This window comes from Chelon labrosus (assembly GCF_963514085.1).
Source record: "Chelon labrosus genome assembly, chromosome: 6".
Lineage (NCBI taxonomy): Eukaryota > Metazoa > Chordata > Actinopteri > Mugiliformes > Mugilidae > Chelon > Chelon labrosus.
In genome coordinates, this window is record NC_140342.1 from 26569842 (window position 1) to 26641930 (window position 72089).

The 72089-nt window shown below is 40.6% G+C and overlaps 3 protein-coding genes across 3 annotated transcripts in view; 1 reads left to right on the forward strand and 2 right to left on the reverse strand.

Moving 5' to 3' along the window:
- Nucleotides 1-1913: 1913 nt before the first annotated feature.
- Nucleotides 1914-32616, forward strand: LOC311488927 (uncharacterized protein; the record flags this gene model as incomplete). Its single annotated transcript, XM_084545798.1, has 3 exons — nucleotides 1914-1959; nucleotides 14781-15581; nucleotides 32534-32616. The coding sequence occupies 3 exons, from the start codon at nucleotides 1914-1916 to the stop codon at nucleotides 32614-32616; spliced, it is 930 nt and encodes a 309-aa protein (XP_084401924.1).
- Nucleotides 32617-38981: 6365 nt separating this feature from the next.
- On the reverse strand, nucleotides 38982-40418 carry LOC311488928 (uncharacterized protein; the record flags this gene model as incomplete). The annotated part of the gene is made up of 1 exon (XM_084545799.1): nucleotides 38982-40418. One exon carries the CDS (start codon nucleotides 40416-40418, stop codon nucleotides 39132-39134), a length of 1287 nt encoding a protein of 428 aa, XP_084401925.1. The 3' UTR covers nucleotides 38982-39131.
- An 18028-nt stretch (nucleotides 40419-58446) lies between these two features.
- LOC311488929 (uncharacterized protein) overlaps nucleotides 58447-72089 on the reverse strand; it is a 17948-nt gene continuing 4305 nt past the window's right edge. Inside the window, exons 2-6 of the mRNA XM_084545800.1 lie at nucleotides 60346-60473; nucleotides 59606-59748; nucleotides 59265-59454; nucleotides 58895-58954; nucleotides 58447-58790 (exon numbers count right to left, since the gene is read on the reverse strand). Coding sequence (XP_084401926.1) covers nucleotides 58519-58790; nucleotides 58895-58954; nucleotides 59265-59454; nucleotides 59606-59748; nucleotides 60346-60473 — 793 coding nt within the window. The 3' untranslated portion in view covers nucleotides 58447-58518. The remainder of the gene's footprint in view (nucleotides 58791-58894; nucleotides 58955-59264; nucleotides 59455-59605; nucleotides 59749-60345; nucleotides 60474-72089) is intronic.

The window sequence follows — 72089 nt, forward strand, 5'->3', positions numbered from 1 at the left end:
AGCCATTGTTCCATAAGAAAAGCTCAATCATTTCTGAAAACATGTTGAAATCTGACTGAACAACTAAAGTTCTTCTTTATTTCTGTAAATATTAGTGACGTTCCAAACATTTAGGATTTAATCATCTCAGTAATTCTGTGACATGTGTTGTTGAAAACAAGATGATATTTGATGTCCAACTATTTCAGATTGTTTTGAAGTGTCTATCGATTGTATTGGATCATTTCTGAAAGTTAGAACCTTGTCAGATCTAATGGCTGTCAGTTATTATTTATCTGATGGTAAATGTGTCTTTAATTGATAATGGATTCATAGAAAAAAAAACACAAAGTGAATGTGATATTAGAAGAAATAGAACTGACTCAAACAATGTTTTATTACTATCATCAGCAGAAAGTATTTAAACATTTGAACATGACTGACACAAACTTGTATATTAATGTGTTTTATTAGTGATTAAAGTCTGTGCTCTTAAATGTGGAATATTCAATACATATTGGAATCAGAGAAATGACAAACGTACAACTGAAAAACACAATTCAGGGATTTGGAAATGATTTCAATTAAATTCAATCAAATTGAAATAATTTAACTGAAAATAGTAAATGTCATAAAAACTTTAAAAACAGTTTAAAAAAGGTAACTTTTTTCCTTTTTTCAACTTTTTAAAACCTTTTTTGGAAATGTGATCTGGATGACTGAGCACCTTTACAGACAGAAATAATACATAGACAATAATGTATATTTTTTTTCTTGTTCAAGGAATAGTTGCTTATTTAGATCCAGTCTGCTAAATCAGCAGAAAATTCAAAACCAGCAAATAATGTCTTTTGATGAAGATTAAATAAGATAATCCTTTATTTATCCCACCGTGGGGACATATGCAGCGTTGCAGCAGTAGACAGTTTAAGGACAGAGCACACAGGAGATAAAAAGAAGTAATAAAACATTAAATAAATACAAAGAATAGAAACTGAAATACAATAGAAATCCTACTTACGTATGTATGTGTGTATATTGCACATGAAAGAATAAATGATATGCAAACATAAGTTCTTCCAAATATATTAAGGATATTCCAGTTTGTGTTGTGATTGTCCAGCGTGTGTTTGGTCTACTGGGAGCAGGCTTGATTATACAACTGATGATTGATCAACCACTGGATCTGTTCTGATTGATTTTATATAGCATCAGTTATTTTGGAAACAGAAATTTACATGAAGATATATTATAATGTATACTGAATATGTACACCGATCAGCCATAACATTATGACCGGTGAAGTGGTTAGACGACTGGGTCAGAGCATCTCCAGAACTGCAGCTCTTGTGGGGTTTTCCTGGTCTGCAGTGATCAGTATCTATCAAAAGTGGTCCAAGGAAGGAGAAGAACCAGAGACAGGGTGGTCATGGGCAGCAAAGGATCATTGACCCTTGTGGTCCCATCCAACAGACGAGCTACTGTAGCTCAGACTGCTGAAAAGGTTAATGCTGGTTGAACTTTGTTCTGTATTGATGAGTAGTTTAGTGATCAGAGTCCATGTAGTTTCCAGGATCAGACTGCATGCAGAGCAGTGCTGGAAGCTGCTGTTGACTGTGTGAATGTGTGTGTGCTGTCAAACTTCAGGCGAGCAGGTAGTGAAGCCCATGGTGAGCGTGTACCCAGCAGCATCCAGAGCCCATGTGGAAGGGAAGAGCACCCTGCTGTGTCTGGCCTCATCCATGTTTCCTCCTCTGGTCCAGTTCTCCTGGAAAAGACAGAAGGAGAACGGCCCTCTGGAGGAGCTGACCCCTGCTCAGGGAGAGCAGCTGGAGCTCAGAGAGTCGGGACGCAGTGCCTCCATCAGGCTGGTGGCTGAAGATGATCTGTACAAGTACAGATATCACTGCCACGTCAAGCACGAGAGGGGGACCATGGAGGTCACAGTGGAGAACACAGTGAAGGCCCAAACACAACCAGGTAATGAAGGCTTGGTGACCGTGTTCAGCAGTGATTTAGCGTCATGTGGAGACACTGTAAAAGAGAGCAGAGGAGCAGAGGACTGACATTTCTCACTGCAGCTCCAAACATTTGACTCCTTTTCTGTTTCAGAGGTTCCTTACTTCCAGTTTCAGAGCAGGGTGAAGCTGCTCTGTCTGCTGTACACAGTGCTGATAGTGAAGAGTCTGGTGTACTGCTGTGGACTCTCTCTGCTGATGAGCCTCAGAAACAAGGGACTGTCCACCAACTCCACACATGCTGACTGACTGTTTTCTGCTGCTCTTTTCTCTCCATCAGATCTCATCAGTTCATCTCATTCATCACTTTCATCAGTATTCACAAATGTTAGTCATGATGCTTTGGTTGTAATGTAGAGTCAGATCGATTTATCAGAGTTTCTTTGTCAAATCTCTTAATTGTAACTTCTAAATATTACACCAGTTAAAGAATTAACTTCCTTCTAAATGTTTCAACATTTAATACAACATGTGTTTGCTTTCTTTTTCTTTTATTATAGAAATACAATGCAGTGTGTTCATCCATTTATTCTGTTCTATTAAAATACAACAACTATAAAATAATAATGGTGTTTTGTTTTTCTTCTTGTCTAAAGATTCATTATGTTGACACCCCAAAGTAATTTGATGATTGTTCCTAAGACATTTTAAATAAAAATGAACATCTAGTGTTTGTGGTTGTTCCACCAGGTTCAGTTCTGGGTCTTTAGATCATTTAGTTTGTGTATTAGTTCTCTAATATAAATGTGTCGGTGTGGATGTCAAACTCTACGCTGACGACACTGTTGTTTACACAGATGAACAAAGAGCAGAGCTGATTTGAAACTACGACTGTTAAAAACTATCATCCAGCGGTTTGATGAGTCAGTGCTGAAGTTTGAACGTTGATCAAATGAAGGATGTGTTTAATTAACAGTAATGAAATAGTTTCATTAGCAGCAGGTCAGTGTGTCAGTGGAAATTCAACTGTTTGAGAGCTGAACACTGAAAGTTCATGGTCCTCTAACTGGACCTGTTAGTGGATAAATCCTAATCAGTCTTTAATTACAGAGGTGTCTGATCAATAAAATAACATTTAATTCATGTTCTTATTGTTTATTTCAAAGTGTAAAGTGCATCTTTAATCATCCAAACCTCTAAATACCCTGAACATGTTACCAGGACATGAGCTTCAGGTGGGTGATAGGACTCAGTTCAACTCTGTGTGGGTGGAGGGCTCAGAGGAAAAAAGGTTTACAGAAAACAAGAGAAAGGGAGGGGAGGTGATGAGTGTGTTCAGCAGCAGATATGAATCTGTTCTCAGTGATTATTAGGACAGAAAACAAACTGCCGACAGCCAATAAGACTTCCTTCCTGCAGCAGACAGGCTATGTGGGTTTGTGCTCTGCAGCCTCCACACCGTTAGCTGTGGCTTTTCACTTTAATGACACAATGACAGTTTCAACGACCACCTGTGGTTAAAGAATCTTTCCAGGAAGCACCTGTGTTCTTCATCTGAGAGAGAAACACATTTACATTTATTATTAAACATTACTATCAGTAATTATGTTAAGTTGTTTTTTGTAATTAAATGAAACTAATAATTTTATTGTGGTGTGTTCAAAAATCATAAAACGCAGTTTATCAAAGCCAGACTCTGGGATTGTGTCAGTTTTTTGTTTTTATTGAGTGTGTTCCAGTGAAAGGAAAGAGCAGCCTGGTGCAAACTGATGATGATTATTATACAAGTCACAGTTCAAAGTGGAAATAAACTAGACTACTAGAGAATGAATACATCATAAGAGCAGATTTCTATGTGAATATATGTTTCCATTTCCAGGATGACAATTGTTACAACTCCTTAGACATACTGTATTAAAGGCAATGAGACAAACACAATCAAAATAAATGATGCCAGAGTTTGTGTGATGAAGAAAAGAAAAATGCTTTATTAACTAAGCAACACTAATACAAAAACACAATTGTGGAGGACAGTGTGACTGTGTGGTTGTTCCAAATAATCATAAAAACATACAAAACTAGGCCTATACTGAGGCTACAACTGAACTAAAATACAAACAAAAACCTGTCTCTCTTATCTATAAAATGGAGCTTTACAAAAATAAATACAAAAGTGGTACCAACCCTAAAACCTAGTGTGTCTATACAAGGAAGTACTACGTGAATGAGAAAATGTACAGAGTACTCCAAACTTACCTTCCTCACTCAACAAACCTGTTATTTTTAACGACAAAGTTAACTAAACAAAGTATTGCACAAAACACGAAACCAAGAATGAATGCAGGCAGAGAATAGCCGTCGAAGTCACTGCAGGCATGGTCCTTTTATACGGAACCTGGGGTGATTGGCCAGGTGTGATCCACAGGTGTACTCTAATTGGGTTAAGTTAACCTGAGAGGAGTGAGAAGGAGGAGGGGAAGAGGAGAACAGGAGGGATAAACACACATACAAACAATTCTGCCCCCGACCCTGCCTGTCACGTAACAACAATCAAGACGTGAATGAAAAGATACAGATTACAAAGAAGCACATTACAACAACATTTGTGAATACTGATCAAAGTGATGAATGAGATGAACTGATGAGATCTGATGGAGAGAAAAGACCAGCAGAAAACAGTCAGTCAGCATGTGTGGAGTTGGTGGACGGCCCCTTGTTTCTGAGGCTCATCAGCAGAGAGAGTCCACAGCAGTACACCAGACTCTTCACTATCAGCACTGTGTACAGCAGACAGAGCAGCTTCACTTGGTATTGAGATGGGACATAAGGAACCTCTGAAACAGAAAAGGAGCTACAGTGAGACATGTCAGTCTTCTGTTCCTCTGCTCTCTTTGACAGCGTCTCCACATGAACACAGTCACCAAGCCTTTATTACCTTGTTGGGCCTCCACTGTCCCCCCCTCATGCTTGATGGAACAGCTGTATTTATATGTGCAGGGATCATGCACATCCACCAGCCTGATGGAGGCGCTGCGTCCCGACTCTCTGAGCTCCAGCTGCTCTCCCTGAGCAGGGGTCAGCTCCTCCAGAGGGCCGTTCTTCTTCTGTCTTTTCCAGGAGAACTGGACCAGAGGAGGAAACATGGATGAGGCCAGACACAGCAGGGAGCTCTTCCCCTCCAGGTAGGCTCTGGATGCTGCTGGGTACACGCTCACCACGGGCTTCACTACCTGCTCGCCTGAAGGTTGACAGCACACACACATTCACACAGTCAACAGCAGCTTCCAGCACTGCTCTGCATTCAGTCTGATCCTGGAAACTACATGGACTCTGATCACTAAACTACTCATCAATACAGAACAAAGTTCAACCAGCATTAACCTTTTCAGCAGTCTGAGCTACAGTAGCTCGTCTGTTGGATGGGACCACAAGGGTCAATGATCCTTTGCTGCCCATGACCACCCTGTCTCTGATTCTTCTCCTTCCTTGGACCACTTTTGATAGATACTGATCACTGCAGACCAGGAAAACCCCACAAGAGCTGCAGTTCTGGAGATGCTCTGACCCAGTCGTCTAACCACTTCACCGGTCATAATGTTACGGCTGATCAGTGTACATATTCAGTATACATTATAACATATCTTCATGTAAATTTTTGTTTCAAAAATAACTGATGCTATATAAAATCAATCAGAACAGATCCAGTGGTTGATCAATCATCAGTTGTATAATCAATAAACTTATTTAGCTGTGACATGAAATTAAAAGAAGCAACTATTACTTTTGTATTATTTTGAATCAAATTAAATATTTAAATCATTTCCAAATCCCTGAATTGTGTTTTTCAGTTGTACGTTTGTCATTTCACTGATTCCAATATGTATTGAATATTCCACATTTAAGAGCACAGACTTTAATCACTAATAAAACACATCAATATACAAGTTTGTGTCAGTCATGTTCAAATGTTTAAATACTTTATGCTGATGATAGTAATAAAACATTGAGTCAATTCTATTTCTTCTAATATCACTTTCACTTTGTGTTTTTCTTCTTTTACTATGAATCCATTATCAATTAAAGACACATTTACCATCAGATAAATAATAACTGACAGCCATTAGATCTGACAAGGTTCTAACTTTCAGAAATGATCCAATACAATCGATAGACACTTCAAAACAATCTGAAATAGTTGAACATCAAATATCATCTTGTTTTCAACAACACATGTCACAGAATTACTGAGATGATCAAATCCTAAATGTTTGGAATGTCACTAATATTTACAGAAATAAAGAAGAACTTTAGTTGTTCAGTCAGATTTCAACATGTTTTCAGAAATGATTGAGCTTTTCTTATGGAACAATGGCTGCAGGATGAATTCTCTACTAATGAGGAAAAAACTAACATGGAAAGGCTGAAGCAGCACAAACTGACTTTAAACACATTTTCAGCTTCTACAATAAAACAACTGAAGGAAAAGAAATGTTTCTTCTTACCTGTTACATACAGTTTAGTTCCAGAGCCAAAGATGGGGTAGCTGCCTCCACACAGTGAAAAAGACTAATACAAAAACCTGTGTGCTGTTGAGAGAGTCAGCTGAGGTGAACGAGTCCAAATGAGGAAGTAGGATCATATTTCAGCTCCATGATGTGTTTCTCTAATGTTCACATCAACATGACTGTCTCTTCTTCTCTTTTCTTTTAGCCACACTAGCAGCATGGCTCTGATGTTAATGTCAGGGCGTATTCATACCAGGAAGGTCCGTTAGTTCACTTGCTTTGGTCCGGACCAAATTTTTATTTTTTTTTTTTTTTTTTAGTGCGGTTCGCTTTCACACTGTGATTAATTGCAACCGGACCAGAATTTATAAACAAAAACACATGTGCTAAGGTCGTTCAGCCATTGGCTGGTAAACGTATAGGCGGGGTAAAGAAGGAAGCCAAATGTCCCACGTAAATAGGCTACAATGGAGACTTGCGCTGGAATCCCCTCTCTCTCATTTGTTTACTAAAAATCTTATATACTTCTGCATTTTTATGTGTTTTCTCCAGCATTTGAGATATCTGGACATCTGCCCTGATATCTAGGAGGCAGCGTGTCTCCTCAGAGCTCCAGGGTAAGCCACGGCTCATCTCTACCTAACCTACCTTCGTTTGTTTGCTTCACGTGTCTCTCTCTGTTGTGTGTGTCACTGGGCTATCCTACATTTCCCATAATGCGCGAAAACTACGGGAGCTCGTCAAATCCAAAAAGGTAGATTTTTGCTACTTGGGTCGGATCGAGGTCGGGCTGCTTTCACACCATAAAGGAACCGCACCAGGGTTCGGTAGGAACCGCTCCGAGACCACCTCCTCAGCTGGGTCTTGGTCCGCTTGTTTGGTCCGCACCAGAGTTCGAGTGATTGTATTCACACCAGTCAAAAAGGTCCGAACCAAGCAAGGAAACGAACTTGAGTTCGTTTTAATCGAACTAAACAAGGCAGGTGTGAATACACCCTCAGTGTTTGCTCAGTCCACTAGTTTAGTCCTCATGGACTGGATCTGGACTGAAGGATGGATGATGGATTGACGTCAACCTTTCTACACACATTCTTGGTCCCCAGAGGATTAACTTTAACATCAGCTGACTTTGTTGATTCTAACTTTTCATCTCGCGCCACCAGCATGTCAAAATCTGTGGTTCAGACTGAAACATCTCATTAACTGTTGGATGGATTGTCATTTAAACTGGTTCAGATGTTCATGTTCTTCTGAGGATGAATATCACAAACCGTTTTGATGATCATCTAACCTACCACCAAAGAGAGAAGGGTATTTTTTTCCAATCACATTCAACTACAGTAAAAACAGACGCTGTAATACAATCTGAACATGTTCAAGGAGAGCTTGGACTGACATAATTTTCTTTGATGCTATCTTTTTTTTTCAATCCTGGAGCAGACAGTTAGCGTTCGATCAACACATTTCTCTGAAAATGAGTGAGGAAGGTCTGAATGTCACAACAATTGATTTTTGGTCGAGACTTAAACTGCGTGATGAATCCAGGACTTGGCCGCTCCAGTTCTAAACCTTAAAATCTTTCAAAAAAAGCCAAGCTATTATTGGTTTTTATGGACCAGATAAGAAGTGTGGACCCCTGGTGTTGTTTTTTTTTTCCCCCCACAGAATAAGTCCTTCTCTTTTTTCACTCGAACAGCAGAATAGATTAATTCTTCACTGACCAAAATCTTCTTTCCTCTGTCAAAAAAGTTGAATACTCATCTTTAACAGAGTCAGACCATGATCCTGTACTTCTGGATCTTACATTTCCTCTTTACCAATTAGAATGCCCCACTTGGAAATTAGATGGAAATCTCCTCGTCAATGAGAGCTTTTGTGAAATCATATCACAAAAAATAGATGACTTCATAAATTTCAACCAAAAAGATGACATCGCCCTTTCTCGGCTGTGGGAAACACTCAAAGTTGTGATCAGGGGTGAGATTATATCGTATTCAGCTAAAATAAATAGAATGAAAAGAATTAGGCAAGAGGAGCTCATTAAAGCCATATCTATGATGAATGCTCAGATCTCTGTTTCTCCCTCCCCTGAGTTCTACAAAAGAAAGCTGGACCTCCAAATACAATACAATTTGTTACTGACCAAAAAAACAGAGCGTCTCCTATTAAAATCAAGGGCTTATGTATATGAGCATGGCGACAAAGCCGGACGTTTATTAGCACACCAACTTCAGCCTCTCAACAAATCAACAAACACGGAAAGATGACGTTGAACTAACTATTGACCCAGAAGAAATTAAAGAAACATTCACCACATTCTATTCAAATCTATATACGTACATCACATGGAACATGTGATGTATATAGATCTTCAATAACCTCCAGGCTCCTTCTGTAACAACAGTTCATAGGACTAAGACTGAGCTTCCACTAAATCGTACAGAAATCATCACTGCAATAACGGCAATGCAGAATGGGAAGGCGCCAGGCCCTGATGGGTATCCCATAGAGTTCTTTAAAAAAATTCTCTGATAAACTATTAACAATTTTGCTTGATATGTTTAATGACTCTTTGTCCCATGGGTCACTCCCACAGACACTGACTGAAGCATCAATTACCCTCCTGCTGAAGCCAGGCAAAGATAGCACAGAGTGTGGCTCATATCGTCCACTCTCCCTCCTAAACTGTGATGTGAAGATCTTGGCCAAAGCCCTTGACCTACGTCTAAAAAACCACAATTCACGACATAATTTCTGCTGACCAGACTGGTTTTATTTTAGGCCGTCATTCATTTACAAATGTCCATCGGCTCCTAAATGTTATCCACTTTTCTGCGTCCAGCGCAGTACCTGAGGTGGTTGTCGCGGTGGACGCAGAGAAAGCATTTGATAGGGTAGAATTGGAATATTTATTTGCTTGTTTAAAGAAATTTGAATAAGGCCCTAATTTTATTTCATGGATTAAACTTTTATATACCTCACCCAAAGCCTCTGTAACCACGAATGGTAAACGTTCACAATATTTCCAACCTGTCAGGGCTGCCCTATCAGTCCATTGCTATTTGCCTTGGCCATAAAGCCCTTGTCTATTACACTTGAAGCATCACCATCAATTACTGGGATTCATAGAGGGGGGAGAGAGCACGGAGTATCTCTCTACGCAGATGATTTATTAATGTATGTATCTGACCCTGTTTCATGTGCTCCCCATATTATCCACACCCTGGAGAGATTTGGTGCTTTCTCTGGGTACAAATTGAACTTCAGTAAAAGTGAGTATTATCCCGTTAATGATTTGGCTCTTCAAACACAGGATGGTGCTCTACCATTCAAAATGTCTAAAAATGGCTTTAAATACTTGAGTATTAATATTACAAGGAACATAAAACATCTTTACCAAGAAAACTTTTGCCCACTATTGGAGAAAGTCAAATTAGACCTGAAGAAATGGAAAGTACTTCACCTATCTCTAGCAGGGAAAGTGAACTGTATCAAAATGAATGCGCTCCCAAAGTTTCTTTACCTATTTCAATGTATCCCACTTTATCTTCCTAAATCTTTTTTAAAATCTATTGATAAGGCTTTAATTTATTTTATATGCGACGGGAAGAAGCCTAGAATACAGTTAGAACTGTTACAAAGACCTAAAAACCGAGGTGGCTTAGCTCTTCCAAGTTTTTGTCATTATTATTGGTCCTCAAATGTTCAAAGAATCATGTATTGGCTCCATACTCCTGATGTAGACTGGTGCCACTTTGAAGCCGCATCTTGCATCTCCACCTCTCTTAGAGCCCTGGCCACCTCCAGTCTTCCACTCTTTCTTGCAATACTCCAACAATCCTATAGTCATAAATACCTTCAAAATATGGGTTTAACTTAGACAGAATTTTGGATTTAAAAACCTTCTCCATCTCAGTCCCATAAACAATAATCACCTTTTCCCCCCTGCTAGATCTGACTACGAGTTTATTTTGTGGCAGAGAGGCATTCATAATTTTAAGGATATGTACATAAATTCTATTTTTGCAAGCTTTGATGATTTATTACACAAATTCGGCCTCCCTCTGTCTAGCTTATGCCGATATTTCCAAATCCGCCACTTCCTTCAACTTCATGATCCCAACTTCCCATACATAACACCACCTTCTGGCTTAGATGATCTGTTAAAAGCCCCTTTCAATTCTGAAGGACTTATTTCAAGAATTACTGGTTGTATAACCTCTTTTAAAAACACGACACTGGCAAAGATCAGAGCAGACTGGCTGGATGAGCTGGGAGAAGACTTGGAAGAGGACATTTGGAAGAGTGCTCTTCTAAGAGTAAATGACAGCAATTCCTGTGCCAAATTAAACGTTATCAACTCAAGATTCTACATCGCATCCACTACTCCAAAGCAAGACTGGCTAAAATATATCTGAACACAGATGCAAGCTGCGACAGGTGTTGAAACACTCCTGCTGACTTAACACATATGTTTTGGTCGTGTCCAGCACTAACAACCTATTGGTTTACCATATTTAAAACACTGTCAGAAACATTGAACGTGGATCTTCAACCCAATGCAGTTATGACACCCAAAGTGTCTTTGTGGTTTAGTGACGTGACACAATTCATACAATTGGAGATAATAAAATATACTCTCAGCAGGTCTAGGGACAAATTCTTTTCTGTCTGAAATCCGGTGTTGAAGCATTGCTGACCCAGCTAGCTTGGGTCTGATCTACTCTTGTAGATCTTGGCCGCTATGGCTCTTGTACCTAGGGCCTGTTCTTGTGCTGCCATGATCAGTGCCTCTGTGCTGTCTCTGAGTCCAGCCTTTTCCAGCAATTGGTAGGTCTTCTCGATATCAGCCACAAGAGATCAAAGTTGCCGGAGTCGAATTCCTTGTATGTGCACATACTTGGCCATTAAAGCTGATTCTGATTCTGATTCTGGATCGTGGCCTTGATGCTCACTAGTCCTCGGCCTCCTTCTTTCCGCTTAGTGTACAGTCTTAGGGTGCTGGATTTGGGGTGAAACCTTTTTTGTCTTGATATCTGTGGCTTCTGTCTCCTCCTTTGGCCAGCTTATGATCCCAGCGGGGTATCTGATGACTGGTATTGCATACATGTTGGATCTTGTTCCTGCAATTCAACTGACATTACAGAAACCTGCCTTACTCTTCAGAGGTATTTGGTTGTGATTGATTTCCATGCAGCTTCCTCATGGTTTCCATTTGCCTGTGGGATACCAAGGTACTTGTAGCTGTCTTGGATATCACCTATGTCAACCCCTTCAGTTCTGATCATCTCGCCTCTCTTTGAGACCATCCGGCCACACTTGTCCAATCCAAAAAACTTCACAAAAAAAAACAGGAAACTCAAAAACATGAAACATGAACACAACAAATGAAACGGCAGAACCGTGAACAACCACGAGGGAGAACTATACAATATTAGAAGAATCTCCCTCAGCTCAGTATGTTTGGGACTCTGTCTGAGATGGATGTGAAATATGTGAACCTGGGCTGTGGTTTACTGCTCTCTTCCTGTCACAAACACTGTTTGACATCTGTTCATCTGTTGGTTTTTGTTCAGGCTGCTCACATCATTTCTCACTGTGGGTACCAACGGAAGCAGTAGTAGGTGGCTGAATGATCGACTTTAACGTTGTTAATGTTCAACTCACAAACGTTCTGATTTCTCACAACTGAGAAATCATCTTTCTGAGGATGATTGTAACCTGATTGTGTGATAACACTTTTAGTAATACGAAGAATCACTCTGAATGCTTCTGTTTCTTTCTTCTGGTACCACAATACATCACTATCACACTGGTCAGTTCCACATCTGAAGGAGACTGTTTGACCAACACTCCTGGTCAATGTTAACTGGTCCTGGGTCAGCTCTGCTGCCATGGCAACCAGCGCTGTAGAGACACAGACAGATAGATGAAGGTTAGTGAGACAGTGTTTGTTAAAGGTGGAGTTTGTTGGAAACACTCACCTGAACACAGACAGCACAGAGCAGCAGCTGGGAGGAAAAGCATTTTGTGCAGTGGTGTATCCTCTGGTGAACCTGGGGAGAAGTGGAGCTCTGATGCAGCTGAGGCCCCACAAGGACGAGCTGTGAGATCAGACGAGGCCACGTGGTTTCTAGCAGGTCCTCAAAGCTCCCATCAGCCACTGCAGCCTGCAGCCCACAGATGAGACTGCTGCTGCTGATTGACAGCTCAGATGAAGCTGCTGTGTGCTTTCATGGTCTTGATTTCAATCAGACAGCAGATGAAAAAAATCTCGTTCAGAAAGATGCAGATGTTCCCAACACATTCAGGTTGGTGGTGAAAGTTAATACTCTTCTATTAAAGGACTGTTCTCTTTCCTCTTCCATCAATCATCTCACCATCCCTCCCATTTATGTGCTGACACTTCAGATGGAGCTGATCACTAGACTGGGAACTAAAAGATTCAATTATTTTGAGCATTTCCAAAGGTATTTCTTTTCCATATGTTATGTTCCAGGTGGAGGTTTTTCAGGGCAGCAGTTAACGACTGAATCAGCAGAAAATAAACTGGTTTAAACTGGTTTCAGGATTAAATTTGGATTTACTACAGTAGACGCAGAAGTGGTCGACTTAAAGTTTAAACATAAAACAAAAACAGTGTCAGAGTGAATACATTTAGTCATCAATTAAAAAAAAAATTATATATACCTTAAGTTAAATCATTTAGTTGATTTGTGTTTTGTCTTCATGGACTTTAGAGTTAATATTCCTGCAGGTAATTGATGATATGATCCGAAGTGAGATTTAAAAATGTAGCGGAACAAAATGTTAACTGTCTTCCTCTGTCGGAACTTTATAGTGTTACACCAGGCGGAAGTGGTTTGTTTTTTAAACTCCGTTCGTAGTGTTGTTGTGTTTCTGTGTTTGTGGACTGAGCTGGAAGACGGTTGTGTCGTGTCGTCGTGTCCCAGATAAATATTAGAGCTGTTGAAGTAACAATGTCTTCAGCTGAGAGTTTGAGAGAATTGATCATCGAGCGACTAACTGCTGCTGCTGAAGAAATATTCAGACTCTTTGAAAGAACTGTCGTCCAGTACGAGGAAGAGATCGATCGTCAGCGCAGACTGCTGGATATCACCTGGAAACCCGAGATAAAGTTACACAGAATAGGTGAGTAGAACTAGAATGGTCTAAATGAACTAACTAATGAATGGAAACACACAGTATGGAGAAGACACAGAGGAAAGACACACAGCTACAATAATGCTAAGAGGCTAACAATGCTAAGAGGCTAACAATGTTGTTTTCGTCGACGATGACGAAATTATTTCCTCTTTTGTTCATGATAATATGTTGTGGGTGGTCTGTCAGACGTTCAAAATACATGACATTTCTGCCTATTGTCTGTCAAAAGCTAAACAGTATCAGCAATGGTGCTGCATCCTATCCTTGTTTGGTCACGCCCACCACATGGCATCACGCCAGCATCTGTGCACATTCTGCACAACACGCCTGCCGTCACAGTCACACTAAATGATGGACCTTAGTGGCAGCGGCAAGGGCCTTGGTGGTCAGAAACGACGAGATGATCTATGGCAGGGGGGCTCATTACGCCGATCGCGATCGACCGGCAGATCGCGAAGGTAGTGCGGGTAGATCGCGTGCCACTGAAAACTTTTTTTAGATGTTAGTCTAAAACATTTATCTGTTGCAACTCCAAAACAAACAGCAAGACAAACGTTCATCTTTATTTATTTTTACTTTATATTTCCAACATGCCCTCAGTTCAGCGGCACACATCCACAGCCACGCACAACTTCAACAAGTCAAGACTACCGTCTTTCTTAAAGAGACAGCGCTACTTTTGTAAAGGTGCAGTGCGCCAGTTTTTCTTGATAAAAATAAAAACAAAGATGGATAGAGCTTTTAACACTGTAGCACCAATTAATATGACTATATATACACTGTTACCATTTTATCTGTGTGTAATGCATAATCCTTATAGTAGATCAGAAAGTATTTGCTGTTGGGTGGAAAACTTGTCTGTCTAAAACCATTCCGTTGTTATTGTAATTATTGGTGAAAATACTTTCTTTTTTTTCTTTTAAATAAAATTGACTAAAACTAGACTAAAACCATCACGTATAGAAATGACAAAAATGTGACTAAAACTAATAAGCAATTTCGTCCAAAAGACTAAGACTAAGACTAAATCTAAAATGGCTGCCAAAAACAAAACTGGAGGCGAACTAGCACAGCTAACGCTACATGGATTTAAAGTAGAACATATTTGTTCAGATGTGTTTTCCTGTCATCACATTAGTAACCTTTATGTTGTGTCTCTTTGTCCCTCCAGACCTCCCACAGCAACATGTCTGTATGGATGAGGAGGTTCTCAGTGACCAGCAGATCTGGAACCAGGAGAGGAACTCCAGTCTGGACCAGGAGGAACCAGAACCTCCACAGATGAAAGAGGAACAGGAGGAACCAGAACCTCCACAGATGAAAGAAGACCAGGAGGAACTCTGCAGCAGTCAGCAGGGAGAACATCTTGTCCTGAAGCAGGAGACTGATTCCTTGATGGAGACTCCTACTGATGAGGAAAGTGAGCACAGTGAACCAGAACCAAACAGTGAACAGCTCCTCTCTAACAACCCTCCTGTAGCTGAGAGCCCAGATCAGGAAGGAAGCAAACATGAAGACTCAGGATCAACTAGAAATGCAGAGCTGAATCCAAAGAAGAGATGTCACAGAGACACAAGACACAGTAACAATGTAGACAACTCTCCCATGTCAGAGAGTCAGTGTGATACTGACACAGGTAGAAAGTCTGTAACATGTGACGTCTGTGGAAAAACCTTTAAGAACATGTCTGTAATGAAGAAACATTACAGATTTCACACTGGTGAGACACCTTATCATTGCAACACGTGTGGTAAAAGTTTCACGCAGAGGAATGGTTTGATTTTACACACCAGGATTCACACAGGTGAGAGTATGCATTCTTGTCAAACATGTGGTAAAGTCTTCAGGGAACGTAGTAAGTTAACCAGACACTTGAAGACTCACACAGGTGAGAAGCCGTACGGTTGTGACACATGTGGTAAAACCTTCACTGAAAGTGGTAGTTTAACGAAGCACATGAGGACTCACACAGGTGAGAAGCCGCATCGTTGTGACACATGTGGCAAAGCCTTCACTGAAAGTGGTAATTTAACGAAGCACATGAGGACTCACAAGGGTGAGAAGCCGTACGGTTGTGACACATGTGGCAAAACCTTCAATCAAAGTATTCATCTAAGTAAGCACATGAGGACTCACACAGGTGAGAAGGCATATCGTTGTGACACGTGGTAAAACCTTCACTCAAAGCACTCATTTAACTACTCACATGAGGACTCACACAGATGAGAAGCTGTTGTCCTGAAACATCTGTGGGAAAAAAATCTCTGGGAAGCTGAGCTTGAAAAACACATCAGAATTAGTAGGGAGTAAACGTTGTAGCAGATCAGTGTTGTTTTTGGTAGCCATTTTAGATTTAGTCTTAGTCTTAGTCTTTTGGACGAAATTGCTTATTAGTTTGAGTCACATTTTTGTCATTTCTATATGTGATGGTTTTAGTCTAGTTTTTGTCGATGAAAACTCAAAAAGGTTTTAGTCTAGTTTTAGTCAATTTTAGTATTTTCACCAATAATTACAATAACAACGGAATGGTTTAAGACAGACAAGTTTTCCACCCAACAGCAAATACTTTCTGATCTACTATAAGGATTATGCATTACACACAGATAAAATGGTAACAGTGTATATATAGTCATATTAATTGGTGCTACAGTGTTAAAAGTAGGGATTGCTCGATCCAACTTTTTCATGTCCGATACCGATACCGATACTGCAATTTGGAGTATCTGCCGATACCGATATCAATCCGATACCTTATTTCTCCTCTGTTAAGTTGTTTATGATACATATAGTTTGTATAGATTTACTTTGCTTAATATGGACATCTAAAAACACCATGGTCAAACTGCAACAAACATTCTGCTCCCCTAAGGAAAGAAATAAAACAGCCCACAATGTGCCTCAACCCATAAGCTCTTTATTTAAACTTCAAATCAGTGCAAACTGCAGACTTGAATGTTTCTTTTCTCACATGTAACCTCTGGGGTTGAACTGTATGTAAAACACCCACATCAAACTAGATATAGAATGGACTTAGTAATGTTCCATTGAAGACTATAGGACAGGGGTGCCCACACTTCTTTGGCTTGCGAGCTGCTTTTACAATAACCAAGTCAAAGTGATCTACCTGTGTATCCTAAGTCATATTAATTGTTGCTACAGTATTAAAAGCTCTATCCATCTTTGTTTTTATTTTTATCAAGAAAACTTGGTGCACTGCACCTTTAGAAAAATAGCGCTGTCTCTTTAAGAAAGACGGTAGTCTTGAGTTGTTGTGGTTGAAGTTGTGCGTGGCTGTGGATGTGTGCCGCTGAACTGAGGGTATGTTGCAAATATAAAGTAGAAATAAATAAAGATGAACGTTTGTCTTGCTGTTTGTTTTGGAGGTGCAACAGTTGGTTGTTAAGCCAGACTAACATCTAAAACATTTTATTTTTTCCAATGGCACGCGATCTACCCGCACCGGTCGATCGCGATCACGTAATGGGTACCGCTGCTGTAGGACATACATAGCTGCTTTAAGTGACTGCTAACTTTAAATAACTGTCACAAACACTTGTGTCCAGTGCTGCTGCCACCCCTTGAGACACTCGCGTTGCACAAGTTGCATTCGGCTGTTTTACTTTTCTCTTCGTTGTTGCAAAGTAACCACACAGCTGACATGATAAGAGGCTAGGCTAATTCACTGTCACGAGGTTCTGTTTACACACGCTTGCAGCAGCTGCTCTCTGTTTACGGCATGTCGAGCAAAATTAAGTTGAGCATTTGGGCTTAGGTATCGGATCGGACGGGCAATAGTTATTTTTTCCGATATCCGTTCCTGAAATTTTGACCAATATCGGGCGATACCGATCCTAAGTATCGGATCGGCTCATCCCTAGTTAAAAGCTCTATCCATCTTTGTTTTTATTTTTATCAAGAAAAGCTGGTGCACTGCACCTTTACAAAAATAGCGCTGTCTCTTTAAGAAAGACGGTAGTCTTGACTTGTTGAAGTTGTGCGTGGCTGTGGATGTGTGCCGCTGAACTGAGGGCATGTTGGAAATATAAAGTAAAAATAAATAAAGATGAACGTTTGTCTTGCTGTTTGTTTTGGAGTTGCAACAGATAAATGTTTTAGACTAACATCTAAAAAAAGTTTTCAGTGGCACGCGATCTACCCGCACTACCTTCGCGATCTACCGGTCGATCGCGATCGACGTAATGGGCCCCCCTGCCATAGATCATCTCGTCGTTTCTGACCACCAAGGCCCTTGCCGCTGCCACTAAGGTCCATCATTTAGTGTGACTGTGACGGCAGGCGTGTTGTGCAGAATGTGCACAGATGCTGGCGTGATGCCATGTGGTGGGCGTGACCAAACAAGGATAGGATGCAGCACTATTGCTGATACTGTTTAGCTTTTGACAGACAGAAATGTCATGTATTTTGAAGGTCTGACAGACCACCCACAACATATTATCATGAAAAAAAGAGGCGTCAATGAAATAATTTCGTCATCGTCATCGTTGACGAAAACAACACTGCAGCTATTCTGTCCCTTAGTTTGTCTTCATTATATTTTGCACTTGGGATTCGTTATGTATCAGATTGTAGTTATTTCTCTCTCTATTAATCTGTAAAATGTGCCTTTAAGAGAAATGCATTGAATTTCAGTTTGTTGACGATCACCGCCATCTAGTGGAGCAAGAGCGCAGCCGAGGTTTCGAAAAAGTGTCGGTCCTGTATGTTGTGTCTGCTGACTTTCTCACCTGTTGCACTTAAGAAAGACATAATCTGTAAGTTCAGTGCGAAGATGATTGTTTATGGATGCATATGCCTTTGTTTGTGTTCTTACGGTCGGCTTGTTACTTAATAAGAGAAAGCTACATGATATCGTACAGCATTTTGATCGCTATTTCATGTTAGCTGTTGCTAATGTTAAGACCTGAGATCAGTTATTTTATACATGACAATATTTTCCAATGTAGTGTTTATGTTTTTACACTGAAACTGAACGCTCTTTATTCTGTTTCTGTTGTTACAGTTTTACAAATAAGAAATGGTACACAAGTAAAGCTCAGAAGAGTGCCACAAGTCTCACGAGTGATTACTGAAGCCATTTGTGTTTAGCTCGCTGCATAAGCTAAAGCATTCCATTTAGCTGAGGGCAGAAGAGTAGCAGATATCTGCTCTAATTCATATATATATACAGTCCCTGACAAAAGTCTTGTCACTTATCCATTTTGTAGAAACAACAGTTTATAACCTGACTTTTAATTAATCCATTGGTTTTAGAAATGGCTCATATGAAAGCTAAAACCCTCCCAAATTATGTTTGATATACTAAAATAAATTTGCTTCACTGAAGAAAGATTGATCATTTAATGAACACAGAAAGGTCAGATTTTGGCAAGACAAAAGTTTTGTCGCCTACAGAAAGTAATGTGAAAATTGAACAAATCATTTACTTCAAATACAAAAATATGATGCATAACATCAGTGAATTAAGTACTGGTGCTGTGAGATCCATATTTAATATCTTGTATGACTTCCATGAGCTTGAAGGACTGCATCCATGCGGTTCGACAATGATTCATACAATTTATTGATGAAGTCATCAGGAATAGCAAAGAAAGCAGTCTTACAAGAATAAGAAAAAGATTTGAAGAGACTGGAGATGTTTTTGACAAGCCCAGGTCCGGCAGACCCCGCAAGACAACTGCTCGGGAGGACCGTTTGTTGGCTTGAAAATCCAAGGCCAGCCCCTTTTCCACTGCAGCAGAGCTCCACCAGGCCTGGTTACCTCAAGTCCCCGTGTCAACCAGAACAGTTTGTAGAATCCTGTCTCGAAATGGCCTCCATGGTAGAATCTGTGCCCAGAAACCAGCACTAAACAAAAGGCAATTAAAAAAACGTGTGGCATTTGCCAAGGCCCACAGCCTGCTAAAAGGATGGACGCTGGAAAAGTGGCAGAAGGTGGATTTCTCAGATGAATCTTCGGTTGAATTACATCACAGCCGCCGCAAATATTGCAGGAGACCTACTGGAGCTCGCATGGATCCGAGATTCACCCAGAAAACAGTTAAATTTGGTGGCGGAAAAATCATGGTCTGGGGTTACATCCAGTATGGGGGTGTGCGAGAGATGTGCAAGGTGGAAGGCAATATCAATAGCGTAAAATATCAAGAAGTATTAGCTACCTCTTACATTCCCAACCATAAAAGGGGTCAAATTTTGCAGCAGGATGGTGCTCCATCGCATACTTCCATCTCTACATCAAAGTTCCTCAAGGCGAAGAAGATCAAGGTGCTCCAGGACTGGCCAGCCCAGTCACCAGACATGAACATCATTGAGCATGTCTGGGGAAGAATGAAAGAGGAAGCATGGAAGACGAAACCAAAGCATCTTGATGAACTCTGGGAGGCATGTAAGACTGCTTTCTTTGCTATTCCTGATGACTTCATCAATAAATTGTATGAATCATTGTCGAACCGCATGGATGCAGTCCTTCAAGCTCATGGAAGTCATACAAGATATTAAATATGGATCTCACAGCACCAGTACTTAATTCACTGATGTTATGCATCATATTTTTGTATTTGAAGTAAATGATTTGTTCAATTTTCACATTACTTTCTGTAGGCGACAAAACTTTTGTCTTGCCAAAATCTGACCTTTCTGTGTTCATTAAATGATCAATCTTTCTTCAGTGAAGCAAATTTATTTTAGTATATCAAACATAATTTGGGAGGGTTTTAGCTTTCATATGAGCCATTTCTAAAACCAATGGATTAATTAAAAGTCAGGTTATAAACTGTTGTTTCTACAAAATGGATAAGTGACAAGACTTTTGTCAGGGACTGTAGATATACATGTAAACTGAATGTATCAGTGACTTTACTGCATGTCAGACTGTGTGAGGTTGGTTTATGAAATCTGGTTTTGACCAGTGTCAGACTGCACATTCAATTTGAGGCTGGTAAACTGTGCAGTGGATATGTGGTGAATCTTCCAGAAGCAAAGAACTAAACTTTTACAGGATATGAAAATGAAGTACTCTGGATGATCTATGCAGTTCTTTGTGGTGTATCATCATTAGTACTGAAAACACTGTTCCCTGTCAACTGGAATCTTCTCTTTGTTTCTGAGCTTCTATCATTTGATGTTTCTATGTGTTTTTGATTTCATCAATTTTTTCGACTTTCCAACTTTAGAGGTGACACAGACCAAGAGGAGTTATTCTAAGAGTTGATTTTATAGTTCTCTGTGTCACCAGAGTTTTAAATAGAAAAGTTTTGAGTCCACAGTTGGGAAGTAAGTTGTTGACAGAAGTTATTTGAAATACGGATGTTTACTGCCATCTCGTGGCCAAAGTTTGGAACTGCGGTACTGCATTTTAAATGGTTTGAGTGACGGTTTATTTGATTAGAATAACTAATATAAAGTAGATATACAGTCATAAATACAATATAACGAGGGCATTTCAGGGCATCACTGCCACGCTAGAAAAAAAAACAAAAAAAATAACAGATCAGTGTTGGTGAAAGTGAGTTAATGCGTTTTAACGTGAATACTGATCCTTTTTTCTTTTTCTGGCGTGGCAGTGATTCATATGTATGTATATCTTTTACTATGAGGTAGAAGTGCTTTTATTCTGTGAATAAAATGGTGAAATACATCCGTTTCACTGTTATCAATTCAAACAGTTTCACCATTGATGGTATTTAAAGCATTAAAATGGATTCATTACCAGGTGTGTTGTGTTCATCTTAATTATTTTCAAACCACAGTTTTCCATTGAGGGGATTGACTTTCTAACGGGAATGACACTTAGCTTTATTGTGTGACACTGATTCCCATTAGACAGTCTCCAAATGAGCTTGACTGGAAGTTTCCAGCAGTTCCAGCAGCTTGTGCTGTTACTAGATCTACGCTCAAATTATATCAGCTAATCAGAAGCTTCTAAAGCCTTGACATAATTTTCTGGAAATGTTTAAGCTGTTTAAAGGCACTGTCAACTGATCAACATTAAGATATAGTGAAGAAGAAGTGAAATAATCTATCTGTAGACAATTGATGGAAAAATTACTTGAGTCACAAAGGAAGCTTCCTCAGGAGTCACCCACGTTTATATCGTGTGTTAGCAAATGAGTCTGGGAAGGAGTATCAGCAAACAAGGATTTACTAGACTCAGTGAACTCTACCAGATCAGAACACTATACATCAGAAAGATGAGCCAAGCAACCTGAGAGATTGTTCAAAATGTCAGAGTTTGACAACTTTCCTTGGGTCAAGGCCACTGACAAACCACAGTCCCTCACTTCAGCACTGGACAGCTCCTCTGAACCCTCTCTACTGCCAGGCTAACACAAGGAGAGGTAACTTCAGCACTGGACAGCTCCTCTGAACCCTCTCTACTGCCAGGCTAACATAAGAAACCGAAGCCTTTAACAGAGCGTATAATTAGGACTGTGGGTTTTAGATATTTAAGTTAAACACTAAAAAAATGAACCCTCAACAGACATGGCACTTTACAGTCTAGTTATTCAAATTTAGATTTTTAATGTATGGAAATGCATTGCTGCCAACCAGCTATTCGCTTCCATGAAAATGACCCCGTTATGTTGTATTAATGATATTCTTGTCTGTTTGGTTACTCTTTATTTTGAAAGTAAATACCGGAAGTTTATTTTATGCTGTCACCTCCAACTTGACGACTGGTATGTGTTGCAGTTCCTCCCTGTGACCAGTAGAGGGTAGTAAATGTTTAAAATGTCTTCCTGTCAAACGTCAACTCAACATGAAGTAAACTGTCTTTAAAACTGCACTAAGTGTTGCAGTTTTATTCTAGTGTGAGATTAATTAAAGGATTAACTCATTTTATTTTAGGATTATTTTATTTTTATTAATGAAAATAATATCGAATTATTACCGTTGATTTGGGCAGTTATTAAGTTATTATAATCACATAAACGCCGCTCTTTTCATTTAAAATGCAGTACTGCAGTTCCAGACTATGACCATGAGATGGTAGTAAACTACCGTATTTCAAACACCTTCCGTCAACCTCCAGGGATTTATTTCAGTTAAAATAATCAAAGTAATATATACATGTTGTTTATGGAAGTTTATAGACAGACATGTTATTGAAATAAAAACTAAAAACACATTGGAGGGCATTAGTAGCAGAAGAAGCAGCTGTCACAGTCAAACGTCCAGTTTAACAAGAAAATATTGATACAAACATAATTCATGTCAAATTTAGACCTGAAATAAAAATAATGACATATATGGATTTATCAAACATGTCAGAGCAGGAAATCTCTTCTAACTGAGCAAAATCTCTCAGAGTCACTGAGCTTTGATTCTACTTTTAGGAGTTGAAGTCAAACATTTGATCTTCTGCTTTCACTTGTCAAATTCCTCCTGGATGTCCTGAGAGATATTAAAGCTGCACAGTAATATTACATATTACACAGTAAAGCTGCTCTGTCAAGGATTTTTAATGCTTTCATCTCTTTAAATGTCAAATAGTTAGAGTTCAATCAGAGTTGAGGAGCTGTGTGGATTTGTAGTTTTGTATTTTCATCTCAGCTCTTCAACAACAGATAACAGTCTGTGTTACTAAATTCACCACCAACCTGAATGTGTTTGTGGGAACGTGAATGTTTTTTAGTCTTTCTGCATCATGTGACCCAGATTTTTTTCATCTGCTGTCAGATTGAAATCAAGACCATGAAAGCACACAGCAGCTTCATCTGAGCTGTCAATCAGCAGCAGCAGTCTCATCTGTGGGCTGCAGGGGCTGATGGGAGCTTTGAGGACCTGCTAGAAACCACGTGGCCTCATCTGATCTCACAGCTCGTCCTTGTTGGGCCTCAGCTGCATCAGAGCTCCACTTCTCCCCAGGTTCACCAGAGGATACACCACTGCACAAAATGCTTTTCCTCCCAGCTGCTGCTCTGTGCTGTCTGTGTTCAGGTGAGTGTTTCGAACAAACTCCACCTTTAACAAACACTGTCTCACTAACCTTCATCTATCTGTCTGTGTCTCTACAGCGCTGGTTGCCATGGCAGCAGAGCTGACCCAGGACCAGTTAACATTGACCAGGAGAGTTGGTCAAACAGTCTCCTTCAGATGCCCAGTCTCACCCCTCATCGTCACATATTGACGCTTGGTCACTGACCCCTGTCGTCAACATTTGAAGCAGAAGGTACCCCCATTGCGTCGCTCTTGGACGACTAGGGCCGCCCATAGACCTGAATGTAAATCCCTCATCGTTGCTTTTCAACGCATAAAGCTGTCCAATAGACTTGCAATAGAATGCATTCGCATTGTTTTTTGGCGATTGATTTTGTGTTACAAATGTGTATTTTGCAGTTTCTTGCACTAGCGCTCCTACCAGGGGAGTATTGCGGATTGCGGGGATTAATCCACTACATCGGTATGTCATAGTTGGACGAATTAAGGTAAGTACAGCAAATGTGTTTAACATTTGAGAACAATATAACATGTTGTCAGCTCGTTTCAATGTTGATTCGCCTTCTAGTATACTATCTAGAATTACTACGGGGGATAATTAACGTTATAAGAGCTATCGTTAAATTAAAACAACTAGCCAAAAGTTATTTTTTTAAAGGTAGCTAGCTAGCTAGCTAGCTATCATGATAACAGTTACGTAAATATGACTTTTAGAAGACGTCAGGACATGCACAGGTGAATATCATGTTTGTAACCATGTTGCTAAAGCTAAATAAAGTTGTTTAAAAAGTGAAAACCTCGAATGGAAAAGGACAGACAGATAAGACAGTGTCCATTGGTGCCTGTAAGCCGCTTTTCAAATGCTATTATCATACTTTATACACTTAATTTACGAATCACAGTATCTATTGTTCCGAAGACAAAGCGTGTGTTGAAGTGGTAGGGTCTCCCAAGGCAGACTGGTCTTAGGCGAAGGGCCAGACAAAGAACGGTTCAGATGACCTTTCATGAAGAAGACCAAGAGGAGAACGTGTACCCGGCCCGGAGGGTTACCGGGGCCCCACCCTGGAGCCAGGCCTGGGGCTGGGGCTCGTGGGCGAGCGCCTGGTGTCCGGGCTTTCGCCCATGGGGTCCGGCCGGGCCCAGCCCGAACGGGAGACATGGGCTCACCTCCCTGTAGGCCCACCACCCGCAGGAGGAATATGAAAGGTCCGGTGCAATGGGGATTGGGCAGCAGACCAAGGCGGGGGCCTTGGCGGTCTGATCCTCGGTTATGGAAGCTGGCTTTCGGAACATGGAACGTCACCTCTCTGGCGGGGAAGGAACCGGAGCTTGTGGAAGAGGTTGAGTGCTATCGACTAGATATAGTCGGCCTCACCTCGACACATAGCGTCGGCTCTGGAACCCAAGTCCTCGAGAGGGGTTGGACCCTCTTCTTTGCTGGAGTTGCTCCGGGTGAGAGGCGGAAGGCCGGGGTGGGCTTTTTGCTTGCCCCTGGACTATCGGCCTGTACGTTGGGGTTCTCCCGGGTGGACGAAAGGGTTGCTTCCCTGCGCCTTCGGGTCGGGGAACGGGTCCTGACTGTTGTCTGCGCATATGCGCCAAACAGCAGTTCAGAGTACCCGCCCTTTTTGGAGTCCCTAGGACGGACGCTGGATGGCGCCCCGACTGGGGACTCCATTGTCGTGCTGGGAGACTTCAACGCTCATGTGGGCAATGACAGCGTGACCTGGAGGGGCGTGATTGGGAGGAACGGCCTGCCTGATCTGAACCCGAGTGGTGTTCAGTTATTGGACTTCTGTGCGAGTCGCAGTTTGTCCATAACTAACACCATGTTCGAACATAAGGTTGTTCATCGGTGCTCTTGGCACCATGACGGCCTAGGTCGTAGGTCGATGATTGACTTTGTAGTCGTATCATCTGACCTGCGACCGTATGTTCTGGACACTCGGGTAAAGAGAGGAGCAGAGCTGTCAACTGATCACCACCTGGTGGTGAGTTGGATCAGATGGCAGGGGAAGACGCCTCGCAGACCTGGTAGGCCCAAACGAGTAGTGAGGGTCTGCTGGGAACGCCTGGTGGAGGAACCTGTCAACATGGTCTTCAACTCCCACCTCCGGCAGAGCTTCAACCGCGTCCCGGGGGTGGTGGGGGACATTGAGTCCGAATGGGCCATGTTCCGCTCCGCCATTGTGGAGGCGGCTGTTGCAAGTTGCGGCTGCAAGGTCGCTGGTGCTGGTCGCGGCGGTAACCCCCGAACCTGCTGGTGGACACCGGAGGTGAGGGGAGCCGTCAGGCTGAAGAAGGAGGCCTACAGGGCATGGCTTGTCTGTGGGTCTCCTGAAGCAGCTGACCGGTACCGGATGGCCAGGCGGTCTGCGGCGAGGGCAGTCGCTGAGGCAAAAACTCGGGCGTGGGAGGAGTTCGGTGAGGCTATGGAAGAAGACTATCGATCGGCTCCGAAGAGATTCTGGCAAACCGTCCGGCGCCTCAGGGGTGGTAGGCGGCAACACGCTCACACTGTTCTCAGTGGGGGTGGTGAGCTGCTGACATCAACTGAGGATATAGTCGGGCGGTGGAAGGAATACTTTGAGGAGCTCCTCAATCCCACCAACACGTATTCCATAGAGGAAACGGAGCCGGAGGGCCTGGGGTTGGACCATCCAATCTCTGGGGCAGAAGTCGCCGAGGTAGTAAAACAACTCCGCGGCGGTGGAGCTCCGGGAGCGGATGAGATCCGCCCTGGGTATCTCAAGGCTCTGGATGTTGTAGGGCTGTCTTGGTTGACACGCCTCTGCAACATTGCGTGGACATCGGGGGCAGTACCTCTGGAGTGGCAGACCGGGGTGGTGGTCCCCATTTTTAAAAAGGGGGACCAGAGGGTGTGTTCCAACTATAGGGGGATCACACTCCTCAGCCTCCCTGGCAAGGTCTATGCCAGGGTGCTGGAAAAGAGGGTCCGGTCGATGGTTGAACCTCAGATCGAGGAGGAACAATGCGGTTTTCGTCCCGGACGTGGAACCATGGACCAGCTCTTTACCCTCACTAGGGTGCTGGAGGGGAAATGGGAGTTTGCCCAACCAGTCCACATGTGTTTTGTGGATCTGGAGAAGGCTTACGACCGTGTCCCCAGGAGCATCCTGTGGGGGGTGCTCCGGGAGTATGGGGTGGATGGCTCCTTACTAAGGGCCATTCAGTCCCTGTACCAAAGGAGTGCGAGTTTGGTCCGTGTAGCCGGTAGTAAGTCGGACCTGTTCCCAGTGAGGGTTGGACTCCGCCAGGGCTGCCCTTTGTCACCGGTTCTGTTCATAACTTTTATGGACAGAATTTCTAGGCGCAGCCGGGTGGGGGAGGGTGTTGTGTTCGGTGATCGGAGGATCCCGTCCCTGCTTTTTGCGGATGACGTGGTCCTCTTAGCTTCATCGAACAGCGACCTTCAGCTCCTGCTGGGGCGGTTCGCAGCCGAGTGTGAAGCGGCTGGGATGAAGATCAGCACCTCCAAGTCTGAGGCCATGGTCCTCAGTCGGAAAAGGGTGGATTGCCCACTCCGGGTCGGGGAGGAGGTCCTGCTTCAAGTGGAGGAGTTCAAGTATCTCGGGGTCTTGTTCACGAGTGAGGGTAAAAGGGAGCGAGAGATCGACAGGCGGATCGGAGCGGCATCTGCAGTGATGCGGATGCTTAACCGGTCGGTCGTGGTGAAGAGAGAGCTAAGCCGAAAGGCGAAGCTCTCAATTTACCGGTCGATCTACGTTCCAATCCTCACCTATGGTCATGAACTTTGGGTAATGACCGAAAGAACAAGATCACGAATACAAGCGGCCGAAATGAGTTTCCTTCGTAGGGTGGCCGGGCTCAGCCTTAGAGATAGGGTTAGGAGCTCGGACATACGGGAGGAGCTCAGAGTAGAACCGCTGCTCCTCCACGTCGAGAGGAGTCAGTTGAGGTGGCTAGGGCATCTGGTAAGGATGCCTCCCGGACGCCTCCCGGGAGAGGTGTTTCGGGCATGTCCCACCGGTAGGAGACCTCGAGGCCGACCCAGGACACGATGGAGGGATTATATCTCTCGTCTGGCCTGGGAACGCCTGGGGGTTCCTCCGGAGGAGCTGGCGGAAGTGGCTGGGGAGAGGGCTGTCTGGGCTTCCCTGCTGAAGCTGTTGCCCCCGCGACCCGGACCCGGATAAGCGGAAGACGACGACGACGATAACTGCCCTATGTCTGAAATCAGGCATGGTCCCTGAGAACCTGAGGCCCTCATGACAGGTCAGAGTGATCATTGGATCATTTAAAAGTGTTAAGTAGTACACAATGTACATACTAGATTGTGTACTACATGCATACTGTGTTACATAACGCACCTTTTTATCTAACTTGGCTACACTAATTTATCGCATCATCTTCAAATACAGGCTGTTGCATACATAGCCAGGTATTCTGATTACAAAATATCTGCATACCTGAGGAATGTGTCGTTGTACATTTTCCAATAATCTTAAAGCAATTTAACAGTAATACTTAATGCTGTCTATCTGTCTGTCTTGCAGTGGGACAAAGTGGAAAAACTCCTGGGAGCCAAAAGACAACATTCAAAGGTAACATCCTGAAATAGACTGTTACTGTGTCATAGTGATATTGTTATTGTTGCTGTGTTGTATGCCAGTTATGGAGACTGACAGTTATTATATATTCTTTGATATAACTGCTTTATGATCTGTTTTGCTTGATGTTTGAGGACACAGGCTACATGAATTCATTCATTCATTCATCTTCTATACCCGCTTATTCCTGTTAAGGGTCGCAGGGTCTGCTGGAGCCTATCCCAACAGTCATCGGGCGAGAGGCGGGGTACACCCTGGACAGGTCACCAGTCTATCGCAGGGCTAACACAGAGAGACAGACAACCATTCACACTCACGTGCACACCTACGACCAATTAGAATCACCAATGAACCTAACCAGCATGTCTTTGGACGGCGGGAGAACCCGGAGAGAACCCACGCAGACACAGGGAGAACATGCAAACTCCACACAGAAAGGAACCAGTCGGCCCATGGATTCGAACCGGTGACCTTCTCGCTGTGAGGCTTCAGTGCTAACCACCCTGGCTACGTGAATGATAAATGTTAATGTCTGGTAATGTTTTAAAATAAAATACCTGCCACCTGTCTCTGTCTGTGTTCATTTCCATTCAATTCAGTTTCACGATTGTTTACAGTTTATAAATTAGCAGCCTGAATAGGTTTGTTTTCACTAAAAAAGGGTGAGGGGTTAACAGACAACTTCATCCAGTCACACCCATTACAGTAGCTTAGCCAGCCTAAAAGACAAGCCCATGTCATCGAGAAGTACATTCTTACCCATCAGCTGAATTTTTGTGCTTATATTGCTTGTTAATTACTCAGAATTGATTTAGTTTTGATTAACATTTATTGTTCCACTATAGGTGAGGATAGAAGTTACAATATCCTGAAATCAAGGAATGCCCCTGTTGCATATCCTCAGTAGTGTTTTGTTGAGATGCTGTTTTTTCATTGAAACACACAGATGTCAGAAATGACCTATTGGACATCATAACAACGGTATGTGTAACTGATTTACTCAAAGTCCCTTGACAAATAGCTGTTGTGATGTTAGTTTACACACAGGTTCAAGATGTCTGGTGGAATTAATTGGCAAAAACAAATGAGCAGATACAATATAAATTACTAATTCAGTTGTAAATCTGTCAGATATGATTACCTTACATGATTTTTTCTCATTGTTTAAAAAAAATACTTATATCATGGGCTGAGCCCTCAAAAGGCTCTCTGAATCTAAGCCTGTGCACAGCTGTGTTCATGAAATGTGAAAATCCATACTTTGTTGTAGGACTATAATAAAGATATTGTTGGAAAGGTCTCAACGTGGGGAATAACATATGTTAGTTTAGGGGTTGTAACTGACTCCTTCTTTGAACTATTGACCTTTGAACCCTGACTTCTGAGAATTTTTGAAGGCTTAAGGATGAAGTAATTCTGCAAAAGGGGCTATAGACATGGGACAAAGTGCTGTAGAAAGCATATGAACTCTGCCTTTTGTGCCTGTGTGACTATACCTAGTGGATATAGACAGAAAGTGGGAGTGCTGTCCAAAATGGTATCTTTTCACCCACTTGACAATTATATGCTTAAATTCTGGTAAGAAATGTGTTTCCCACACCCTTAAACCCCCGGCTATGTATTCATTTTATTATTTATAACCTCCTATTCGAGGAAATCACTAATCGTGGTAGAAACTACAAATCCCTCGAGCTGCGACATGTAGCTTGATACCAAGTCACGTGATATTTGTAGTTTTTTCAGTTTTCAAACATATGTTAAAATAGGGTTGTAAAAAAGATATATATACTGATTACATCGAATATCTAGTATTGCTGAACTAGCGATGACATTGCTTTAAGTCGATATATGTAAAGAAAAAGTAAAGAGAGTTTATTTAGGATGTGTTTAGAACTGCGCAATATAGATTTACGCCAAACAGCATTGCAGTTTGGTTCTCCCGCTTCAGTAGGCTTACAGTAGGCAGGGTTTGGATTGGTTTATCTGCTGAACACATGAAATATTTACTACAGCCGAACTTGTAACGGCAGTGATTATAGTTGCTTTAAGTTAAGAAATCACACACAACACTGCATTTGAGTCGTTTATTTGAAAATATTATGAAGCTTTGCCGTAGCTTGGTTGAGCGGTAAAAACCGAACGCAGCCAATCCACGGCGGACAGCTATAGACAGGATTGGAATGAGTCCAACTACGTCACTAGGCTTTGTGCCGATCTCATAAGCCTTCTTTTAATAATACTGTTCAAAATGCACCAGGTTTAACGAATGCATTGAGTAATATTGCATTACTAGCATTCACTTTGAGGGTGTGGGTAGTATTTTTACACTAATCGGCTCGTTTTCTACCCCGGGATGACGACGGAGGTTGACCGGCGGATCACCTTAGGAGGCCGGACGTTCGTCTCTGAGATGACTCGCTGCTCCTGGTGCCACAGGTGGCGCTCCACTTCTCCGAAAACATCGGCGTAAACTTCCAACCAGGCGTTATTTGGATAAACTGATCACATATTGGGGATCTACACCGTTACTTTCTAGCATGAAAAAATATTAAAACTTAATAAAGTGACGTATTAACAGCTATAGAGAGGGAATTAAAACAGCTTTTAGCCTGCTTATTACGATGCCGCTAGAGGGCACCAGCGCGGCTAGTCACCCCCAAACGTAACACTGAGTCGTAATTTGGGTGCAGGAAAAACGACAACTGTGGTCGTTCTGTAGAGGAGGACAGTCTGTGTTTTGAGTTGCAGTTACAAAACCCAACTACACGACAAAATATTAGATAAGTGAGCAAACTGGACCAGACAGAATACAGAATTCTAGGGCAGAGTCTGCTGGTTTTGTTTACCCATAGCAACGGTTGCTATGCGTCGCAGGTTGAAAATGAGATCATAGAGACAAGTAAAAAAATAAAAATAAAAAAAGGTACAGAAAAAATAGTTTTAAGCCTACAGCAAATATGCAGTCCTGTAACTCCAGTAATTATGTCATTTTAATGTATACTTTTTTTTTAAAAAAAAGTAGGGTAGAGAAGACAAGGGTTTCTGCCCCAGGAAAATGTTCACCGCACCAATGATTGTTCAGCATATGCGCCGCACGGTACTGCACATTTGTAACACAAAATCAATCGCCAAAAAACATATTTCCAGCGCAGGCAAACCGCTGGACGGCTAACCCCCTTTCCGTCAAAATACAAAGATGAGGGATTTGCATTGAAATCTATCGGATGACCCTCTACGGCGTCAAGCGACGAAGAGGGGGCCCCCTAGACGTCGGCTTAGGACGTCAGGGCTAAATGACCAAATGGCAGCATGTGACGACAAGGACAACCCGCTCTACCTACTGAGCCACAGCCACCCCATGTACAAGAGAGTGAAGTTACCGGAGTCAAATTCCCTGTATGTGCACATACTTGGTCATTAAAGCTGATTCTGATTCAGGTTCTGATTCAGAATCAGAATCAGAATCAGAATCAGATTCTGAATTCAGGAGCACTGAATGTATCTGTCGCCCACACCACTCAATCACTCAGAATCAGAATCAGGCAGGCCATAGGTTATGACCAGGTCCAGGGTGTGCCCCCTGCCGTGGGTCGGCTGTGTGACATGTTTAAAATCCAAACAGTTTAAGAGGTTAAAAAATTCTCTGGATACTGGGTCCGAGGTTTTGTCTATGTGTAGATTAAAATCACCAGTTATTAAAATCCTGTTGTAGGTGGTGTGAATGACTGATAAGAATTCAGAGCATTCACTGATAAAAGAGGTGGAGTACTGGGGGTGTCTGTAGACTGTTACGCTGGGTTTCAACTGTTTATGTGTGATGATGGTTTTGATGGCGTGAATGTCCTGAGATTCTGGTGGCAGAGAGAGGCCTACTGATGGAGAGGTGTATATGGTGTGGGTGTAACGTGTAGTGGGGGAGGGTGGGGGTGAGTGAGGGACAGAGTGTGCACATGTTTTAACAGCGAGTCAGGAGGTGGCTGAGGTGAGAAGCGGGACAACTTCTCTCCTGGCGGATGTGGCAGGACCTGATTGAGATTGAGATTGAGAAAACCTTTATTAGTCCCGCAATGGGGAAATTGAAATAGTGGGGGGAGGAAAAGTGGAAGAAAAACAAGAGGAGAGGGGAGGAGAAAGAAAGCAGCTCCCAGACTACACTCATCTGGAGGAGTACAGTGTGGGACCGGGACAAAAACCTCAGCAACATAAGCAGATGAGCACACTTTACAACATAAGAAGTCAAAACAACTTGCACTAGGGGACTGGGGAAAGGCGGGTGGAGGTGTTCCAGCGCAGACAGGCATCGGTGGCTGCAGCCAGCTTCGGCGGCGCCTGTCGCACTGAGGGGTGAAAGCAGCGTGGGATTGGGGATTAGGGAAGCACATCACAGACTACAGGACCACCACCAGCACCATCAGCTCCTCAGACAGCCTGCTGGATGACCTCAACACCTTCTAGACCCACTTTGAGACCTCCAGCCCTCTCGTCTCATCAGCCACCTCATCCTCATCAAGTACACAAAGCACTGAAGAGGATAAACCCCCACAAAGCAGCAGGGCCAGACAACATCCCTGGATGAGCCCTCAGAGCATGTGCCAACGAGCATTTCATTCATTCACTGCATAGGGGTCCCCCGCACTTTTTCAAAAGGCCGTTTTGGTCCCCTGCACTTTTTACCGTCCAAAAACAATTTTACGCTATGGTAAACAGAGATCCGTCAAGCACTAGCGGAAAACAGCCGCTCAAGCTGAAGCCTGTTTCCCTTAGAAAGGTGTGGATTGCGCCCCAAATTATCCCACTGTTCATGTCATGCATCAATTGGTGGTACTGACTTGGAGTGAAGTTGACTAACAAGGTGAAACACGGAATTGGATGAAAATGTTTTGCTACATGCTTTACAACCAGTCAAACCAAAAAAGGGAACATTAAACTTAAAAGTAGCAGAAAACTAAAAGAACTACTAGAAAACACAGTGAACTGAAAGATTAGAGCCTCCCCCTTCACTGAATTCTTTTGATTGACTTTGTATTTCTGCTCTTTGTTCTTCTCTTGACATCTGTTCATCTGTTGGTTTTTGTTCAGGCTGCTCGCATCATTTCTCACTGTGGCGAACCTCCTTCCAACAGGAGCAGTAGTAGGTGGCTGAATGATCGACTTTAACTTTCTTTATCTCCAACTCCCAGCCGTTCTGATTATACACAGCTGAGAAATCATCTTCCTGAGGATGATTGTAACGTTTCGTAATTCTACCACTTCTTGCATCAATATAAAGAATCCGTATGAATGTTTCTGTTTCTTTCTTCTGGTACCAGTATATTTCACTGTAAGAACACTGGTCAGTTCCTCCACATCTGAAGGAGACTGTTTGACCAACTCTCCTGGTCAGTGTTAACTGGTCCTGGGTCAGCTCTGCTGCCATGGCAACCAGCGCTGTAGAGACACAGACAGATAGATGAAGGTTAGTGAGACAGTGTTTGTTAAAGGTGGAGTTTGTTGGAAACACTCACCTGAACACAGACAGCACAGAGCAGCAGCTGGGAGGAAAAGCATTTTGTGCAGTGGTGTATCCTCTGGTGAACCTGGGGAGAAGTGGAGCTCTGATGCAGCTGAGGCCCAATAAGGACGAGCTGTGAGATCAGACGAGGCCACGTGGTTTCTAGCAGGTCCTCAAAGCTCCCATCAGCCCCTGCAGCCCACAGATGAGACTGCTGCTGCTGATTGACAGCTCAGATGAAGCTGCTGTGTGCTTTCATGGTCTTGATTTCAATCTGACAGCAGATGAAAAAAATCTGGGTCACATGATGCAGAAAGACTGAAAAACATTCATGTTCCCACAAACACATTCAGGTTGGTGGTGAAAGTTAATTCTCTTCTATTAAAGGACTGTTCTCCTGAAAACACATTTACACTTTGAACAGAATCAGTTCAATGACTCTTAAAGGTGAAAATAGGATTATTTCAAATGAAAAGAAACGATATGTAAAAGTCTATAAATCATGAACTAATCACTGAAAATTCATTCACTTTGATTATTTTAACTGAAATAAATCCCTGGAGGTTGACGGAAGGTGTTTGAAATACGGATGTTTACTGCCATCTCGTGGTTATAGTTTGGAACTGCAGTACTGCATTTTAAATGAAACGAGCGGTGTTTATGTGATTATAATAACTTAATAACTGTCCAAATTATTAATACAAATAAAATAATCCTAAAATAAAGCGAGTTAATCCTTTAATTTATCTCACACTAGAATAAAACTGCAACACTTAGTGCAGTTTTAAAGACAGTTTACTTCATGTTGAGTTGACGTTTGATAATAGCATTTTAAACATTTACTACCCTCTACTGGTCAGAAGGAGGAACTGCAACACATACACGTCTTCAAGTTAGAGGTGACAGCATAAAATAAACTTCCTGTATGTGGTTTCAAAATAAAGAGTAACCAAACAGACAAGTAGACGCGGTCATTTTCATGGAAACGAACTGCTGCCAAAAAAAGTAAAGCATATCAAAAATCACGTTACCGATACTGTTGAAGTTTTTCTGGTTGGCAGCAATACATTTCCATACATTAAAAATCAGATTTTTTTTTTAGTGTTTAACGTAAATATCTAAAACCCACAGTCCTAATTATACGCTCTGCTCAAGGCTTCCGTTTCGTGTGTTAGCCTGGCAGTAGAGAGGGTTCAGAGGAGCTGTCCAGTGCTGAAGTTACCTCTCCTTGTGTTAGCCTGGCAGTAGAGAGGGTTCAGAGGAGCTGTCCAGTGCTGAAGTTACCTCTCCTTGTGTTAGCCTGGCAGTAGAGAGGGTTCAGAGGAGCTGTCCAGTGCTGAAGTTACCTCTCCTTGTGTTAGCCTGGCAGTAGAGAGGGTTCAGAGGAGCTGTCCAGTGCTGAAGTTACCTCTCCTTGTGTTAGCCTGGCAGTAGAGAGGGTTCAGAGGAGCTGTCCAGTGCTGAAGTGAGGGACTGTGGTTTGTCAGTGGCCTTGACCCAAGGAAAGTTGTCAAACTCTGACATTTTGAACAATCTCTCAGGTTGCTTGGCTCATCTTTCTGATGTATAGTGTTCTGATCTGGTAGAGTTCATTGAGTCTAGTAAATCCTTGTTTGCTGATACTCCTTCCCAGACTCATTTGCTAACACACGATATAAACGTGGGTGACTCCTGAGGAAGCTTCCTTTGTGACTCAAGTCATTTTTCCATCAGTTGTCTACAGATAGATTATTTCACTTCTTCTTCACTATATCTTAATTCCATATATTCAGTTGACTGTGCCTTTAAACAGCTTAAACATTTCCAGAAAATTATGTCATAGCTTTAGAAGCTTCTGACATAATTTGAGCGTAGATCTAGTAACAGCACAAGCTGCTGGAACTGCTGGAAAATTCCAGTCAAGCTCATTTGGAGACTGTCTAATGGGAATCAGTGTCACACAATAAAGCTAAGTGTCATTCCCCGTTAGAAAGTCAATCCCCTTAATGGAAAACTGTGGGTTGAAAATAACTAAGATGAACACAACACACCTGGTAATAAATACATTTTAATGCTTTAAATACCATCAATGGTGAAACTGTTAGAATTGATAACAGTGAAACGGATGTATTTCACTATTTTATTCACAGAATAAAAGCACTTCTACCTCATAGTAAAAGATATACATACATACATATGAATCACAACCACGCCAGAAAAAGAAAAATTTATCAGTATTCACGTTAAAACGTATTAACTCACTTTCACTAACACTGATCTGTTATTTGTTTTTTTTTTTGTTTTTCTGGCGTGGCAGTGATGCACTGAAATGCCCTCGTTATATTGTATATATGACTGTATATCTACTTTATATTAGTTATTCTAATCACATAAACCGTTACTCAAACCATTTAAAATGCAGTACCGCAGTTCCAAACTTTGGCCACGAGATGGCAGTAAACATCCGTATTTCAAATAACTTCAGTCAACAACTTACTTCCCAACTGTGGACTCAAAACTTTTCTATTTAAAACTCTGGTGACACAGAGAACTATAAAATCAACTCTTAGAATAACTCCTCTTGGTCTGTGTCACCTCTAAAGTTGGAAAGTAGAAAAAAACAGATGAAATCAAAAACACAGCAACATGAAATGATAGAAGCTCAGAAACAAAGAGAAGACTCCAGTTGACAGGGAGCAGTGTTTTCAGTACGAATGATGATACACCACAAAGAACTTCATAGATCATCCAGAGTACTTCATTTTCATATCCTGTAAAAGTTTAGTTCTTTGCTTCTGGAAGATTCACCACATATCCACTGCACAGTTTACCAGCCTCAAACTGAATGTGCAGTCTGAAACCAGATTTCATAAACCAACCTCACACAGTCTGACATGCAGTAAAGTCACTGATACATTGTCAGTTTCTCTACATGGTACTACAGTCTCTGGAAGAGTTGTTTTGTTAGCCATGTTCTTTCAGTTCTCACCATTAAAACACAGTCTGGTTGTCTTATCTTCTCCTTGTCCCGTGGCTCCTGCACAACCTTTAGGTTAACGAATAAAGGTGGTCGTAAAGTGGTCCTCTCCAAATCCTGTTGTAAACTCAAGTGTCAGTTAGATGGTCGTCCCAGGCAGAGGGAGATGTCTCCTTCCATCTGTTGAATGTCCAGATTGGATATTTTTATGCTTAAAGTGAGCAGCTTGTTTTTGCAGAATGTGTCTGAAAATATTTATATATAAAGTATTTTAACTCAGCTGCATTAGAGCAGATATCTGCTAGTGTTGTTTTCGTCGACGATGACGATGACGAAATTATTTCGTTGACGAACCTTTTTTCATGACGAAAACATGACGAGACGTTTCAAATCAAATCAAATCAAATTTTATTTGTATGGCACTTTTCATACTAAAAGCAATACAAAGTGCCTCACAGAGGCTAAAATCAGCAAAGACAAAACACAGGCTAAAAACACTAAGAACAAAACCCAACCCTCCCACCCCGTAAAAACACAGAGATACACAGAGACACACACCCACCCACACGCATATACACAATCCTATCCTTGTTTGGTCACGCCCACCACATGGCATCACGCCAGCATCTGTGCACATTCTGCACAACACGCCTGCCGTCACAGTCACACTAAATGATGGACCTTAGTGGCAGCGGCAAGGGCCTTGGTGGTCAGAAACGACGAGATGATCTATGGCAGGGGGGCTCATTACGTCGATCGCGATCGACCGGTAGATCGCGAAGGTAGTGCGGGTAGATCGCGTGCCACTGAAAACTTTTTTTAGATGTTAGTCTAAAACATTTATCTGTTTTACCTCCAAAACAAACAGCAAGACAAACGTTCATCTTTATTTATTTTTACTTTATATTTCCAACATGCCCTCAGTTCAGCGGCACACATCCACAGCCACGCACAACTTCAACAAGTCAAGACTACCGTCTTTCTTAAAGAGACAGCGCTACTTTTGTAAAGGTGCAGTGCACCAGTTTTTCTTGATAAAAATAAAAACAAAGATGGATAGAGCTTTTAACACTGTAGCACCAATTAATATGACTATATATACACTGTTACCATTTTATCTGTGTGTAATGCATAATCCTTATAGACGGATTTCTTGTCAACGTCACAAGTGTGTGCGCGCGCAGACAGGGGGCAGAAAAGACGTCTTTTCAGAGAGTGTTGATAACGGAGGAGGACTGAATCTTTGTGTGTTTCGTTTAGTAGTAGTAGTGCTACAGTCAAAATGTCAAGGAGTTGTTGTGTTGGCTGCGCTAAAAGAGCCAGTGATGAGTGCCAGATGTTTAATATTCCCTGGGGGAATCATACTTTTGCAAAAAACCGGAGGAGGTTATGGCTTCAGGCAATAAAAAGGGCAGATTGGGGTCCAGGTGGTGTTTTGTTTTAGAGCTATCTTAATTCTCTATCTATGAGTTTAAGTTAGCACTGCATGCTCGTCCATGTTCACGTTCATTCATGTTAAAGTTTAACAAATTGTAAACAAAAGACGTTGCGTTCAGTAAATCTGTTCGTAGCAGGCTAGCAACAAGCGCTAGCTAAATCACGTTTGCGAGTGCTAATGCTGTTATAGCATGCCGGTTGGATCATTACTTCGGAGATATCCCCTTTCAACTTAACTACAGGTTGTATTTTAATACTTAAAACACGGAATACATTAGCCAACATATCTTAGCAAGTAGCCTGCACGTCAACATATCTTAGCATAGCCTGCACGTCAAATGACAAAGAGCTCGAAATCTACAAAAATGTAAATTCAGCTAAATGTTCAAGATATGTGAGCAAGCCAGGTAAGCTCTGTGACTAAAGAAAAACGAAGGGTTCTTAACTTTAATTTAAAAGTAAAATCGGGCTGTCCGATTGATGCCGCTGTTAAAATTGGCTACGTTTTACATTACCCGCCTAACATGATAATTATAGCCGTACATATACAGTAACACTGCAAAATTAAAGATGGACAAACAGATCCAACTAAAATCACGTTTTATTGAGTCTGCAGTTGTGCATTTATATACAAACAAAACAAAAAAGCTTCAATACTTCAATACTTAAGATTGTTGTCATAGTCAGTCTGGCTTTCTGCCCCCTGGATGCGCGCGCACCCAGTAATGTTTGTAAACAGGAAACCCGTCTATAGTAGATCAGAAAGTATTTGCTGTTGGGTGGAAAACTTGTCTGTCTAAAACCATTCCGTTGTTATTGTAATTATTGGTGAAAATACTTTCTTTTTTTCTTTTAACTAAAACTGACTAAAACCTTTTTGAGTTTTCGTCGACGAAAACCATCACATATAGAAATGACAAAAATGTGACTAAAACTAATAAGCAATTTCGTCTAAAAGACTAAGACTAAGACTAAATCTAAAACGGCTACCAAAAACAACACTGATCTGCTACAACGTTTACTCCCTACTAATTCTGATGTGTTTTTCAAGCTCAGCTTCCCAGAGATTTTTTTCCCACAGATGTTTCAGGACAACAGTTTCTCACCTGTGTGAGTCCTCATGTGCTTCGTTAAACTACCACTTTCAGTGAAGGCTTTGCCACATGTGTCACAACGATGCGGCTTCTCACCTGTGTGAGTCCTCATGTGATTAGTTAAATGAGTGCTTTGAGTGAAGGTTTTACCACATGTGTCACAACCGTACGGCTTCTCACCTGTGTGAGTCCTCATGTGCTTCGTTAAACTACCACTTTCAGTGAAGGTTTTGCCACATGTGTCACAACCGTACGGCTTCTCACCTGTGTGAATCCTCATATGCGTCGTTAAATTACTACTTTGAGTGAAGGTTTTAACACATGTATGACAACCGTATGGCTTCTCAGCCGTGTGAATCCTCATATGCGTCGTTAAACTACCACTTTCAGTGAAGGTTTTACCACATGTGTCACAACCGTGCGGCTTCTCACCTGTGTGAGTCCTCATGTGTTTAATCAAATCACTATTTTTACTGAAACATTTCCCACATGTCTTGCAAGAGAACGGCTTCTCGCCTGGGTGGGTTTCCATATGATGTCTAACTGATGACCAGTTAATAAATCTTTTCCCACATATTTTACAAAGGTAGAGTCTCTCACCTGTGTGAGTCTTCAAGTGTCTGGTTAATTTACTACGTTGCCTGAAGACTTTACCACATGTTTGACAAGAATGCATACTCTCACCCGTGTGAATCCTGGTGTGTAAAATCAAACCATTCCTCTGCGTGAAACTTTTACCACACGTGTTGCAATGATAAGGTGTCTCACCAGTGTGAAATCTGTAATGTATCTTCATTACAGACATGTTCTTAAAGGTTTTTCCACAGACATCACATGTTACAGACTTTCTACCTGTGTCAGTATCACACTGACTCTCTGACATGGGAGAGTTGTCTACATTGTTACTGTGTCTTGTGTCTCTGTGACGTCTCTTCTTTGGATTCAGCTCTGCATTTCTAGTTGATCCTGAGTCTACATGTTTGCTTCCTTCCTGATCTGGGCTCTCAGCTACAGGAGGGTTGTTAGAGAGGAGCTGGTCACTGTTTGGTTCTGGTTCACTGTGCTCACTTTCCTCATCAGTAGGAGTCTCCATCAAGGAATCAGTCTCCTGCTTCAGAACAAGATGTTCTCCCTGCTGACTGATGCAGAGTTCCTCCTGTTCCTCTTTCATCTGTGGAGGTTGTGGTTCCTCCTGTTCTTCTTTCATCTGTGGAGGTTCTGGTTCCTCCTGTTCCTCTTTCATCTGTGGAGGTTCTGGTTCCTCCTGTTCCTCCTTCATCTGTGGAGGTTCTGGTTCCTCCTGGTCCGGACTGGAGTTCCTCTCCTGGTTCCAGAGCTGCTGGTCACTGAGAACCTCCTCCTCCGTACAGACATGTTGCTGTGGGAGGTCTGGAGGGACAAAGAGACACAACATAAAGGTTACTAATGTGATGACAGGAAAACACATCTGAGCAAATATGTTCTAGTTTAAATCCATGTAGCGTTAGCTGTGCTAGTTAGCCTCTTAGCATGTTATCAGTCTTGTAGCTGAGTGTCTTTCCTCTGTGTCTTCTCCATACTGTGTGTTTCCATTCATTAGTTAGTTCATTTAGACCAGGGGTCAGCAAGCTTAACTACTCAAAGAGCCATTTGGACCCATTTCCCACAGAAAAGAAAACTAAGGGGGCTGCAAAACCCTTTGACATTTAAAATAAAGATAACACTGCATATAACGTTTTTTGCCTATACGCCATGTATGAACAAACTATGGTGTGTTGAATTTATGAAGTCAATGAACTTACTTTCACATACAATACTCAATGTCTATTTGAGTATTGTATGTACTATTATTATCATTTATTTTATTTTTATTTTTATTTTTATTTTTTTTAAAAAGCTGAAGCTCCATATCATACTTGGTTAATCTGATTTCTGCTCCTGAACCTCAGCGCTAGTGTAAAACCCGGATCTTTTGAGGGATTCGGATCATTACTGATATGAGCCAGGTTGTAAGAGTCACTTCACCCAAAATTATTGTCATTTATCAGAGTGATCATGTAAACGTGGCCACTGAAAATCATATCAAATAGCGCTTACATAAACCCAAAGCTCAAAATTGGGCTGTGCAATAAAATTGAATGAGGACCTACGGTTAAGCAGGAATCCACGAGCAGCGGTTATGGGTCGGTTAAGTTTCGTTTCTCTGCATATTGTGCATAAATGAATGAGTGGCTGAGTACCTTAATTTGCGCTGCTTGGTCAAGTACGGTTTGTTTCTCTGCCTAGTGACATGCCAGATGTTTGAATGGTGCCGTTATTGATTATATATCAATCAAATGTAGTAGGACTCAAATGAGCCGGTTAAATAGACTCTCGATTCAAGATGGCCAGTTAAATGAGCCGGATCCCGAATCTTTTTCCATCGCTACTCTTTTTTTTTTTTTTTTTTCCAAAACTTTATTTAAAGGTTCCAATCACAGTCAGAACATTGACCGTGGACAATACAAAAGAGTCAGGCATCAAGGAATTAAATAAACAAATACAGTATGAGACATAAAGTGGATGAAGTGCATAAGTCATTACAGGGGTAACATAAATGTGATAAAATAAATGAAATTAAATGAAAGGAAGAAAGAAAATGGCAGGACATATTATATTTCTCCAAATATTTCTTCAATTATTTCCATCGCTACTCAGCACCTGCACAGCGGGGCTCTATGACGTCACCCTCATCTTCACACAGGACTGTACACCGTCATCTGTCAGGTGTGAGCGATGTTTGTTTTTAATGCAGTTCATGTTCAGTGTTTGGAATAATGCCGTTTAAAAGAACGGCGTTAGGTAACGACGTTATTTTTTCAGTAACGGGGTAATCTAACTAATTACTTTTCCCGTCGTTACAACGCCATTAACGTTACTGGACGTTAAATGCGGTGCGTTACGCATTGATTGAATATGTGTAATCCGAACGCACCCCTGGCTCACCGCTCGTGAGGAGGTGGGTTAATAACGAGGTAAGCGATTATGATTGGCTAAGGCAGAGTCATGTTTCATGGTAGCCAATCAGAGCCAGTGTTTTTACACACATGCCAGCACACGCGCCACACACACACACAACAGCTAAGATTCGATGAAGCAGCAGAGATGGCGAGTCAGGAGCAATCCGATGAAAAGTTGGCATTTTCAAGGTGGAGATATAAGCACTACTTCAATAAATAAAAAAATTCATTGTGGTCAAAGGGAGGAACGTGCATGTAAGCAACTCTAATTTAATGAAGCATCACACAACTACACGCATCTACAAAGCTAGTGGCCAAAAACACCGATACCTCCACCACAGATGATAGCTCGCCGTCTAAACCCTATCGAAATATAAATATTATATATATATATATAAATATAATATAAATATAAATATAAAAAATATATATATATAAATATCGAAAGTACACCTGTCTGTTCTACCAATTTCAACTGACTTGTGAAAACTGCTCAAAAAAATCCAAATTCTTTGACATATAGCAACTTTTTTTTTGTTTAACAGTAACGCAAATAGTTACTTTCCCTGGTAACTAGTTACTTTTATTGTAGAGTAATTCAGTTACTAACTCAGTTACTTTTTGGAACAAGTAGTGAGTAACTATAACTAATTACTTTTTTAAAGTAACGTTCCCAACACTGTTCATGTTAGAGAAGAGCTGCTCACATACGTATATGGATCCGATCGACAGGACTCCAAGAGCCTACTTCTACATGATAACACTAAAGTCGGGGATAGCATCCCACGGGTGGAAAAGTTCAAGGAATCCCGTGCCGGCGGTTGTCGCACATTGCCGGTTGCGACGCATATAATACAAAATAAATAAATAAATAAATACGTTTTATCTCCATAATCGTTAAATGTAGAATTACATTTTAAAAACTAAAAAAAACAAAAAAAAAATTTTAATTAACATCATTATTTATTTTCAAAAGCCACAGGGAGCCGCAGCAGAGGGAGGAAAGAGCCACATGCGGCTCCGGAGCCACGGGTTGCAGACCCCTGATTTAGACCATTCTAGTTCTACTCACCTATTCTGTGGAACTTTATCTCGGGTTTCCAGGTGATATCCAGCAGTCTGCGCTGACGATCGATCTCTTCCTCGTACTGGACGACAGTTCTTTCAAAGAGTCTGAATATTTCTTCAGCAGCAGCAGTTAGTCGCTCGATGATCAACTCTCTCAAACTCTCAGCTGAAGACATTGTTACTTCAACAGCTCTAATATTTATCTGGGACACGACGACACGACACAACCGTCTTCCAGCTCAGTCCACAAACACAGAAACACAACAACACCACTAACGGAGTTTAAAAAACAAACCACTTCCGCCTGGTGTAACACTATAAAGTTCCGACAGAGGAAGGGAGTTAATATTATGTTCCGCTACATTTTTAAATCTCACTTCGGATCATATCATCAATTACCTGCAGGAATATTAACTCTAAGGTCCATGAAGACAAAACAAAAATCAACTAAATGATTTAACTTAAGGTATATATTATTTTTTATTTAAATTGATGACTAAATGTATTCACTCTGACACTGTTTTTGTTTCATGTTTAAAGTTTAAGTCGACCACTTCTGCGTCTACTGTAGTAAATCCGAATTTAATCCTGAAACCAGTTTAAACCAGTTTATTTTCTGCTGATTCAGTCGTTAACTGCTGCCCTGAAATACCTCCACCTGGAACATAACATATGGAAGAGAAATACCTTTGGAAATGCTCAAAATAATTGGATCATTCAGTTGAAGTTTAATTTTTAGGAGCTTTTTATGTCTGAATCTGTAAATTAACCATTGAGTAAAAAGCTGTTAGATACATTTTGACAATGGACAATATATATCATTTACCAGCGACCTGCCAGTGGTTTCTGTGCGTTTAGAGTTTTTAGAGTCACATGAAGTTTTTTTCCAGCACAGTAATAAAAGTCCACAAGTATTATCAGCTCCATGTAGTCACCTGTCTCTGTTCCTGATGTCTGAATGTAACATGATGAGATTTTTGATCCTGATCAACCAAAGCTTCAGCAGCATTTCACTGATGGAGCCACTTTCAACTTCTTTATCTACAGTTTGATAGTTAAGTCCAGTAGTTCCCAGTCTAGCCATCAGCTCCATCTGAAGTGTCAGGACATAAATGGGAGGGGTGGTGAGATGATTGATGGAAGAGGAAAGAGAAAAAATCAAGCTGTGATACACAGAGTGGGCTGCAGCTTATTGTCTCTTCCACATGCAGCCTCCTGCTCTCCTCCACTTTCCAGCTGAAGAGAAATTCACCTCCAGCGAGCCGTCTGGATGCCTTTGTACTTCCAGTGACTCACCACAGGATGACGCTGCTTCTCTTTGCTTCTTCATTTCAGCCTCAGGCAGCAACAAAATGATCAGGTCTGAGCTGATCAGGTCTGGATTTATCAAACATGTCAGAGCAGGAAATCTCTTCTAACAGACCAAAATCTCTCAGAGTCACTGAGCTTTGATTCTACTTTTAGGAGTTGAAGTCAAACATTTGATCTTTTGGCTACACTTGTCAAATTCCTCCTGTATGTCCTGTATTACATTTCATTATTTAAAGGCTTTTAAAGATCTTTTCATTTGAAATAATCCTAATGTCACCTTTAAGAGTCATCGAACTGATTCTGTTCAAAGTTTAAATGTGTTTTCAGGAGAACAGTCCTTTAATAGAAGAGTATTAACTTTCACCACCAACCTGAATGTGTTTGTGGGAACATGAATGTTTTTTAGTCTTTCTGCGTCATGTGACCCAGATTTTTTTCATCTGCTGTCAGATTGAAATCAAGACCATGAAAGCACACAGCAGCTTCATCTGAGCTGTCAAGCAGTCTCATCTGTGGGCTGCAGGGGCTGATGGGAGCTTTGAGGACCTGCTAGAAACCACGTGGCCTCGTCTGATCTCACAGCTCGTCCTTGTTGGGCCTCAGCTGCATCAGAGCTCCACTTCTCCCCAGGTTCACCAGAGGATACACCACTGCACAAAATGCTTTTCCTCCCAGCTGCTGCTCTGTGCTGTCTGTGTTCAGGTGAGTGTTTCCAACAAACTCCACCTTTAACAAACACTGTCTCACTAACCTTCATCTATCTGTCTGTGTCTCTACAGCGCTGGTTGCCATGGCAGCAGAGCTGACCCAGCACCAGTTAACATTGACCACGAGAGTTGGTCAAACAGTCTCCTTCAGATGTGGACGAATTGACCAGTGTGAAAGTGATTATGTATATTGGTACCAGAAGAAAGAAACAGAAACATTCAGAGCGATTCTTCATATTGATAGAAGTGGTACCATGGAAAGAAGTTATGGTCATCCTCAGATAGATGATTTCTCAGCTGTGAGAAATCAGAATGTTTGTGAGTTGGAGATAAAGAATATTACAGTCGATCATTCAGCCACCTACTACTGCTCCTGTGACAAGTCTGCTCCCCACAGTGAGAAATGATGCGAGCAGCCTGAACAAAAACCAACAGATGAACAGATGTCAAACAGTGTTTGTGACAGGAAGAGAGCAGTAAACCACAGCCCAGGTTCACATATTTCACCTCCATCTCAGACAGAGTCCCAAACATACTGAGCTGAGGGAGATTCTTCTTTCCTGCTCTCACTATTTATTTGACATCAGATTTATTCATGTTGTTAGCAGATATTTCAACAGTTAGAACAAAGATGAAAACAAGACAAAGAAGAACAAAGAGCAGAAATACAAAGTCAATCAAAAGAATTCAATCAAAGAGCAAAAGAACACAAAGAGATTTTAAAAGTCAAAGTTCAATAGAATAAATGATTTCAGACAAATGTTCCAGATGAAGATGAAGCTCCATACCGATCAGGCATAACATTATGACCACCTTCCTAATATAGTGTAGGTCTCTCTTGTGGTGACTCATCAGAGAATGGACATGGGCCTTCTGAGGGTGTCCTGTGGTGTCTGGTAACAGAATGTTGTTAGTGGGGGCCTTTGAGGGGAGGGGCCTCTGTGGATCATCCCACAGATACTTGATCAGTTTGGGATCTAGTGAATTTGTTCTCTCCTTTCATTCATCAGTCTGTAGCTCCAGGCCCTGAAATAGAAATCTCCATTCCACCATGCATCATATTTATTTTGTAGCCATCAGCATCACATTTATCTTCACCAAATACAATCATCACATACTCAGTAAATCACTTTCACTCTCATCTTCTATCACCTTTCTCAAACTCTCTATCTGTCCTGAGGATGTCTTCTTACTGTCCACAGAGTCCCTCTGATCCAGATCTGTCCCCAGCCTCGTTCACCATCAGTCCTCTGCTGTCTTCTGTCCACCCTGGTTATTCCAGACTCTTGGACAGTCTCTAACTCAATGCTGATTGCTGACACAAATAAAACAACCACATCTTCCTCCTCTTCCTCATCCTCTCCTTCCACACCCAGTCCAGAGGCCCCTGCTGTGTTTGTCCTTCATAGACTGCAAATGGTTAAACCTAGAATTGTAGAACTACTCTCACACCTCCCAAAAACAAAAGACCCAGAAATAAAGCTTCATTCAATAGTTCATGTTCCTCTTTCTAGCATCCATGCTAACTAAATTACAAAATGTCATCACACAGTCAAGAGGACGGGTAGTAGCTAAATCATTTGTGGACAAGATGGAATAAAGGTCATGATGTCATTATCAACAGTCTCACCATTTACTGAGGTAGTTGAATCATTTTGTGAATGATCAATTCAACAACTGTCACTAAACAGGACCACAGTCCAGTTGGTTCCTCAAAGGGAGGCGTTGTAGAGTCTTATGTCCTGAGGGACAAATGACATCCTGTCCATGGAGCAGGACAGAGACAGCAGCCTGCCACTGAACGAGCTTCTCTGTCTATGTTGTCCTGTAGAGGGTGATGGACATTGTTCATGATGGACCAGAGTTTGTTCAAGGTCTTCCAACGTAGAGTCCTCCTTCTGTATCAGCTTGTCCAGCCGTGAGGTGTCCTTGTTCTTAGTGCTGCCTCCCAAGGACACCACAGAGTAGAAGAGGACACTGGCAACGATAGTTTGGTAGAACATGTCCAGCAGCTTCCTGCAGATATTAAACCACCTTAACCTCCTGAGGAAATAGAGACGGCTCTGACCTTTGTTGTATGCTGAGTCTATAATAGCTGACCAGTCCAGTTTGTGATCCAGATGTAGACCCAGGTACTTATAGGTCTGAACCACCTCTACACTCTCCCTGTTGATGGTTACAGGCTGCAGGTGGGGCCTGGACCTCCTGAAATCCACTACCATCTCCTTGGTTTTAGCTTTATTGATCTGTAGGTGGTTCTGTCTGAACTGTGAGACGGAGTTGTTCACCAGATTGTTGTACTCCTGCTCCTCTCCATCCCTGATACACCCCACAATTGTAGTGAGAACTTCTGCAGCTGATATGACTCTGTTATCCAGGAAGTGAGGTGTGAGTCCACTACCATGTCTGTTAGCTTGTCCCTCAGTAACAGGGGCTGGATGGTGTTGAATGAGCTGGAGAAGTCAAAGAACATGATCCTCACAGCAGCATTCCCCTTGTCCAAGTGTGAGAGAGTCTGATGGAGCAGATAGAGGATGGTGTTCTCCACCCCACCTTCTCCTGGTACGTAAACTGCAGTGGGTCTAGAGCGTGATGGAGCAGCTTCTTAGGTGCAGCCTCAGGTTAAAAACATACTGAAGGGGCTCCCCCAGCTCAGAATAATCATAGACCCTGAGTAATCGTTGCGACACTCCATCTGGGCCGGCTGCTTTGCTGGGATGGAGCCTCCTTAGTTGTCTGCTCAACTGAGCTGAATTGGTGGTGGTGTGAGGGGTGGCTTCAAGCCACTCATCTGCAGCAGCATGGGGGGAGTGAGTAACTGTGGAAGGTGGGGGTGATGGTAGGGGTGAGGTGCTACTGCACACATTTTGATGGTACATGCTGAAAATGATTCAATGTCATTTACTGATTCATTTTGGACATTCATTTTTGCTGTCTAGAAGCAATGTTGTACAGCAATGGTACAAAACAACAGAGGAAATTATTAATTCATACATCTTAAGGCAACTTTTATTGAGAGACTGTCCTCCTCGAAAAAACGACCACATGAGTCGTATGTACAAGCGGCGTATTACGACCTCATATTACGTTTCAAAGTTAAGCGACCCCTAGCGGTCGAGTAAATATTGACACATTGTCGTTTTTCATGCACCCAAATTACGACTCACTGTTACGTTTGGGGGTGAGTACCTCTAGAGCTGTTAATACGTCACTTAATTAAGTTTTAATATTTTTTCATGCGAGACAGTAACCGTGTAGATCCCGAATATGTGATCAGTTTATTCAAATAAACTAAATAATAACTAAATAACTAAATCATTTCTAAATAATAGAAAACGAGCCGCTTAGTGTGAAAATACTACCCACATCCTCAAAGTGAATGCTACTAATGCCGTGTTACTCAGTGCATACGTTAAACCTGGTACATGTTGAACTGTATTATTAAAAGAAGGCTTATGAGATCGTCAGCCGCTCAACCAAGCTACAGCAAAGCTTCATAATATTTTCAAATAAACAACTCAAATGCAGTGTTGTGTGTCATTTCTTAACTAAAGCAACTATAATCACTGCCATTACAAGTTCGGCTGTAGTAAATATTTCATGTGTTCAGCAGATAAACCAATCCTAACCCTATCTACTGTTCTATAAAGCCGGAGAACCAAACTGCATTGCTTTTCGGCGTAAATCTATATTGGGCGGTTCTAAACACATCTTAAATAAACTATCTTTACTTTTTCCTAACATATATCAACTTAAAGCAATGTCATCGCTAGTTCGGCAATACTAGATATTCAATGTAATCAGTGTATATATCTTTTTTACAACCCTATTTTAACATATGTGCTTGAAGACCGAAAAACTACAAATATCACGTGACTTGGTATCAAGCTACATGTCGCAGCTCAAGGGATTTGTAGTTTCTACAATGATTAGTGATTTCCTAGAATAGGAGGTTATAAATAATAAAATGAATACATAGCCGGGGGTTTAAAGGTGTGGGAAACACATTTCTGTGACCAGAATTTAAGCATATAATTGTCAAGTGGGTGAAAAGATATGTTTAACATTTTGAACAGCGCCCCAACTTTCTGTCTATATCCACCAGGTATAGTCACACAGGCACAAAAGGCAGAGTTCATAAGCTTTCTACAGCACTTCGTCCCATGTCTATAGCCCCTTTTGATGCAGAATTACAGCCCTTTAGAACTTCTCGGAAGTCAGGGTTCAAAGGTCAATAGTTCAAAGAAGGAGTCAGTTACAACCCCTAAACCAAGATATGTTATTCCCCACGTTGAGACCTTTCCAACAATATCTTTATTATAGTCCTACAACAAAGTATGGATTTTCACATTTCATGGACACAGCTGTGTTCAGGCTTAGATTCAGAGAGCCTTTTGAGGACTCAGCCCATGATATAAGTATTTTTTTTTAAATAACAATGAGAAAAATCATGTAAGGTAATCATATCTGACAATTTACAACTGAATTAGTAATAAATTAGCCAATTAATTAATTCCACCAGACATCTTGAACCTGTGTGTAAACTAACACCACAACAGCTATTTGTCAAGGGACTTTGAGTAAATCAGTTACACATACCGTTGTTATGATGTCCAATAGGTCATTTCTGACATCTGTGTGTTTCAATGAAAAAACAGCATCTCAACAAAACACTACTGAGGATATGTGACAGGGGCATTCCTTGATTTCAGGATATTGTAACTTCTATCCTCACCTATAGTGTAACTACTGGTTCACAGCTTATGCCCTTAACAATAAATGTTAATCAAAACTAAATCAATTCTGAGTAATTAACAAGCAATATAAGCACAAAAATTCAGCTGATGGGTAAGAATGTACTTCTCGATGACATGGGCTTGTCTTTTATGCTGGCTAAGCTACTGTAATGGGTGTGACTGGATGAAGTTGTCTGTTAACCCCTCACCCTTTTTTAGTGAAAACAAACCTATTCAGGCTGCTAATTTATAAACTGTAAACAATCATGAAACTGAAATGAATGGAAATGAACACAGACAGAGACAGGTGGCAGGTATTTTATTTTAAAACATTACCAGACATTAACATTTATCATTTATGTAGCCTGTCTCCTCAAAGATCAAGCAAAACAGATCATAAGGCAGTTATATCAAAGAATATATAATAACTGATTTTCACTCTTGTCATCAATTAAATACAAGTCTGAATCAAACATTAAAAATGAATTATTAAAAAAGAAACAGGTCTGTACTTGAACATTTTTGATTACCACAGTATGGTATAATCCCCTGTCAGTCTCCATAACTGTCATACAACACAGCAACAATAACAAACAATACAACACAGCAACAATAACAAAATCACTATGACACAGTAACAGTCTATTTCAGGATGTTAGCTTTGAATGTTGTCTTTTGGCTCCCAGGAGTTTTTCCACTTTGTCCCACTGCAAGACAGACAGATAGACAGCATTAAGTATTCCTGTTAAATTGTTTGAAAATTACTGGACAAATGTACAATTTCCAATGACACATTGATTCCTCAGTTATGCAGGCATTTTGTAATACCTGGTAAAATGATCCACATTCTGTATATGTATGCAAAAGCCTATATCTGAAGATGACGTGATAAATTAGTGTAGCCAAGTTAGATAAAAAAGTGCATTATGTAACACAGTATGCATGTGGTACACAATGTACATACTATGTAGTCAGGCACCTACAAGGTACAAACATGTCATGTTTTTAATTTGCAGTATAACATTACTCATAATGCTTCTAACATCAGAAATATAATGTAGCAGAAACTTATGTCAGGATTTGGTTTCCCAACACAAATCATAGTAGTTGTTCCTTAGTGAAACTGAGGGTCTAAGGACAGAGGATGTCACATACTGTATAGACTGTAAACCCCCTGGGACAAACTGAATTGATTTGATTTCGGGCTATATAAATAAAATTAGATTTGACTTTAAGTCCTTTTGATGCTGGATGACATCAGCAAAACTGTCTAATCAAGGAGCTACCTGTCTGTTTAACTTCATGTTTGGGTTAAGAGAAGGCTAGAATGAGACTGTTCTCACTGAAACAGTTTGACAGGTATTCATATAGTGATAATAAAATTACTGATGACACACTTTTAAATGATCCAATGATCACTCTGTCCCAGTGGCGTCATTAGGCTGTTTCCTAAAATATTCTTAAGCCCCCTTAATACTTTGGTGTTGTTTTTTTTTTTTTTTTTTTTTTTTTAAATTGTTTTACAAAAAAATGCCGACAAATTCAATATAAAGCGTCCAGCATATCAGTTTGAATAAATAATCATATAACCTGTCATTAAGGACTTAAATGTGATCATATATCTGTCAGTTTCCCTTCACTTTGTCATGTATGGTAGAGAGAACCCCTCTGGTACGTTGTTATCCAATCCATTCCACTTGTTCAGAACGCCCACGTTACTGAAAATCTATGGAGCGAGATTTGTCTCAATATTATTCGTGTACGCAAACACCGCAATCCACACTTATGATAGAATTTGCAAACGCAAAGTCAAAATTCGTGACTTGTAAATTTAATTTGCAAGCGCAAAGTCAAGATTTGTGACTTGTAAATTGGTATTTGCACAAAGGTGTAATGATTTATTCAAATGTTTGGAAACTTGCAAATTAAATTATACCCATTTGTACAAATATATCACTTCTCGCATTTGCATCTGTCTTGAAATTTCATTTGCGACTCTTACATTCCGTGTGTGAAGTGTTGAATCTGCGTTTGCAGATCATCCAACGCGAACATTTATCCCTGCTTCCACTTGTGTAATTTTGAGACATTCCTTTCGCATAATAATTACACTAATAAATGCTCGGCTAAAGCCGAGCTTCAGCATCTGAGTCACAAAAGAGTGATAGACCGATTTGCCAGCCTTAAAAACAGACGGCATTCTTTGATGCTTCCACCCACCAAGTAACTTGAAATTGTAGCCATTTCTTTTCTTGTTAATGCTGTAAACATTCTGCTACTGTGCAAACCTTTGTTTATTGTTGTACTGTATTTAAAAAAAACAGACTGATAATAAATACTAATAAATAACTACTAATAACTAATAAATCATTTCTCAGTCTTTGCTAGCTGTTTGTGAAAATTTGGTGCTCATGCGCTCGTTTGCTCACATCCTGTGCATCTCCTTGGGGCTAAGCCCCCCTGTCCTTAAAACCTAGTGCTCTGACCTGTCAAGTGAGGCCTCAAGTTCTCAGGGACCATGCCACCCACATAGCAGAGACATGTGGGCCAGATCTGGCTTGAAGCCGGCACAGGTGGCGTTCACTCGGCACTGGCATACGGCATGTGAGCCGGACATGGCCCAGATGCGGCAAAGGCGGCACTGTCTTGACTCCGGCAGACAGATGTGGGCCACTTGTGGAGTGCCGAGTTCGGCCCACATATCAGCTTAGACCTCTGGGCCACATATGTGAGGCCGGACTCATGCCACCCTTCAAGTTATTTTTCGATATTTTTGAGTGAGTTGTTGTTTAACATCACAGGTTTAATAAAAATAAATAAGTAAATTAAATATTATTATGATATATTGTCGATGTCAATCAGTGTCAACTATCACAATATCGTTCTTGTCGAAACAGGACAGATGTCTCAGTTGATCTGAAAATTTAAAGTTAAACTTTGCAACAGCGGCCTTTCAACGGTCAGCCAGCTATCCACTTTTTAAATTCATCAGCCAATCAACGGAAGTAACGTAACCGTCCAGGTGACTGACGCGACCGACGTCACTGTGACCGGAGCTGATGGCTGCTCGTGCACTCCGGTGAGACGGACAACAAAGACGTGGTGAGTGAAATACATCAGTTTTATGTTTACGATAACATTTGTTTTTGAGACAATGCGTTAGCCGTTGGTATACAAAGACAATGTCTGTCTAGAGTCTAGCCTGAATGTTAGCAAGGGGCGCTAACGTTTAGCTATGTGGCTAACGGTTAGCTATGTGGCTAACGCGTGGTTAGCGTTAGCTAACGATTACCGTTAGCCTAAAATGCGGCTCAGGAAAGGATGGACTGCACTGTCTTGCTGTTAAACTATCATATTCGTTTTGAATAAATTATATAGACGAACTTAAAACGGCAGATGTTTTGCCGAAGGGGTCGTTTTCTTTTTTTTTTCACGTTTTTTCCGGCTAGTTAAACATTAGTGCTACTACCATAGCTTCTGCTAGCTGACCGTTGGCGTGTTTTTTCCGCTGGCAATTGCAGATATATCGTGCTTCAATACAAAAATAGCGTTTAAAAAGGCAACTGTGGACTTGTAGAGTTTTATTTATGTATGTGTTATGTGTTTTTATTTTATTTTTTTGAGAAGACGCTTCACAACTCATCCGAGTAGCTTCTTCAGTTCTAGGGGACTGGTGGGAAGTCTGAGGTTTAGGAACTTATACTGAAACTATTGTTTGTAAACAACCATAAAATGGGTCGGTTTGAATGTTGTGTTTACAAACCTACAGACTCTATTTTCAAGAATCCTAGAGTTATTTTTATTGATTACATACTGATACTGACCACTCACAGTTTGTGTAACACTGTAAGTCCTTGTTTTGTACATAAATTAAACCAAGCAGATGTAGGGAAAACACTTATCTGAATATTGTCATCACTATCAGTTTTAATATAATTACTGTAGCCATATTACCTAATGATACATAAATGTTAATTTCCAGTCATTTGTGCTTTGTGTGTATGTTTCAGCTGCTGTTGGCGTAACTGACTAACATCTGGGGCCACAGACCAGGAAATAGACTGGACCATCAAAAGATGTTTACATCTCTCTCCAGGTAGAGATGGTGGCAGACTGAAGAGGATGAAGAGAAAGCAGGAAATGGACAGCACCATATCTTAAACTCATGCTGAGAGTGGGGAGAATCCAGTTTTCTCCCTACTGCCATCAGGTCGGTGTTTCCGATGCCTGAGGACAAAGACTGAAAGGCTGAAGAACAGTTTCTATCCACATGCCAGCCGCCTGCTCAACTCTGAACCTTAACCAGACTTATACCACTGCACTTTACTCACATAGCTGCTCAGTACCGTAAATGTGTGTGTATATATACAAACTACCCCCCCCCCCCCCCCCCCCCCCCCAAGTTTACACTTGAGTTGTACATTTACACTTGTATTGTTTACCTTGTGTGTTAAGGAATTTACAATTACTACTGTTTTACTGTAGTACTCTTTTTTTTTTTTTTTTACTACTGGCTGCAGGTACAAGAATACATTTCACTGTGCATTGTACTATATATAACTGTGTATGTGACAAATACAATCTTAAACCTTTATGGACATGTCTAGAATCATAAATGTACAGTTTTTAAATTTGTTAAATGTTTGTTAAATGTACTGTGTTGACATGACTAAAAAAAATAAACATTTGCTTATAATACTGTACTTGTTTTTATATATATATATATGAATAAATATGGCACATAAATATAGTGGCTGAGTTAAGGCTGACATCAGGAACCACTTCTGAAAATGGTTTGGCCCACCTTAGGGCCATATTAGGGCCAGCTCTGGTTGAAGTGTGGCTGAGATGTGGGCCTTATCTGGCACACATGTTGGATGCCGGATGTGGCCCACATAAGGGCCGGAATTCTTTCAGGCATGTGGGCCGAGTGTAAGTGGGAGGTGTGGCCCAGAGGTGGGCCACACCAGTTTTGCTATGTGGGCATGATTTCAGACATAGGGCAGTTTTAAATTAATATATTACTTAACTACTTCAATACACTTGAAACATATTTACATATGTAACTTAATACAGGCTTAGCTTTGTATAGTCCATCATCATGTCATGTTTATTCTCATGTTAGACATTACTGTCACTCAGTGTGAAACTTCAGAAAGCAATTGTCACACTGTGGTGAGTTTGTTTCTGTTGTCTCGTGACTTCCTGTTTTATTTTGAAAGGTAACTCTCCTCTCTTTTCAGGTCACTTGTCCTTCCGATAGACATACATAGATAGACGCGACATTGAGCGCTGCCGTCTACTAGAGCGGCGTGCCTACAGGGCGGCCATCTTGGAACAGGGCCACTCGCTCCTACAGTGCATTACATCTATGGAGGAATGGGGTTTCTACACAATAAAAGTGATCATAAATCGCTCAGTTGAAGTCCGGCATCTTTTCTTTACAATCCTCTGTCAGAAGCTAGTCTGCTGATAACATTAAGTAAAAATTGTATTTGGGTAGTAAAACCATATTTTTATCATAGCTACATGTGTGACGTTTTTAACAGTTCAATACGTTTTGAAATCGGTCCAAAATTCAGCGAATAATTCTACTTTGAGATTGAGGAGTACCTCTTTCCTTCGTATGTTCATGCACCGCTGCCTCTGCGAGCCCTGTACCAAGATGGCGGCGCTTTAGGCACGTCCCTCCACAGTCAATGTCGCGTCTATCTATATATGTCTATGGTCCTTCCCTCCTGTGTCACTGGTCTGATTGTCTTCCCTGATTCCTGATTGGTTCCTCCTGTTTCCCATTACCCTCATGTATATATGGTCTGCGTCTTCCCCTGTCAGAGTGTTTCGTCTTCTCGCTTACCCCAGCCTGATTCTTGACCATGCCACAGATAAGAAAATATATCAAGATTCTTTATCTAGTGTTTTGCCTCCTTAGGAGTGATTTTTTGTTCAATAATTCACGAGTATTTTTAAATTAGTTTCCAGCGTAGAGTGCAGTTTGCCTCCTTCAGGAGTGAATTTTTGTTTTCTCGAGCTCTCCTTTGAGAAAGTATTTTTTTGAAAACTAATAAAACCTGCTTTTTTGGAACCGTCTTTGCAACTGAGCCCTGTATTGTGTCCAGTTCTGACAGCATTTATTCTGTGTTGTGAAACATTAAACTTGTTACACATCACTGTTTGTGTTCCTGTGCACCCAGGAACCTTGCATCTTTCCTTGTTGTCAAAAATTTTTTCCAGTGTGATGTGTTGTCCAAGTGGACGTCCTGATCTGGAGTGGGTCCTCCATTTTTCTGTCAAAACGTGTTAAAAGAAGTCAAATTCAATATAAATACAAATATTATTGCATTTACAGACAGTTTTGTGCAAAATACATGAACTAATATATGATTGCATTCAAAAACACCGTTAGCAAAGTCTCCCTCTAGAAGTAGCCCTTATCACACAACGTTGCTCTGAGGCAATGGAAAGAAAAACTGAATTTCACATGTACTGGGCATGGGCTTAAAAAAAACTTTCTGTTGCCCAAAGGCAACGCTGCAATGTAGAGGGTTACAAGAAGAGGGCTTTTTATGGACGGTGACCAGCAGGAGCTGAAGCGCATGTAGCAGGAACTCAAGGTCCGGCTGAAAGAGGTGAAGGAGTAATACAGAAGTAAGGTGGAGCAGAAGTTGAAGGAGGTGTGGGACGGCATGAGGACCATCATCGGCTGTAGCTCCAAGAAGAAGAGCACTGTGGAGGGGGATGAGGAGAGGGTCAGCTAGTTGCCCCCTCTACTGCTCTTTCTGCTTTCACTCAGCGAGCTGCTCCCCCCACCTGTTCTTAACCCTTAAGAGGGGCCTTGATGTCACTGGTGATCCAGGGTTTATTGTTGGAGAATCAGAGCACAGTTCTGGTAAACAGGAACACAGTAAAACCAAGAAGAACCCTGATATGATCAGAAAAATAAAATGAACCAAACGTCATGATCCAAACTAATCCACCCAAAACTAAATCTGACTGATATGTAGCTTTGACTGTTTCATGAACCAGAGTCTGTTGTTGTGTCAGAGATGGAAAAAAATACAGATGGAATGAAATAAATGATCAGGAACCTGAACAAGTTGCAGGAGAAACCAAACAGATAGAAAGTCAGAATGTTGTTAGTTTAGCAGATATTTGGGCATAAATCAAAGTATCAAACAAAAACCCTCTGTGCAACACCTTTTAATGTGCAATATTAAAAATCATATGGATATGGATGGATAACATACATTATGTGCAATATATATTTATACTTAAATACTGAATGCTCGCCATATTCATTACTGCACATCTCCTCGGGACTGTGCACCTTACCTCTATGTTTATACTGTATATATTTTCATTTTCTTTTTATACTGTATTTTGCCTTTTTTTTGCACTGTTATTGGTGACGACTTTGTTCTTATTGTACATGTGTATAGTGACAATACAGGCATTCTATTCTGTTCTATGCAAAATGTTGATCTGATGATGGAGCTAGTCAGACAATCATCAGTGTAGCACCTGTCCCATGTAGCTATTAATAAATGGGTAACACTTTATAATAAGTACACACTATTAAGCATTAGTTAAGCATTAATAAATATTGAATTCATCATTTATAATGCATGAATACTCATTAGTATGTACTTTATAAACACAGTTATAAATGTTGTACTCATCATTTATAAGCACAGTAGTTATGGATTAGTAAACACTGAATTCATCATTTATAAAGCATGTTTCTAATGTAAATACCCATTAGTATGTGGTTTATAATCACAGTTATAAATGTTTTACTCATCATTAATAAGCTCATCTATATAAATGATGGATTCAGCATTTCTAAATTAAGTATTACATCACTTACCCACCAGTTATTTAGGATTTGTCAGTGGTTTGTAAGATCATTTAGGAAGCCTATGTAAATAATGAACATTTCTATTTAGATGTACATGTCTGCATGCTCTTACACGTCCACTATTCAGACATGTACTAATGGTTAGTGAGTGTGTTAGTAGATGTTTTATAAAATCTCACAAATTCCATTTCTTATGTCTTATAAACACTTATTAATGCAGGAATTCATGAATTCAGGCAGTTACAAAGCACTTACTACTCGTTAATTAAGCATTTTGTGTGAGCTCATCTAAAGTGGGCACTATCGATGCCTTATAAAGCATTTACAAACGAGATTTAAAGGCTGGCAAAGCCTCAAAACTCACAAAAGTTCCAGTTATCTTAACAGACCAGGGAGAGACACAACACAGGGACATAGAACATATTGCATTGACATTTATTGCAACTTCCCAACATATCCTAACTGTACAACTCACAAAAAGTATAAGCATGGCTGGATAAAAACTTGCCAACACCAACAGTGGAAGTTTACATACAGTAAATAAAATGTTTCTCTGAAAAAAATAAAATAAAATCTTTCTGTATCAAAAAATAAAATCTTTGTTAGAAAAAATATATATTTTTTTCTGTATCAAAAAATCAAGTCAGAAAATATTTCAGTGTTACAATTCAACAATGAACTTTTTTGTCTTCTATCTTTCAAACATTTGACAGTATCAGTGTTAATCTAGCATTATAGCTGACTTTGTTTTCAGGGGAAGCAGCTTTCCAGAAATCTTAAAGGCTTTAACTGTGTCCACTATTCCTGGATCCTCCTCAATTGAAGTGGCACACTGTGTGGCAAACCCACTGAGTTTCACCTGACTGTTGTAGCTTTTAAGGAGTTCCTTATATTTGCTGGGGGCAGCAATGAACAGCTCTGCGATTGGAGAAGTGACAACAACCGTGTTCCGGTCCACCCCAACACGCTTGAAAGCAGCAGACATTGTCATCCCTTCAAATCAAATCAAATCAAATCAAGTTTATTTATATGGCACTTTTCATACCTATTAAAAGCAATACAAAGTGCCTCACAGAGGCTAAAAACAGCAAAAACACCTTGACTAAACAGCCGAAGAATCTTTTTGTACCGGGACACGGCCTGATCTGGATTTTGGACTGCAATTTAGACAACAAAGAATTAGTGTTATCAACAGTGAGAAAAAAAGAAAGGAAGAAAAAAGGGGTTCTACACACGCTTTAAAACACACACACACACACACACACACACACACACACACACACACACACACAAAGTGATTTGTTACGAATGACTTAGTTAGTGCCAACAACAATCACACACAGAATGTCACATCATGTGAGAAGAACCAGCCAGGAGAGGAACAATTGTACAGCAGAGCTAAACAGGACCAAACCAAAAACCCAGTGAGTAGAGAGGGATGAAAGTATTAAATGTAGCATATTTTACCTCTTTTACGTGTCTTTGGTTTCATTTTCTTTGACTTCTTGGACTTTCTCTCTTTCCCCTTCTTCTTCCTCCTCCTCTTCTTTTTCTTGTCTTCCTCTGATGAGGATGTAGTAGAGGAGGAGTCAGACATAGCATCAGAGGACTCCTCCCCAGACTGCCTGGGTGGAACATGTATCCTCTTTTTTAAGAGCTGTTAAAATAGATTCAAACACAAACATTAGGCTAATACAGCACAAAAAGACACATGCATAATCTAGAGTGCAGAGACACAGCCTAAGAACCAATAAGAACCAATTGCACAAGAATTTCTCCAGATATTGCATGTAGGGAGACTTACCTACTGCCAGCTGTTCCTTTAGGTAGTCTCTCTCGTTGATAAGCTCATCAATCTTCTCCTTTTGCAGCTCTACCTTAAGCTTACACATCTCCAACTCATGGGATTTCCTTTTGTCCACCAGCTGTGCAGTAGGGGCCAGGGACACACCTAAAAGAAAGAACGTTTTATTTATCATTATAAACGTCTAAGTATTCATTTCTATTCAATATATCTGTATATAGTCCGCCCTCCATTACATATGGGAAGTCAACCACATGCTTGAGCTTTACACTGCTGACTTGTACCATCAGAACAGACTTCCTGTGATTTCCAGCTTTCTACGATTATATTATCCTTTACAGCAGCCTGATAAACAATATGAGGATGTGCCCCTTCTATTAAATATGAAAGGAGGCTGCTCTGATGATACAAGTCAATGGTCCTAAAATGTGTGTTTCTCTTCTATAATAAACATTCTACATCTCGGAGGAGATGTCTCTCCACACATCACCCTTTCAAAGGGTTGGGAACCGGTGGGGGAGACAGCCCGAGAAAGCGGGAGAATCGGGTCCATGAAAAAAAAAAAAAAAAAAACGACAGTAATGGGTACAAGTCAGCGCTCCTGAAATGTGTGATTTTCTCCTATCATACACATTCTACATCTCGTGGTAGTAACTTCAGTCGGGAAGCGAGAGCTAATGGCTTCAGCTGCTAAGCTAACGTTAGCTATCATCCTTGTGCGCCAGTAAACAAACACATACTCACCACCACTAGTGCCGCTGACGGCCGTCGACTCCGATATATCCGTCTCCACATGGGCTTTCTTTTGGGCCCGCGTCCGCCGGACTCGCCGATTCAGTTCAGAGCGCTCCGTCTCCATCTCTCCATTTAACCTAACCCAGGCGGCAACCTCCGGGTCTGAAAATTGAAGCCAATGCGGAAGTGCAAAAAACTGCAGTTCATCGAGCGACCGCTTGAGGCTGGCTCCAAAAGGGAGCAAATCTATGGAGTGAAATTAGTCTCAAAATTGTCACAAATGCGTGTTCCATGACCCACACGTGAAACATGACATTCACAAATGCGTACAACGATTTGTGTGTGTGTACATCGATTTGTGTGTGAATTCTAGGTGTCACAAATGCGTACTGAGCTATCTGAACGTGTGTGATTGTTTTGCAAATTCACAAATCAGATCGTTCAACTTCACAAAGCTCATCCTTTTCGTTTTCAAAAGACTTCCTGGCTTACGAGTGTCTAAGCCTACGCATACGGATCGGCAGATACGGACAGATCAGACTGCGCACGCACACGGAGTTTTGAGACTATTTTCACGCTGCTCAGATCCGCAGATCCACAAATGCATGGTGCCTTTAAGTGTCATCGGGAAAATGGGACATCTGGGCTTTGGGCCAAGTGAGCTATATCTTTCCTTTAGGGAGAATTAATCTTTACTGATATAACTCGCTTCTAGTTAAGTTACAACACTGAACTCAACAGAGGACCACGTCGATATTAATATCTATTTTTAATTTAAGATTATTTTAAAAAATTAAAAATCTTTGGTCCAGTAAATCTTTGGTACAGCCTAAAAGCGGCTAGTGCGCAACCGCAGACAGTACCGGTGATGGCGGGACCCCCGACTACTTCGTCTGAGGTGAGTATGTCTATAAATCAAATTTAAGTGTAAATGATACAAACTAATATTTGTATCATGTCATAAGCTCCGTGATAATGTTCTGGATAGTTGGCGGTATGCAATGCGCTGCTGAATCCATTTACGGGTAAAACGGGTAACGACTATCAATGCTAACGCTAGCTTAACTCGCGACCAAGTTGAAGTTTTATTTTTTTTCATTTAATTAAATTACACAGTGATCTAATTAATGATGTCTTGTACAGTAGGCCTTTATAGTGTAAAAAACGACTGTGTTTATGTATAAGATATGTGGTATTAAAATCCTGCATTCTTTTGTCACGATTTGTCAACCAATATACTACTATAAAGTGATTGCCACTGTCAATTTACTACCGGTTTTATTTATCGTAATATATTACAAAAAACTCCCCCAAAAAAATCATTTTTTGTTGTTTTAAAGCAGATTGTGAAGAACATGGCCGAGGCGCTTGTCTCTGCGCTGGCCAGGGAGATCAGTGGCAATTTGACCACCACTGGTGGTACAAACCTGAATGTGCAACCCACCAGCAGCAGTCAGACTGTTGCCTCTGCACCAACTCTTAGCACCACAACCAGAGTAAACCATGCTTTAAAAAGGTTAGATTTATCTTTTTAATCGAAAAGTATGTGTCAGAGTGTACGTTAAGGCAACTAATATAAATATGAATTCTTTTATTCCAAAAGAACGACGGAAGAAAATTAAAAATAATAACACTTTTTGAGTATTGTATTATTATATATTGTATGATCATCTTGTCATTCCTATGTATATAATATATTTTCTTCAATCTCTATTTTTTGTATATTTGTTCATATGCTAATTCTGTAAAATGTTTGCTTATGCTATTTTTATTTTATTTATCTTTCTTCTTAATTGTGAGTGTTTATTATGTGCAACTGAGCTACTGTGACAAAGCCATTTCCCTTGTGGGTGATTAAAGTCTAAGTCTAATCATCTCTTTTTCTTTGCTCCTCATTTACCCCATGTCTCTTCAAAGGCAGTTTCCAGGCATCTTTAATAGGCCAGAGGCCAAGAAGGGGAAGAGCCCTATTAGCACTCCTGGCCGCAGTGTCAAACAAACAAATGTGACAATATATGTCCTCCCTGGCCCCACTAACTCTTCTCCGAAAGCTGCAGAGGACCTTGTATTAGCCCAAGCAGGACTGGGAAAACGACAAGTGACTCTCTCTGATGAGAGCAAACATGAAGAGGTAAACAATTACAATTTATAAAATATTATAGTTTGTCTATTGTACTTCAGTAACAAGGGGACAGTTCATGTCAGAAATCTAACGTGTGTTATGTATGTATATGTATATTTTCCACTATAAAATGTCTGACTTCTTTGTTTTGTACTGTGCAGATTGTTAGACAAATGGAGGAAGAGTTCCCAAAACTTAAAATCCTAAATAAAAGATGGATGTTTTACAAAGCTGCAGGTACGATTAACTGTTATTTGCTTTTTATTATGTTAAATACCTTTTTGAAATCATTCATTTTTTGCAGTGATGTTTTGTCATTTTCAGGAGGGAGTGGTCAAAGAAAACTTTCTGTGGTTCCTATGGACGCAGAGGGTTACAGTGGACAACAACTCCGGACTGTGTCCAACAATGGCAAGATCACTCTGTTTTTGGTGCCTCTTCAAGAGGAGCTGAACACAGAGCCTTTACCTTATGATGCGCTGGAATTTTCAAAAATGCCACAAGTGCCTTGTGTGACATGCAATACAATCATGCCATTACATATGTTGGCACTGCATGCTGGACAGTGCAAAGAGTTAAATGAAGTAAGTTTTGTAGCTTGTATTTACAGTTTTTCATTATTTATCTTGCTTTGTATTTAACTAGCTTATCCACATTTTTGACAGGAGCAGCAGACTATCGACCATCTCGAAGATGTTGAAGATGTCATATTGGAGGACCTTCAAGCAACAGCAGAAGATCAGGCGAAAAGAGAGGTATTTGTGCACTTTTGTGCATAATATGAGCGGGTGGGAACTTAGCAGGTACCTATTTTGACATCTGTCCCATGATATGTTTGTTTCATGTTATGTCATATGTTTAATATCTATAGTGTGTGAAATAAATAAAGGAAAAGAGGAGATGCTCAGCCTACCTATCAACTGCCATGTTTACAAAGCGTGTTTCATCTACTGCCAGTGGGAAAACTAAATTATTTGGAAAATTTGCATTATTTGTGTATCATTATGGTCTTGTTTGGACAGATGTGTCCTATATGCCAGAGGGACTTCTTGGTGTCCGTACTCCCGCTTCATGCCAGTGAGTGTTTTGAAAGGTAAGAATTGTTTTTTGTTTTCTTTATATTGTTCTACATTTAATTTTTCATCATGTATGTTTACTGTAATGGACCATGTGTATTTTCGAATAACCATACAGATAATGCTTAAAAAACATTTCCAAAATTTCCTTTGCCTCCCTTCATTCAACACAGCTGGATGTTGGTCGTTATCACTACTATTGTGTTTTATTTTAAAGGTCTTTTGACAATGAAGTGGGGTTGGAAGCTGACAACGAGCGCCCAGGAACATCGTATCAAACCTCTCAAGTACTCCCTCTTTCAACCAAAACCAAAGGTAACATGATATGTGCGGTATACTGTCTATATGTGAAATGACAGAGTATTCATAAATAACAGTTTGGTTTAGTTTAATAAATTAATCAGTTATAATAAATTAATCCTATATATATGTGTGTGTGTACAGCTTCACATAATGACAATAAAGGATTCTTGATTCTTGAAATCATGTTGTGCTCAATACTGATATGGGATAGAAATAACAATTTTCTTCATTAATTAACTTACATTATTTAATTTACAGACTGGCAAGAGGTAAAAGATCCACAGAAAGCTGTACAACTGTTCATCAAGCAACTGAAACAGGAGAGAGAGGACCAGGAATCTCTTTTGCTGTCACTAGATGCTAGGGACAGTGATGAGGAGCGAGATATGTCCATTGTTTCGTTTTACAAGCAGCAGCGAGACAAGTCCCAATGGACAGCACCTTTTCGCTGCCGCATACAAGGTAGTACATTGAATGTAGTAGTTTTAAAAAAAATGGTTTTGAGCTTATGAATCCCTTGTCTTTTCATAGGGGATGCTGCAGTTGGCAAAGGGGTGAAGCGACATGTCTTGTCATCAGCAATCGCTAAGCTAAAACATGGCTTTCAAATGAACTTTGGTAAGTACATTATGGTATTTCAGTTATTTTTGATGTGAGGAGGATCTGTAAAGGTGGTTATGTTAAAGGTGGTTATAAGTGAAATAATCTTTTTCTGCAGTTTATGTTTATCATATGAAATGAGAGACTTTACATAATGCGTTTTTTTTCCATTATCTTAGGAAATTCATCTGTTACTCTAATGTTTGAAGGACAAAAGGATCACCTTGTCCCTTCCACTTCAGCTGTACTTGTTGAGAGTGAGCTTTTTGTCATGGCTGGTCGACTGATTGGCCACTCAATGATCAATGAAGGTCCTCATCTGTCAGGGCTAAGCATGGCAGTGGTTCATGCCATGACGGGAGGTTCTAAAGAATTGGCAACATCCTACCTTTGCCTTGAAGACTGCCCAGACATTGACCATCGAGAGACTATTGGTCTGGTAGGAACAACACCCTTTATCTGAGCAAAATTTAAAGTTTATAAACTGAAATTACAGAAGTCACAAAGCAAGGTTGAATGCAGTCATGCTCAGATGAAATCACAAATTGAACTAAAATATGACTAATAAAATATTTCTTCCAGCTGCTAAAAGAGGAAATGACTGAGGATGAGACCTCAAGACTGTCCAGCCTGTGTCTGGAATGGTACTTCCCACTACCCAACAAGGACACAGATAGACTCCTCCTCTTACAACAGCTCCTCACTCATGCTGTAATAAATATTTCCACCTTTAATGATGTTTTCAGTATTCGATATGCAGTTTGATTTATTTTAACACTGGACAGTTTTTTGTATTAGCCATTGTAATATTAGGTTAAACTGATTGAATCAAGGTAATTCGTATAGTTGCCTCAGTTCAATAGATTAGTGAGTATTTTCATATTAAAGTTTAATAAAATAATGAATTATTTGATTTTAATTAACTGAAATTGTATGACCACTGTACCAAAATGACAACATTAATCACTTGAAGTTCATATCTACAGGTCCTCAATCGGCTGGCTGTGCCAATAAAGCATCTGAAAAAAGGACTGAAAGAAACTGGTGTCTGGCCACTAATTTCCTCCAGACCAGATGTGGTTCCTGTTCTCTTTCCCAGGGAATCTGATGTGGAACTCACCGCTAAGGTGAACAAGTAATGTGATGTAAAGTTATGTGACATTTTCAATATTTGTTGCTTTGGCTATTTACAGCACATTTTTCCACAAATTATTTTTGTTATTACTATAGATGGTCCTTGATTCAATTAAATGGCCTCAGACAAGGCAGACCATCCAGAGTGATGACAGTGATGACTTGGAAACAGAAACGATGGTGGTTACAGGGTTTTTTCGTCAGTTTGTTCAAGAAGGTAAGGTTTATATGGACAGAGTTTTGGAATGTACTAAACAGTCGCATGACATTGGTTATTTAAGTAAAAAAGAGGCCCTTGTTTTTGAGGGTGTACCATAAAATACATCAGCTGATGTGCCTTTACTGAACTCAAATGTCGTCAACTAGAATATGAGAAGTTTCAAATTTAGAAATTACTTTAAGGCCACAGTCAACTCAGAAACATGTGACACTGTTGAAAAGTTGTGTCATGGTTATATAATTTTCCATCTTAGCATCATCAGAAAATCTGCGTCAGCTCATGAAGTTCTGGGTTGGCTGGGAGGTACCAAGTCAAGAGCTCAAGCTGGAGGTAGTGGAGTCCCAAGGACCAAGGCACCTACCGACCTCATCCACCTGCAACGAGCGTTTGCGTCTGCCAAGTCATTACACTACCTTTTCTGCTCTAAAGGCAGACATGATGGTTTGTCTACAATCTGTGGAGAGTGGCTTTGGCCTTGTATGATTATTTAGCTCTGTGTTTTCTTTTGTTAAATTGGCAACATTTAAAAGTTCAAAATGTTATGAAAACATTTAATGGTTGCCATGACGGTCAGTGGTTTACAAACAAGTTTTATATTTTCTGAAGATGCATTTTGTAAAACATTTACTGTTGAAACTGAATATTTAAGTTGCTTATAACAATGTTAAAGAAAATTTTGAAGCACACATTCAACTACTTTTGTAGCCTTCTGTTTACTGTACATTAAAGGGCATTCTACAAACATTTAAAGTCAGACATATTTTCAAAACAACTTGTTACACTTATGTTCCATGAAATCATTTCAGTCCAGTCAAAATGTATTTTTTCTTGTTCCTTTTCTGTGTTTTAATGATGCCATTTGACACTTTAAGGATGGTCCCTCATCAATTAAAGGCATTAACTACTGAGCATTTCTTGTGCCATTTCAAATATTCTTGAACGTGAAATGCCTTAAGATGTCTCTTTGAGCGTGTCACATCTAACAGCTTTCTACCAATACAAAGGCCACTGCTAGGTCGTCTCAAGCAAAGTTTCCACATACTGCACTGTACGTAAGTAAATGTCCATGCCACTTGACTCAGAAGGTTGTAGAGGATCTATGGCTTCCTGCAGGAGTTCCATTTGCTGGCCTGAGAGTGGGCTGTCTAGTTCTGGTACTTGCAGGTCAATGTGTGGATCTTGAACAATGCCGCTGTCCTCCCAGTCAATATGTGGAATGTGTATCTCCTGATTGATATACACAGAAAACATTTGTAGTTACTATAATCATGCACACAGAATAGTAAACTTTTCTTTGTAAATGTACATCAGTACCTGTAGGTTAACAACTGGTTGTGCCATCTGCCCCATTTCCCAGAGCTGGTTTGGTGTGAAGTTTTGTTCAGTTCGCATTGGGTGATTGTCCCATCCTTGCCTAAACACGTCAAGGTTGACTTGCAGACGAGGCAAGAAAACATAATGGCAGCAGAACAAGTGCACTGTGTTGCTCACATCCAAGAAGCCCTGCTCCTCCAGACTGTGCAAAACGTGGTAGAAAACACTGCTAACCCCCATCCAGAGATCACGCCATAGTCTCTCTATCCTGTGTGAATTAAGGTGTTAAATATTAGTGGTATAATATGGTTTTAGTGTGCTTTAATATTTTTTGTCTGTTAAGCACCAGCTCCAGTCTAACATGGCTAGAATAATGTGTAACTTACAGACTAACCTTTGGTTGTGCACGCTTTTGCCTGCAATAAAACATCCATTGTCAGGGCCACGAACAGTCAACATCAAACGTGCCACTCCAACATTCTCTCCACCATGGTCAGATCGCACTCTGTTAAGTATTAAAACTTAAACCAGTATACACAAAACAATCCAATGGTAATGCATGACTCGGGGTTAAGTCACTATGGAAGTGAAAAATTACCTTAGAGGATAGCCAAATTCCTCAACTGCCTGACAGAAAAAGGCCAGAGTGGTGTTGGAGCGATTGTTATTTGCAGCTCCCAGGTACATTATCTTTGGGCATAAGCAAACAAGTATAAAAACCATATACCAGTATACCAACATTTTTCATAGTACAATTCTTAAGACTTTCTTTAGGTTTTGTTTTTGTTTTGTAATTGATAACAAATTATTAATATTAACTGGTTTGCTCAGTCCTCACCTTGCGAGAATAGCCATCAATCCCACCAAATAACACAATATTGTACCTGCAGGAACAGACAGAGGAAAGACATTTGTAAGTCTAACCTGTTTTGATTATATAATTTGTTTTGACCTATTTATCTAACCATTAACTTTCAGCTATATTGTACATAACATAATTGATATTTATACAGAGAAATGTATATATAATCCCTTTAAAACCCCTTATAATTGGATATAGTACAATATTGGGTTGGAGCACAGCTGTATTATTAGCAAAGCATTTCAAGCAGGATAGGTTATGATGGTTCTATTCTGATAAATTCCTGCCATTGTTGTTAAATTGTCATGAGCACTTATTACCTGATGAGCTTGTGATTGGTGTCTATGTGTACAAGGTACTTTGGGTAGGGCACAGAATAAGTTCGCCGGACAACACATCCCAGCTGAGTCATTCTTGTCAATATTCCAAAGCTGTCCACTCGATGCATCGATGCTTTGACTCTGTCCCATCCCACGCGATGTCCTTGTGCTTTTAAAGTCCCTTTTACCAAGCGATAGCCTGCATGTGGCATTTGGTCTTTAATTAGTCGAACTAATCCATCAAGCTCCTCATCTGTACATGCACTGTATAGGTTTCTGACTGACAAATTGTTGTCTGCCATTCTTCGAAACAGTGTAGCACGAGACACTCCCCACAGCTTTGAAATTGTAGTTACAGACAGACCAATATCCAGCAGATGAATAAGATTTTCCATGGGTATTATAATCCTTGGTCGTCCGCATGCATTTTGCGTTTCGACTTCAAAAACTGGCAGTGGTCGTTGAGTACTTTTATGGTTCACAATTGCCCTGTGTAAGTCAGTCAACATCTCTGCCACTTGCCTTGAGATGTCAACATGCTGTGCTACAGCTTCAATGAATACCATTTCCTGGGTGCATACAAAGTCTAAGAAGTCAATATCTAATGGTGTATTTTGAAGTGCATGTGTAAGCCGCACATGTAATCTTTCCAAGATGTGCTGTTTCAGCAAACCCTGCAAAGAAAAGGATTTTAATAAAATACGTGTGTACAATAAAAGTCAACATAAAAGTTGTACACGCTTTGGCACATATAACCAAAAACTAGTAACTTTCTACTTCGTACATGTCTATATGCTGTCCAAGTAATGTCCCAATGATAAAAATATAAGGATTTTTGTTTTATTTATTTATTTTACACAGCCCAGCAACATACCCATGCTTCTTGGTGATCTTCCATTTCAAACGCTGAATATATAGATGTTACTTCTGAAGAGGGACAAAAATGGACACAACGGAAGAGAAAGTTTGGTCAGAGCCAAAACCCTAGACAAAGGGATGTAGGCCTACTTAACATTTTCTTACAGACCTACATAGTAGCTCTATGTCAACTGTGACAAACATAATTAGCGTTAGCATTGATAGTCGTTACCCGTTTTACCCGTAAATGGATTCAGCAGCGCATTGCATACCGCCAACTATCCAAAACATTATCGCGGAGCTTATGACATGATACAAATATTAGTTTGTATCATTTACACTTAAATTTGATTTATAGACATACTCACCTCAGACGAAGTAGTCGGGGGTCCCGCCATCACCGGTACTGTCTGCGGTTGCGCACTAGCCGCTTTTAGGCTGTACCAAAGATTTACTGGACCAAAGGTTTTTAATTTTTTAAAATAATCTTAAATTAAAAATAGATATTAATATCGACGTGGTCCTCTGTTGAGTTCAGTGTTGTAACTTAACTAGAAGCGAGTTATATCAGTAAAGATTAATTTTCCCTAAAGGAAAGATATAGCTCACTTGGCCCAAAGCCCAGATGTCCCATTTTCCCGATGACACATAAAGGCACCATGCATTTGTGGATCTGCGGATCTGAGCAGCGTGAAAATAGTCTCAAAACTCCGTGTGCGTGCGCAGTCTGATCTGTCCGTATCTGCCGATCCGTATGCGTAGGCTTAGACACTCGTAAGCCAGGAAGTCTTTTGAAAACGAAAAGGATGAGCTTTGTGAAGTTGAACGATCTGATTTGTGAATTTGCAAAACAATCACACACGTTCAGATAGCTCAGTACGCATTTGTGACACCTAGAATTCACACACAAATCGATGTACACACACACAAATCGTTGTACGCATTTGTGAATGTCATGTTTCACGTGTGGGTCATGGAACACGCATTTGTGACAATTTTGAGACTAATTTCACTCCATACAAATCCCCATTGACCCCCATGTTAAAATGCCCAACTTTACAGCAATATTAAACATGTTTACAGCCTGGTACAAAAGACGGTTTTAGTCTCAATGCCTTATTTTACTATTCATGACAACTGTACGGGGGGTGAATTTTTTCTAATGCGTTCGTTTATTTTTTATTAAGGTTTAAAATTCTGCATAATTAAGGGCGTTCCCGCCTTGAGTGACAGGTGACGTATGGGCGCGGTCCCTTGGCGGTAGCTGCTAGCTTTGGTCTCTCCGCTAGTCCCCAGTTAGCTAATCAATGTCACAACCATCCAGCCGTGCTTGTAGTCAGTTTTGGAAAGTTGTACACACAAATACCACTGACAAATACCGAATAAATAATGGCTTGTTGTTCGGTGAATTGAACTTCAAAGAAATCTGCTCTCCAGTTTTTTCGGTGAGTGAAACACTGGTTTTATTCTAATATGTTCGTACTAATTAGCAAGCATGTTTGCGCTTAACAGGACAGGCACGTTAGCTCAGCTTGTTAGCTAGCTAGTTAGCCAGCTAATGAATTAGCCTTCGGGTAATTCATTAGCTGCGATGTTAACGGGAGCACATTGTTGGTTGTCACAGTTATTAAACCGGCTTGTATCGTAATATATAAGTAATATAGACTTTACGATGATAATACCTTTAAACCTAATGCCTCTGTATGAGGTTGGGGAAAATATTTCACCTCATAAATTATCTAACATGCAGTGTTAATCTTGAACTTGCTTTTGGCAATATAACGTTAACAGGAACGTTAATACCAGAATAGCTTAAAATCATTAAAAAGTGGCGACCTATGTGCAATTACAATATGATTTGTATAACCTAAAATGATTAATGACACCTGAACAGGCCTTTGTTGCTACAGATGTCATACACAGGTTCTCCAGTGTTGGGTCTGTCATATTTTTATTTTTTATCCTTATGTCCTCGTGCTTTTTAGTTTCTTATATGTTTGTCCAGTGATCCTGGTCTGCACCAGACAGGATGGTATTTCTTTCTGCCACTGTTATTAACCAGTTACTTTTTTCTTTTGTAGGACACTTTGGGAGAGATAAACCTGGAACAAACAATACTAACAACAATAATAATAAAGAGGTTGAAAACGTTACTTATAAGTATTTGTAATTACTGTTACATTTGTTAACACATTAAAGCATACTAAACAACTTGGAAATGTGTTGTCTATATATTGACGTTTCACTGAATGCATTTGATCATAACTTGTTAAGCCACTGCTTGTATAACAGTAATAGTTTTTGTTATTAAAATAGAAAAGACTAAATATAATTTAAATTAGCAGCAAATGTTGGACTTCATCAGTTTTCAATGTTAATATTGTGGTCATTTTAGCACAGTTTTTTTATTCTGTATTCTATCTCGTGTGTTGAACACCATTGCCTGTTGTTTTTTTACTTTCATGTTAACAGTGACATTTGTGAAAGATCTACAGTAAGCATGAAAGACAAAAGGAGTGAAAATACAAACAGGATTTTAATGTAATATTTAAAAATATTTGTTATACAACAGAAGAGAAAAAAAAGGGAAGAAAGCCTTTCCACTGCAGTCCAGCCTAGCCAAACCAACAGATGAGGACATCCTGCAGACTGAGGTTGCTTCCCATGGTGGTCGCAGCTCTCTGGGCCCCACGCCATCACCAATTATCTACACTGTATCTATGGAAGGGAAACAAGTATAAGTTAACTAAACTATGTCACATTTGAAGGGTTAAATGGAAAAAATAATACCAGTTCATATAGTGACAGTCTTTAAATAAATGTTGTTCGTCCTTTTAAGACACTAATATCAGCAGTCAAATATCAAGTCAGATGATACTTCCAGTTCCTGCTATGTCTAGCAGACATGGAGGAGACATCAAGGGTAGCCATGACTTGAACCAGT